General features: G+C 36.1%; 1 protein-coding gene across 4 annotated transcripts; it reads left to right on the top strand.

Annotated features, from left to right (window-relative positions):
• Positions 1-4108: 4108 nt before the first annotated feature.
• Positions 4109-44024, top strand: USP33 (ubiquitin specific peptidase 33). 4 transcript variants are annotated; one of them, XM_026854269.1, is made up of 24 exons: positions 4115-4807; positions 5337-5474; positions 6462-6515; positions 8573-8635; positions 11343-11495; positions 13760-13859; positions 16384-16453; positions 17766-17879; positions 18620-18698; positions 20845-21265; positions 21672-21812; positions 24595-24707; positions 26049-26221; positions 26324-26427; positions 26991-27024; positions 27838-27883; positions 28618-28798; positions 30002-30128; positions 32003-32172; positions 33538-33619; positions 37021-37129; positions 39019-39121; positions 39895-39963; positions 43069-44024. In XM_026854269.1, the coding sequence occupies exons 2-24, from the start codon at positions 5394-5396 to the stop codon at positions 43224-43226; spliced, it is 2745 nt and encodes a 914-aa protein (XP_026710070.1). In that variant the 5' UTR covers positions 4115-4807; positions 5337-5393; the 3' UTR covers positions 43227-44024. The 4 variants fall into 4 exon arrangements, with proteins under 4 accessions (XP_026710074.1, XP_026710070.1, XP_026710072.1 ...); XM_026854271.1 differs by having other exon boundaries at positions 4116-4807; positions 26333-26427; XM_026854272.1 differs by having other exon boundaries at positions 4117-4807; positions 26357-26427.
• Positions 44025-56153: the final 12129 nt, after the last annotated feature.

Below are 56153 nucleotides of genomic sequence, written 5' to 3'. Positions count from 1 at the left end.
AGGCGGGGTAGGCGCGCCGGCCTGCCTGCTTGCCTGCCGGCCTGCCCGCCGGGAGCGGCCGAGGAGCGTTGAGTCGATCTCCGCAAATACCTGCCGAAGTTGAAGCCATGCGGCGACGGTGCCGTAGATAGGATACAATTCCAAAAAATAATGCCTGTCAGTTAGGCTGTTCGTTCCCTGAGGTATTCACACGCTTAGATCACCCTGTACGAGGGATGAAATAAGCTGGAGGAAAAAGGCTGGTGTAGCACCCAGTGGAAAATCACTGTCGGCTTCTGTGCGCAGGCAAAGCCAGAGTTAGGAAAATCCTCTTAGAAGCATAAATGTCAGCTGATGGGTTTCAGAGTTTCAGGATTTAAAGTGGTGGAAGAAAGAAATGAATGGACAGTCTATGTACCCTAAAAGGCAATTGTAAAATGAAAAATGTTTAACCCTGTAAGAGGATATTCCCTCAACTCAGGCTTTTTTTTTAATGTCCTTTCTCTTTGGAAACAATGCTTCATGACAGAAAAAAGTCTAATGAAAGTGGCTTAAAAAAATTATGCCTTTCTTGAGTGGATAGCTCTTGGTGCCTGAAGAGAAGGACCAGATACCTTTCGTCAGCTTACGGAGCCGCCTTTTGTCATTTACTGGGAAAATACCAGGTTTTATCCTAAGTAGATAAAGTAAGTTTTCTACCAGAGTTAGAACTAGTGGTGTCATTTTTTTCAAGAAAATGGGATACTCTTGTTTAGAGTTGATAGATTAGAAAAAGGGAGGGGTGGGAGATGAAGATCAAAACCACCTACTGATTAACAGAATATAAAGGAATTTAGGGTATGAAGTTAAGATTAATTTTACTTATTTCTTAACCTAAGAAGACTATTCTCAAATTTACTAACAATGTTATTCACATGCATTGTTATGCTAAAGTAATTTCTGTAATAAATTCTCAAAAGGATCCAGTAAAGTTTTAAAAGAGCAACACATTTCTTTAGAAAATTGATTAAAAATTATACATCTTAAAAATCTAAATACATATCTCAAGGGCATGTATAGTTTGGAGCAAGTGTTGGTGGATTTTTTTTGAAGCGTGAAAAATATCTATATGGCAAGTAATTATGGAAGCTCCAGAGATCTTTAGTATTCTAAGTAATTAAATGTTCAGATACAAAATTGCACCCCTGTGTCACCCTTACTTTGTTGCCATAAAATGAAAACAAATGTTAAATGCTATTGGTCCAGTGCATCACTAGTGAAATAACTGTGAGTGCAAGTAAGAATCTTGAACTTAGACCTTACTGATTTGATATGCTGTTACTCAGAAGTTATACAGGCACAATAATAAAAGCCAGTAATGAAGATACAATTACTGGTTTAGGTAATTGCTGTCTTCAGAATAATCCTTTTATTCTTAAAATCTTCTACCATTATTCTCTTACAGAACCCTGTAAAATGATCTGATAACATGGCTTCATATTTCAGGACATCAGTGGAAGATGTGTATTTGTTTACTTCAACACCTGTTGAAGTCTTAACTACTATAACTAGGCAGATTAAAACATTAATTCAAAACCTTTTTGAGTGAATGTAAAATCTATGATATTTCTTTAGGAAATATTATGCTCCCTGCGTGAGCTTAAGATAATTTTCAGGATCAGTTGGAATTCTCTTAGCGTTTAGGATTTTTCTGTGTGTGTAGATAGATCTTCCATAGTAGGCATCACAAGACTGTGATGCCAAGGAATTGTGCTGAATAATAAATAGGTTGCTAGTCATGATACTTTAAATTATGGTTCACATTTCTCTGATGGCTCACATGGGGTTTTTTTAGTGAATACAAAGAATAAACAGGAACAGAAAAAAAGACTGCGAGTTCAAGATAAGTGTTATGGGCTTCTTTTTTTTCTTTGAAGTATGACACACTATGCATGAACTAAGCAAAAATGTATTAAATTCTTTTGAACAATACATGGTTCACTTAGTTGAATGATGTAGTATGATGCATTGAGATAGGTGGGCTGAAACAAACCTTTTAGTAGAAACAATGGAAACAGCTAACAGTAAACTACAATATTCTCTCCCAAATATATAGGGAGCATTTGATTAGAATCTTATTGCATCAATATGATCAGGAACAAATAGTATGAAAACTTGAGTTGTACTCCTGATTAAGTTTTACTTCATTTTTAACCTCATAGTGAAACAGAGATACTTCTTGTATTCTGTATATGGAGGTCCATGGTTTTCAGCTTGTGATTTTTCTAAGGTTCCCGTGAGACCACAGAATACTTCTGAAGGGTCCATAAAGGTGACAAAATTAGTCTTGTTGCCACTGGACACGATTGCTGTCTAAGAATTCTTGTCTCAGTAATAATTTTTTTAGAGTTCTGCAACATGAGGAAGGCTGATACAGATCCAGATCCTTTCCAGAGCCTTTTGGTGTTTATCTAATATATAAACTTTTGGTTCCTGTGAGCTGTTCGGATGAGGTTATTTAGGTACTTTCCGAGTACAAACTATCACATATCACCGGGGGCATTAACTAGAGAGATACTCCAGCTTTGGAACAGAAGTATACAATAGAATGTAAGTGAAGCTACAAAAGGGGGGTGGGGTGTGTGTAATTACTGAAAATGTGAAGATTTGGCTTTTGGATGAGGTCAACACAATGAAGAAGCTTGTGAAACAGCAGATATGTCAGTAGAGAAAGATAAGCAATCTTTCCAGATAGAGTAGGAAGCGGTGACATAGAGGAAGGGCAGTGAGTGAAGGAGGGACTAGCCTGGGCTTGCTAGGACTTAGATGAAGGATGAATCATGGTTTTGAAATTAATTTTACAGTTTTAGACTTTAACATAAAATTTTACAAAATGTGTTACTGCAGCTAAGTATATTAAGCTACCAAGGTTATGGTAGTGCCGTGAGTTATCATGGTTGCTACAGAATGGAAGGAGGTGTATAAGAATTTTGTTAACAAAAGGTGAAAGGCCATTTGGCTTTGCCCATATAATAACATAATAATTTCTTAACATTACCTAGACTTCTACAATGGATGCATTCCATTCGGACAGGAATAGGAATCACATCCATAGGTACACAAGTTTCAACATGCTTTGGTCTTTTTGATGGTTGTTATGAGAAGATGCAGATTGCACCAAGAAACAGAATCTGACATGAGCAGAACTACCAGGTTGGGTTTGTTCAGGACTGCAGGTTTGGATTTGCGCAGTTCCAGGTGTGAAAAGTAGCTATTAAATAGAAATCTGGTAGGGTGAGGTGAAGTCTCCATTCATTGCTTTGTATTACTTGGAATAATGCATTCAGAAAGCTGCTTCAATAAGAAAAAAATAAGCCTAAAGCTTTACTAATCCATTATACCTGTCTTTCTAAAGCATTTGTGTTAAATCAGCATTAATCACACTGAATTTTTTTTTAAGGTTGTTCAGGCTTTATTTGAAACTCACTTGACTTTTTAATGCTTTAACAGACCTTGCAAAATGTGCAAGATAAAACATACATTCACGTTTCCATTTCTGTTCTGAAAAGCAACTTTACAGTTCAAAGCAGAATTGCTCACATGACTGAAATTGAGGTTTGGCCTGAAGAAGAATCATTTCTGTATTTGAAGTGTCTTTCAATAATGACAAATAGACACTGAACTGAGGACATCCTTCTCCAGATGCAGCTTATATTTGAGAGTAATGCTTTTTAAATGTCATGCCATTGATGTAGGAAGAGAATTTACACCTCATCTTGAAAAAAAATCCTGAATTATTAATTCACTGTAGTATTTCCAGTCTTGTGAGATAACGTCTTAAATATTTTATTCAACAGCTGTTAACATGACATTCAAAAAGACTGATAGATGCACATAAGTATATGCATGCATGTTATGTATATAAAAATATCTTGTGTATTATTTATAAATAATTGTTTATATATAAAGTACATCTAAGTATGTATGTGCAGGTATATACATGCATGTATGTTACAAATTATATAAAGTCGTATTCCTATACAACTAATACTTCAATAACATTATTTGTATAGGAATGTTTATAGGAATAATATAGACTGTTTATACACATGCACGCACACACACGTATAAAACCCTTTTGATAACCAAAGGGAACTGAAATGACTCTTCATTCAAAGGGATCTTATTGCAAAGCAGTGGAAGTAAAGACTAAGTCAAAGGTAACAAACTGGAAGTTTACTAGGAGTTGTGTCTGAGATGCCTACTAGGCAAGGCTTGTTTTCCCCCATGCTGTCAAAGCCCTGTGTTACTTAATACTCAAAGGAGTGATAGGTCATATGGTGGAAGAAACAAACCTAAAGCTGCCAAAGCCAACAGGCAAAGCGGAAAGAGATGTTGACAACAGTGCTAAAGGCTGCAAACAGATCAAGGAGTGTGCGTCACTGAGTTAGGATGGAAGCTTAGTCGCAAGCCTTGATAAGGGAATGCTAGATTGGACAGATAATGGTTGGGCAAAGAAAGCTTAAAATTTCTTGGTCTTTGGAGAGATCGAGGCATCAATAGTAATTGTCTTAAGTGACAAAACCGTAGCAGAGTAGCAAAGTTCTTGGTTCTTATCTGCATGAGTCAGTTGGAGGATTGTATAAAAAGAATGTTATTGAGTTCATTTTGTTTATTTTCCTTCTGTAGAACATCATAGCTTTCTGTGCAACCATCAAAATAACAATGCCAAAGTGACTCTATTTAGCATTCTTTATTTCTGTTAAGTTTCTGTGTCTGCATCAGAGACCTTGGATGGACAGAGTGAACTCAAACAAGAGAAAAGCTTGCTGAGTGTTCAGTCCTACATGTGAGTTACAAGTTTCAGTTTGCTGTTGATATATAATATTCCTCAATCTAGAAAGTGTCTTTGTAAATAAATAAAACCAAGATAAAGTTTCCTTCTCCTTTGACAAACAAATTGTGTGCTCCATTTTATCCTTCACAGCTTCAGCATGCTTCAGCAGTGGTGCATAAAATCCCTTTTCAGAATATACAGTCAGACACACCATCAGTTCTGTGTAGGCTTGAAAATTGTAATTCTCAGGTCATTGGGGTGCCATGGTAGAGGCCAGGAAAATAGTTAATCCAAACCATCTTTGCTCCACTTAGCATTTTGTTAGTTTATGCCCTAAAAGTCAGAAGATTTCTTTTTAGAAGTCAGCTGTGTTTAATTTGGACTACTGGATTCTCTTTACTGTTAACTAAGTTATTTATACTAACTTACTTTTAAAAGGCACATTCTTTTAAAAGTTATATATATGTTGTATATTAGATATCTAATATTGCTGCCAGCTGTAAGGAATTGGATTTTACTCATTCTTTCTTCTGTTGACAAGTGATTCACTGGTCTTGAAGATCCTGGCTGCAGGATCTCAGAAAATACAGCTTCTGCAATGTCATCGCCCAGCAGCAATTGCCCACACTTGGAATCAGTTGGTGAAATAACAAAAGAGGAATTGATACAGAAATCTCATGTAAGTTGCTGCAGCTTACTTTCTTCCTATCACAGTTAACTCTGGTCACTTATTTTAGCTACAGTGTTAAGCCTGGGTAAAATCTTCAGTAGTGGAATAGTAAGGTTTAAACAAGGTATGGGAAGAATTGCGGACTTGATAAAACTGAAAAACTATTTTTCAGTACTTAACACTTAGTGTGCCTTTCCCAGCAGTGTTTTCCAAAGCAAGTGATGTTTTGATGGAAATATTAGTTAAAGAGTTCACATAACACCAAGCTTGAACTTTTCAGACACTGCCATTGTAGCAGTTATTTGGAATGTTAATGTAATATAGTATAACTGACTTCAAGTAGAAACTAACAAAGAAATTTATCCTTAAGTTTTTCTTGCATAACAGTTCACTTTTTGATGGAGGAGCCACTGTTTGAGAAACTGCCCCTACCTGAACTCTTGGTTTCCAGCTACCATTAATATATAGAACAAAGAAAGATGTTGTAACCCATTTTAGTAGCTGGAAGGTGATGAAAAGCCAACCCTCTTCTGTCCATGGTGCTAAATTTCTTTATCTGAAAACTGTAACTGTTAATTTGCTGCTGAACGTTTCTCTGATGTTACATCTTTTTTGTAAACCTTTGCAGGTAGTGTTGCCTGTTCACAAATAGGAATTTGTAGTTATTACAAGTTCTGTCACTTTAATTTCCTATAAATTTAACATAAAAAGAAAGTCCAATTTTGAGGATTTTTATAATAATGTGATATCATACATGTTTATGTTTTATTTAGTAGAACAATTTTTGGTTTAAGAAAAAACTTGGAGAGAGATTCAGGGTTTTACTAAGAAAAATATTCTGATTAAAAGTGGGTTGGTTATCAATGCATACTTTTTTTTTGTCTTAAAACTATTCAGTTGATACTGAGATTTACAGTATTTTTTCCCGGTTTGTCTCAAATTTGTGGTTTACCGGTGAAAGTAAATGAAATAATACTTTGCTTGTGTGTTTAATAGGGCACTTGTCAGGACTGTAAAGTCAGAGGACCCAACCTTTGGGCATGCTTAGAGGTAAGTTGTTCTGTTGTTCCATAGCAGGGGCCTTTTCTAGTAATTTGTAGATAAAGTTGGCAGTATTTTTTTTTCTGAAACAACTAGAATGAAGCTCTTTAAATTAGTTTCCTCAAGTTGTTATTTAAAAGAAAAACCTCATGTGCAGTTTTTCTATTTTTAAAATTATTTACCGTTTATCAGGTACATATTTCTTGTAATTTAGGAATAATGTGTTTAAAATGAGATTTTTTTTTTTTTTTAATAAGAAGCTGGCATATTGAGGTTTCTTCTTGAGTTATGATATCTTTTAGCTCAAGATTTTTTAAAACTCTGTTCCTGGGTCTGTAGATATGCAAAATAATATTATTCCTGAATTAAATTACTTTTTATAAGCCCCTCTCAGCATTTGTACTAATAACATCTAGCAGTAGATGATGACTTTTTACAGCATAAAAATGAATACTCTGACTTTTTTATTCTTAAGCAAAACAAAGAAGAATCCTTATTTTGAAACTTGTAAAAGCTTGTATAAACATTCTTCAAACTTTGTACAACTTTTGTACATTCTTTACCTTGGTTATAGTTCTTCCTTAAATATGCTTTTGCTTTACTCTTCTCGCTGTCTACAAAAAATGTAATTTTCAGCGTATTTTTAAGAAAAAAAAGACTCTGAAAATGTTGTTTCTCATTGATCTGTGATACCAACAGGAAAGTATGTAGCTAATTCAGTTTTTAAAACATGTTGGGAGTTCTTCAGACATACAGCTGTTTCCAGAGATTGAAATGTTACTCTATAGGCTTGAATTAATTTCTTGGCAAATTTTGTCTAAGTCCTGTCAGGAAGTTATCTAGGCTGAGATACCAACTTTTAGGTGTATGTATGAGTATTTTTAAAAATCTACTTCAGTAGTTTTCTTTTAAGTGAATTACGGTAACAGTTAAGCGATCGGATTATTTTGCTCCTTCTATCAATACGAGATAGAAATGAAGGGGGAAAGAGACATTCTTGAATGTCTTTTTGTTAGATGGCTTGGAGTTTAATTATATATAAAAACCCTCTTGGGTGTAGGAAGAGGTGTTCAGGGATGCACCAGTCTGGCAGGTGGGGAAATGCTGTGAAGCCTAAACCATGGTTTTTATTTCTCACTTGAAGCTCTTAAACTGTTACTGAAAAACTCAATGTCATACCAACATTTCCATAGGCGAGTATTGTAATTGCAGTAGGACACTTAGCATCATGCTGTGATGTATCTCCTCTTGGATGAATTGGCATCTTGCCTTCACCTTTTTCAGTAGAAAAACATGGTGAGATCCCAGCATGTTAACTACCTGTAACTTAACAAATATCTGTGATTATTTAATATAGAAAATTGACTGTGTTCAGCTGCTATTTGATTGTATAAATTAACTTGCTTAGAGAGTTATACAGATAACATGCTGTACCCTTTTCTGTGATTGTCTTGACTCATGCAAATGAGGAATTAATGAAAATTGCTTGAAGATTGGCAGCTGCAAGATTCCACACTCAACTTAGCCAAATATGTTTTGCAATTAGCACAACTAAAATCCAAATTATTTTGCATGTTATAACTATAATGGAGTAAGTACTTAACCATAGAGTGCTGGAAGCTCTTGTGAAGTAATACTTTGATAAATAGGCGCTGCAGATAAGGGTATACAGGCATTTTTGTCAAAATGTGTCATGATCTGAGGTTGTTACAATTCAGTATTTAGACACTGGGCTAACTTCTACCAAATCATGAATTATAAAAAATACATGTTGACTTTAATTTGAGCAATTATATCAAAATCGCCAAAAAATTATATTCTGCGCATAAAAAGTCTTAACACTGCCCACCAGTGAGAGGAGTTGAGTTAAATCTTGCAGCATTCTTATTTGCTTTAGGTGATATTTATTTTTAACACTTACCATGCATGTCTCTTGTTTTGTGAAGGACTCTGCAAGTTTGAAATTTGAATTTTAAAGGGATTTGCAGTATATTCTTATTCTGTAAACCTGTTTGACACTACTTTTTAATTCTGTATCATTCTGTTCTTCATATCTTGCTCAACAGAACAGATGTACATATGTTGGCTGTGGTGAATCCCATGTTGATCACAGTACCACCCATTCCCAGGTATGTGTATTTGCTAGTAATACAGTTACTTGAAGCAGTGAAGTAGAGTTAGAGAACATTTTTTACTGATTTAAGTGAAGTCACCGAATCACAGAATCATCTAGATTGGAAAAGACCTTGAAGATCATCCAGTGCAACCATTAACACAACACTGACAGTTCCCAACTACACCATATCCCTAAGCACTATGTCAGCTCTACTCCTAAACACTTCCAGGGATGGGGACTCCACCACCTCCCTGAGCAGCCCATTCCAATGCCTAACAACCCGTTATGTAAAAAAAAGGCTTCCTAATATCTAGTCTAAACGTCAGTAAACTGTGTTAGCATAACTGTTTGGAAATTTGATTAACTATGGTTGTTTTTCATCTACAGAAGCAAGTCTCACTAAGTTAGGAGTATGTGAGTTTACAGTCTTTATGCAGCTGCATAATTACTTCTGTAATCTGACATTATTGTGCTCCTTAAAAGAACATGGTGAGAATTAAAAAAAGAACAATGGGTATGATGGTTTTCGAGATGCATGGACAAAAGATTTCTTGAGTACTTCAGCTGATACGTAGTGCTTCACTACTTCAGTTTAATTTAGGACTGTGGCTGCTTGGTGGATAATAGGAGGGAAGTTGGATTAATGAAGATAAGAGCTGAACAGGTGTAAGATGGGAAGTATCAATAACCAGAAACAGGTGCTTTGTTTCTGCATTATGCTCCCTGTTCAGTGGCTACAGATGAAAAACCTGTAGACTGACCTGAGCATATCCTTTCCTGTGATGTCCTGATTTTGGATCCAGCTTGGTGGGAGCAGTGGAGTGTGTGCACTGTGTTCTCCAGCAGGCTAAGTTTTTTGCAAGGTTGGACAGCTTGAGTGCATTTGTTTGGGTCTTGAACTCACTGTCTGTGCACACACATGTGCAAGTGGAATGATTGCCAAAATGAAGGAAATGAGATACATCATTCTCTCTTACCAAATATATGGAGGACAGAGGGATGGCAGTTTTATTAACATATCATTTCAGAATTGCTGACTTCATGGTTAAATGACCTTCTTGGTACCAATTTACAGTTCATCTGCCAGAAAATACACCTAAGGCTTCCCGCTGAGCAATTTTTGGTCTCTAAAAATACTAAAAAACCCCCTGGTGAATATTAAAATAATAGTATATACCAGGGTTTTACAAGAAGCACCACCACTCCTAATTTTTTTTTTGTTTTTTTCTCGAAGCAGAGCCTTGAAGAGTTCATATTTCTACAAATCAATAGTGCTTTAATATAAATTATATAAATACTGGGGGGGGGTTGCTGGCTCTTTAAGCTGAATCACAGTTCTAAAGCCTTTACAATAGGTACACGAATGGGCGGCTTGTAGTGCAACTGGGGAACAGATGGTCCCTGAATTTGTTGTCTACAATTTTATACCTCTTGGCTTTCTGTGGTAGTTTATTCTTGCTTTACATGCTCTTTTAGCCATGTTACGTACTTGGCAGGTAAAAGAAAGGGAATAGGTAGTTTGCTTGCTGTCAGTGACATCCTTGTCTTGATTCTCTTGTTACATAATTTTGATTTCTGGATAGTAAGCCCTCTTCTGCGTTTGGGTTTTTTTCAGTGAAATCTCAAACTCACTAAAATGAGAGAAGCAAAGTTGACATGAATCAGTTTATTTCTGCTCACTCCAGTTTCTACCCACAAGGCTCCCTGTACTGCAAATAATGATGTTCATTGTGTCCACTTCAAGAAAATTAATAAGCTGTTGCTCTGGAGACTTGTAATTATTTATGCAGCTCAAACTGCAGAAACAAGTATATGCTCATGATTAAAATTGTCTGAGATGCTTACATCATCTGTTTTTTAGTAGGGGGGGGCTTAATGAAATGGTAAGCTACGGTTTATATTAAAAAACGTACAAGGCCTTAGTAAATGAAGGGAAGAGGAATTCAGGCCTCCTGCAGCAGTTGTATTTTTTTCCTAATTTGTAGCAAATCCCTCATTGTCTATAAACCTGACTGGTGCTGACATATCAGGAAGAAATACAAGAAAGATTGATGGAAATATTTAGAGGGTGATAGCAACTGTGTACACAATCTTACAGTAAGAAAAGAGGCTTAAAAAAGAACAGTGAAGATTAGAACAGTAAAAATATTCTCCATCTGTCAAATTTTTATATTGCTATATGTTATGAAGCTGTAAACAAAAGAACTAATTGAGTCTGTAATGTTTGTTTTGATCTGAGCACGTCTAACTCTTAACTGAACTAAAAATCTTATCTTACTCTTCTGTCTGATTGTTAAATAGCTTGAATTTCCTACAGTAAAACAGTAGAAATAGACACTGGCCTTACTGTAAGAGGAGGCAGCTGCCATTATGAGCTATAGCAGACATTCCTGGAAAATTGTTTTGTTGTGAATTGTAACACACCTGATGATGGGCTTTCTTATCTTTGTAATTACACAGAGGCATATCAGATACGGCAGTGGCTTAAGTTCTTATTGTACCTTGTTGCTAATTTGAGTGACTTGTACTAAAAATGAGTGTTGGATAGTTTGTGCTAAAATTTCAGTGATTGAATTGCTGTTTTGTAATATTCTAACATACATATTTGTTTCATTCTTGAAAGAGCTAAAATTTCAATACTTCTGTTCTAGCTTGCATTTAACCGTATTTAATTATTCCGAAATTTCTGAATTGCAGTTTTGTTTTTTGTTCTGTTTTAGGAGACAAAACACTGTCTAACTGTCAACCTTACTACACTCCGTGTTTGGTGTTATGCCTGTAGTAAGGAAGTGTTCCTGGATAGAAAATTAAGATCTCATTCTCCACTACCAAATGCAAGACTGTCTCACCAAGCACAAGATAATAGTGTTCAGGTATTTTTTAACCTAATGAAACAAATGCAGCTGTAGCTTTGGAGTAAACATTGTGTCTTCTCTCAAGTGAGAGACTGACTTTTCCTTCTTTCTTGTGGCTGAACTTTCTATTAATTTCTAGCTTTATAAAATTTCTTTAAAAAGACAGTGCCCAGCTTCTGTGTTCTCTCTGTGTACTGCATGCTTCTGAAGAGTGCTCTTTTCATCTTGTCTTGTTTGTAATCTACAATAAACTGTAAGGTAAAAAAGCACAGGGTTAAATTTGAGGTTGCAAGATTGGAATAGTTCACCTGTGCTTCCCCATTCTGTCACCTCTTGAAAATGTTATTTACAAAGCTCATTACAGTAATTGCTGGCTAACTTTCAGGTAGGTGCAGAATGCCTTAGCATATGTTTATGGATACTTGCCCGAGATTTTTTCATGCAAGCACAGTACTTTTAGAGAAATACATGCTAATTGTTAACCTCATTGAGCTAGTAATATAAGACACTTAAAGGGATTCTGTAACTTAGTTTCTGAGGTTTAAACATGTGTGGTTTTAAGTATTAATAAATGCCTGAAAAGCATGGCATTTGTGTATGTATATGTGTGTAGGAAAATCTTTTCAGTGGAGTGGTATACACACAAACACTTCTGGATAGTTAAGAATTTAACTACTACAGAAGAATTTGCTAAGAAGGCAGTAGTAACCTATGTATATTCTATATATGTGTGTAATTTTGGTGTAGAATGACAAACATACTGTGTTAGATGCATCTGGAAAAATGTGTATGAAACTACAAATCAGGAGAATGCTATTAGTGTTCTATGCAGTTAGCATTGCCAAGGAGTATAAATATGCCAAGGAGTGAAAATATGGCCAGTATCTGGAAGGCTCATATTGGTCGAGTAAAACACAGGCTTAAGATTGTAGTGTTTTGTATAACTATGATGTCAACGACAAGACTTCATAAAAGTGCTTAGCTTCTTAACTCCACATTTATTAATAATTAACATAGTAGCTGAAGAGTAAGATAATGAATTAAGCATTAGCTCATATTGGAGACAAGCTAGAGGAAAAAATGAGCAAAGCAGATGTTATACAAGGAATTTTGAAATATGCTATGTTCTTGTCCTTCAATTTCAACAAGGTTTGTTTAGGTTTGGATTGTTGTTTTGTTATCCTCTGGTTATATTAGTCTTTACCGGCATCAGTACTATTCACTCTGATAATCTCTTTTCTAGATAAGTGTTGTCTTGGAGAAAGTTAATTTCTTAAGTATAATTGACATCATGCATGTATCTGAAAAAGTGTTATTTATTGTATATTTAATGTACTTATATAAAAATGACAAGTAACTCAGGTAAAACTGACACAAGTACAAGTACAGTATTTCTAAAATTGCTTTGCTTGAGGCATAGAGCTATGGAAGAAATAGCATAATGCACAGGTTGGGCAGAAAGATGGTCAGTTTTTCAATGTACATCAGAGAGGAAATATCCTTTAGTATGTTCACATAAAAGTTTAATATTTAATATGAATGTAATCTGATAATTTTCTCATAAAATGCCAGCAGCTCAGTTGGAATAGTACCCTTGGAATATTTTTTTAAATAACATTTCTGTTGTTCAGAAATTCTTGTGACTTGATACAAAGCTGGGTTCAGACTTCTGAACTTCTGTTTTATTATACTTTTAACCTGTTTTAATCTTCCAAGAAAATGGGTATAATATACAGAAAAATCAGTAGAATTTGTAAAGTCTGTCAAACATTTTGGTTAGAATTTTTATTTATGCACTCACAAAAAGAGCTTGTCATACAATAAATGTCTGCCTGCTAATACTTTGTTTCTCTGTACATTTTGCTTCCAGCAGTTTAATTTGTCTTTGTTAAATGTAGTGAGCCATCTGGTGGCATATCAAAAACATGTACACTAACTTTTATGTGTTGACTACTGTGTTAACTTTTCAGTGATGGCTTAGTGTTTGTTATCCAAGGGAAATAAATACTATAACTTGCCTTTTTTGATGCTTCAGCTGTTGTCATAAAATAATGCACTGTTTTCACTGCTAATCTGAAGGCAAAAACATGGGGTTTTTCTCAGTAAACTTCATCAGGGTAGCTGTGGAATCCTATTATCCTTACTTTCTGTCCAGTGAGATTTCAGAATGTGTTCATATAATCTTCAGTTCCTAGATTTGTTGGAGAAATTATACATAAGTTTTAATTAGAGGAAACTTGATAAATACAAGTAAATATTGTTTTTCTTTTTATTCTTAAAAGGATTTTAAAATACCTAGTAATCCCACGCTGAAGATTCCTCTAGCAGCTGTATTTGATGACTTAGATATAGAAGTGGAAGAAGATGAGTTAAAGACTAGAGGTAATAAAAGCAATATTGCCCTTTATCGCATGTGTATGTCTCCAAGTCTGTTCTCCAGCTATATAGTAGATCTCTACTAAGTGGAACTGTTTCCTATTCTGCTCCCACTAAGACCTTTATTTTTAATTCCACCGTTATTGAAGCAACCTTTATTTCCTTTTAGAGCAGAGGCTGTGGTGATAAATGTACTGCACCCATGCAAGCAGCAACAGAAATAAGGAAGTGCACTGGAGTACTGTTTAGTCTAGCTGGTGTTATAGCCATTCTGGTAAAAGCAGTTTTTTTCTAAAATCTGTTCCAGTGTTTACTTCTGTCCTAAAAGGTTCCTGACTGGAATGCTTTCCTGCATTTTGGGTAACCCTTTTTTGAGCCTGTAGTATGGGGTTTTAGTTTTTTGTTTTCTTCTTTTCAGTAATGGATTTCATGCATTGCCAAACTTTCTGGTATAAAATCTTACCCTACCCTAGTATTAAACTATTGTGAAGATGAAAATGAGAATGTATGAAACCACAAACAGCAAAGCCTTAATTTTTCATTTCATGAGAGAACATAACGACTATTATTTCTTAAAAGTCTCAAACTAGTATTGGTCATTTTAAAAAGGATATGTGTATTTGTTAGTAAAGAAAATATTTCTAACTACCATTTTCTTAGAAAAACCTGACTAGCAGATTGATAACCTATTGTTTTTGAGATGCCAGTGCATGTGCCAAGGCAGTTAGTTTTCCATCAGTGATTATAAAAGAGTTGTTCTAATTTATGGATCTCCTGTTTCTCCTTTAATTATCTACTACCAGCTTTCCCTCTCCTAAGTCTGCTGACATTGGCCAAAAAACCTACTTTGCCCCTTCTGTTGTCTGGCATGGTCTTTCTGGATATGTCACCACCCCACTAATTTTCCATCTGCCCTTAAATCATTAAACCATGTGTTTTATTCCCAGTTAGTTTCTCCTACCAATGTGTGCATTTGTATATCATCTTGTCCTATTAATATATTTGTGAATGTAACTTGGATAGAAGCAATATACAAATAGAATTGCATTAAAGTTTCCAGTAATATTGTTGTGACTGTGTTAATACGCTTCTCGAAGTTAAAGGAAAAACTTCTTTAGCTCCCTTTTAACTTTGTTCTTAAAATTTCTTTTGAAATGCTTTTGATGAAGTAAACATTATTAAACATATCTTTGCAAGAAAAGAAGTCTATTCAAAAACTTCATTTGCAACACTGCAGGCTGAAAAAGTGCAGTGAGAGTATCTTCCTGTTATATTTTCTGCTGTTAAAATAAAAGAAATATTTAAAAAAATCTATGACTGTTCTTACATTCCAATTTACATTCCAATTTCAGTAAGAATGATTGTCCTTTTCTGTAGCAGAAATTGGAATGGCAGAAGTGAAGGTTCAGATGTGGGAAGCAGGACTGTATTTCCATTCAGAGAGATAGAAGAACCTGTTAAAAATAAAGTTCTGTGTATTAGAAAATTCAACTGAAGTAAACAAACTTCTTTAGACGTAAAAGGATGTTCTTAAGAATTTTTATTTTTCTGCTACAGACTAAAATGATCAGTGTAGTTCTTATACTTCAAGGATTGCATAGAGCTAATGGTGTTGATTTATGAGTATTTAAAATTTTCTGGTCTTCTTGATTGTTTGCTTATAAATGTTACTGGCTTTCTCATACAAAAGCAATTTTATATTGAAATTAATTCATTAATTTAACACTTTAGCTAAGAATAACAAATATTTCTCTTTTTTTAATTGGTATGCTATGATAATTACTACTTGTTTAAATAGCCTCTCCTCAAATATTTAGAGACTGTTTTTCATAACTCCATAATTACTGAAAGAATATATGTTAATTGTAACTTTTATGCATGTGGAAAAACTATATGTGGATATCTACAAAGCTAGTAAACAATCTGGGCTTCAAAATGAATTCTGTGGGGAAGTCTAAACTGCGTGGTCTTTCCATAAAAATAAGGGCATATAATTGACATAGACTGATCGTAGGTAATCATAATTCTGATTCTGGGATAATCACATGCTGAGTAGTTTTCGAATGTTCACCATAATCTGACTACTAGCATGAACTTGAGACAGAAGAATAAAATCTTCCTTGAGAATCTTTTGGTAATATTAATGGTTGCGAACGCAGCGTAGCAACAGTTTAACTGAACAGGTAAATCTTGAAGCTCAAGTAAAACTTAAATATTGATAATAATTTTTAAAATTAAAATCTGCAGCTGTCATAAAACATCAAAAGTTAGTAAGATAAAATACAGTCTACTTATCTCAAGTGTTTTAGTCAGCCAAAATCAAAACATTTAATTACCACTTCTAGTTGGATTAGTATTCCTTTAGGAATCCTATGTTTCTTTTAGTTACAACTCTGCATTATAAATGGCATCAGAAGTGTTACATAAGTATTTTAATTAATACATATTTTCTACAAAGTATTTTCCTTAATATGTCTTGTATTGGATTAATAGACTATTGGCATAACAGAGTATTAATTCTGTTTTTCAGGTCTAACAGGATTAAAAAATATTGGAAACACTTGTTACATGAATGCAGCTTTACAAGCTCTTTCCAACTGGTAAGGAAAATGATTGTAAATATAATTTTTTATTTGCTTATACATGTATTTTCTCAAGATGGACTTGAGGATTTTGTAGGGCTGCGCTACCATGGAAGAAGACATGTATTTGTTAAATCTGTCTTATGTACTACAATTGTGTCACTGATAGGAAAAAAAAAAAGTATTATGGTATACGGGCTACTCAGGTTTTTCCCTATTTCATTCCGATTCCTCACTGTCCTAAATAAAAATATAGGCAGTTCTAGGAATTAGAAGAAAAATCTGATAAAACTGTTAAATTTGTGGGTTGCTTTTTTCTCTGCTACAGAAGAAATCAAAGGAAACGAAAAAAAATAAGCTCTAATTAAAAAAAGAGACATGTTAAAATCAAAAGATCCAAATTCAGTCCTTACAAACAATGCATCTGGGATGTTCTATGCTAAATCATCCTAGGAATGGATAGAATAGAAAATCTTATTTTCACATGGGGATACCAGACAGCTTCATGAAGGAGAAACCTACTGAAGTTGAAGAGAGAAAACCACTATCCAGTTCTAAAGTTTCTTGCACTAGAAATTGTTAGGTGGGGACAATACTTGAGCATGTATTGTATATGTTTGCTGTATACATCTGCTTTTGGCTGCAACCCAAGACAGGATACAGGGCTGAATAGAACTCACTGAGATCCTTTGTTGAGGGAGAGGAGAACTGAGGCAAATCTCTCTGGAAGGTAAGGAAGTGGACAAAGCATCTAATCATGAGGAAATGATTCTGTTGAGAAATGCCAAATTTTGCACATATGCTGGGATATCTGCTTTCTTGGGTGAAAATAGGTCCAATCCGTATGAGGGATTGTGTCTTCAAAGGGAGGTTGAAGGAAGAGAAGTGAAAGAGCATGAGTTGACAACACTGCATGAAGTAAACAGATAATCATACAAGTATAAATTATTTATCAATAAACATCATGTGGCACTATTGGATTCTTGAGAAAAGAAGACCTAAGATGCTACTTAAGGACTAGGCTTCTGGTGATTGTTGCTGTAGGGGTACATGAGTACTTCTGTGATGGCTTGTAGCAGTTGCCTTAAATTTTAATCCCATCAGACAATGGTGGTGCTTTAACAAATGTCAGGATATGTTTGAGGAGCAGTGTTGCTGTACTGCTGAAGTTGTCCTATTAGGAAATGTTTGATTGCATCACTTAAGGATGTAGGAAATGGAATTGTTCAATCTCATAATAGAAATGCTATTTTTTAAAATAATCTTGTATGAAACCGGGTTTCCTCTTGTATTTTAACAATCTGAAAAAATACAATTTTCTTTTAATCAGCCCACCTTTGACGCACTTTTTTCTTGACTGTGGAGGCTTAGCACGAACAGATAAGAAACCGGCAATTTGTAAAAGTTACCTCAAGCTGATGACAGAACTCTGGCACAAGAGCAGGTATTGCATAATTTTGGTGATAAAATGATCATAAATAAACTCCAGAGGCATGAAGGAATGCATTAATCTGTCCTAGGTTTCTAATTTTTATTTTGTGTGTATCACAGAATTACTTTTAAAAATAAGGAAGAAAAGTCTAATGTACAGTATTTAAACACTCCTTATAAGCTGTTCTTTTTCCCTATCTACCAAAGATAGGAAAAATAATTGATGTAAATTGTAGTAAGGAAGATCTGACAAGAAATACATGATAAACATTACACAAAGTAGCATTAAGCTTTTTAAAATAAGTTTCTATCTGCCAGAAATAAATCTAAAATATTTAACTACTTTATTCTCTCTGTGTCCTTCAGTCTGTATCAGTTTTTTGTCAGTTTCTCTTACTTCCTTATATGGAATTTCTGTTACCTCTGTCTAAGAAAATACTTCAAAATATAAGTACAAAGGTAAAGAAACTGTAATTGTGCACAGTACCAAGAGTATGTCTGATTCTCTGACGAGAAATGTGGCATAAAAAGCCTGATACAGTCTCTGTTTCTGTTGGATAACAGCTCTTTAAAAAAAAAGATATAGCTAATAGTTCAATAGCAATATTATGTTTGGTTAAGATTAATATTATTGGTGTTATATGTGTTAAAGTTCAGTTGCAGGTAAAATTATAATCCTAGTAAAGATAGAAAACTCCACTTAACTGCTTACTTTTTTATGTGTAGTTATATGTTTAAAACTTTTTTCTTTAGGCCTGGTTCTGTTGTTCCTACGGGTTTATTTCAAGGAATTAAAACTGTTAATCCAACATTTCGAGGCTACTCTCAACAGGTAAAACCTTCTGATGTCTTTTAAATCTGCCTAAGCCATAAAGTCATCTAATTTTTAAATCTAATGCTTAAGATACCATGCTTCCTATATTTGTTTAAAGCAAATGCAATATAAACATTAGTTTATATGGTTCAAATGTAGATCATCTGAAATGGAGCCATTAACAGTTAAATCAGGTTTTATGTTTGTTTGTATCAAATATTTGAAAGGCCTTCAACTTCTGAGACTAACTCCTTTTACCTTTTTTTCAGGAAAATTAAAATAATACGTATCTAGAACTTTTCTGTCAAATAAGGTTGCTAATATTTGAGCAGTCCCAGAAAACAAAATGAAGATGTTCAAAGATAAAAAGGAATGTAATACATTTTTTTTTTTTAATATTCGTCCACCAGTTAAGTTTTAAAAAAAATTAAATATGCAGTATCCAATTTTCATTTGGTGTCTTTGAAAAAGAACCCCACTGCCATGTGTTTCATAAGTGATGTTGTGAGAACTGTAAGTTGGTAATTTGTTAAATAAGCATGGATTATTATATAGTAAAGGCATTCTTCAGTTGATCCTTCATACAGAATCTTGCTGCATTCTACAGTTTGCAGTAATTTATTAAAAGCTTATGGGCTGGAGAAAAAATCTAAACCCTGTAATTCAAAAAGCTTACTAATATCTTCCAGGAATCTGGTGTTATTCAAAGGAATTCTGCTGCTTCAGTTAACATCTTTCATATTTGTGGTGTGGAGGATTAGAACACATGATTTAATGTTCAAATGCTGTATGAGCTGTAAAGTAAATGTTTAAATATTAATCTCAGTGTTTTTTAATTTACTCATGAATTTCTGAAGAGCCACATGAATTTCTGGAAAAGCAGAAAATCAGTCTTGATAACCAAAAAGAAACTGTATGGAAACTTGCTTCTCACAGCTTTGAACACTGATGAGAATATCTTTTTCCATGCAGAGCAACACTTAATGAAAACCTTTTTAGGTTCTTCCTGGATCACACTTCAGTTGTATGTTTAGTAGTTTTCATGGCAACAATTAAAACAAAGCAGGTCTTTCATAACCAACACTCTCCTATTGCCCAGTCTCACAAGTTGGGCAGCCATGTTCAATCTTCAGGGAGAAAAAGGAATTCTTTTGCTCAGTGAAGAATATTTATGAGTTAATCTGTGTCTCCAGGTTTGCATCTTTTTTTTTTGTAAAAGGAATACCAACAAGTAGGCATATTAAGATTTTTTTCATTACCCAAACCTCAAATGTGATAGTTGTAGGTTTTAAGAAAGTGTTTTCTAGTCAGCAGTTGTGAGCTTAATAAGTAATTGCTATGATGGATGGGAATGTTGAGCAGCAAAAATGACTATTATGAGCAACCAAAATACAAAAAGAAAAATAGAAGAAAATAGAAACAGTAGTAGTTGCCAAGAAGAGGCTATTGTTTTCTCTCATGCTTGCTTTATTATATATTCTCTAACTCTCTAAAGCTACTGTGTGGATCGTTGAAATTTAGTAGCTTTTAAGATACATCCAAACATGGATTAGACTTGTAGTAATACTTGACAGCTCTTTGTGGGAACACTGATATTTGAGGAATCTTGTCTGGGCTTGAGAAGAACGATTAAAATCTTGTTGAGAGTATGATGCAATTGGAAAGATGGGCTAAGTACACCATAATATTTTTTAATAAAGTACTTCCATACCCAGTGAAAGCAAGGCTCTGGTTGCTTTGTGGAAGATGCTGCATAAGGTTTTTTTTAAAAAAAAAACCATCCCTAAAACATTCCATTACCAGCAAAGCTGGAGTCTGACCATACTGTTGGTAGTTGCCTGAGCTACTTTTATCATTTGTGTAAGCTATGGCAGTGTTTTTGTTCAAGGTGTTGATATAAATTTTTTAAGATTCAAAGTGTTTTGGATGAAACTTGTATGATAACATTACTTGTGACAAGCAAGAAATGGATGCAGGAAACAAATATGTGGTATGGAAATGAAATTTCTGTTGAACATTGGACCTGGGACGGAGGAGCTTACCTTATTCTTCTTTAACAGCCAGCTGTAGCTTTTGCTTTAGTTATCTGTATCTTTTCCTGATATGATTTTAGTGTCTTCTAAATAGAATGGAATAATATTGTAAAACTTGTTTAAAATTCTAGGATGCACAAGAATTTTTGCGTTGTCTTATGGATTTGCTTCATGAAGAACTTAAAGAACCAGTTGTAGAACTGGAAGATGCCCAGCCTATGAGTGTTGAAGAGAGTATGGAAGACGACAAGAGTCAGTCAGATGTAGGCTTTCAGCCCTGTGAATCCTGTGGTACCTGTGATAAAACAGAAAGTGATGCTATTTTCAAACCTGTCTTAGAGGATCCTGCAGAGACAACCATGTTAATTCAGGATGATGATAACAACTCAATCACATCCAAAGACTGGCAGAAAGAAAAAATATCAAACAACAAGCTTAAACGAGCAAATTCTATGGAAGATTTGGAAAAAGACACAAACACTACTTCAGAGACTACTGATTTTTTAAATAATCAAGGAACTGTCAAAGTACAGATACACAGCAGATTCTCAGGTAATATATTACTAATGTGCATTTGAAATAGTCTAATTCTTAACCAGAATATCTTTGTGAATTCAAATGAGTTGTAGAATACAGTAAAGAGATACAGATTGAGTAGCATAGATGGATTTACTTATGAACAATGCACCTTCTCAGTTTAGGTGTTCTCAATTCAGTTTGAATTAGTTTGAAAAGCTAAAGATTTGTAGTGGGTAAGGTTTCAAATAACCCAAGAAGAGAGGTTGTTTTTGGTTTTGTTCTTAACTTAAAAGCTATGGGATTTGAAATAGTGCTTCATTCCTAGAAGTTCAGTGACCTGACGGTGTGGTTAAATAAATGACATAAACATTGTGTCTGTTCATTTGGCAGTAAATTTTTTTTGGTAGAAGTTATGAAATAACGGAGATATTAATTACAGAGTACATCAATGATGTCCACATGAATGATATATCGGCAGCCCAAACCCCATCATCAAATGAAGGGATGAACACACGCTTATCAAACAGTCCTCCAAAATCATTCTCATCGTGCTCTTCAATGGCACCAGTCCACAAAAAAGGTATAGGACCTTTGTTTTCTTCCTCCTGGTACTGAATTGCTCTGCATTACAGTTTTAATAATGTTTCTTGTGTCTTGTGCAGCAATGCATTGTTGTTCTTAAGGTTTGGGGATTTTTTTATCCCCTATCCCTAGTGGGGACAGTGAGCATTATGTAAGCTGGACATATGGTAAGATTCCCTTCTGTAAAATTCTTTCTTTTGACACATGAATAGGATTTGCCTCTGCTTTGGGAGGATGGAATAACATTTTTAGGCAACTTTCTCAACTGCACTGGTTTGGTGAGAGGGGAAATGTGTGAGAATTTAGTGCCCCCCTGAAAGGTAATGCTTTCCAGAGAACAAGCACATTGAATCTTCAGCAGAAGTTCAGTAAGTCCACATTTTAGTCTGTTAAGGTTTAAGGAGCCATGTGTACCTGTGCTGTAGATAGACTTGTAAACGTTACGTGCTGTCTGTAGGATAGAGTGTTTCTTTTGCGCTTTCCACAGAATGATGTGTTTATCAGCATCCAGAGTGTTTAGACTTTTACTGACTTTAGATGTCAGTGCAGCTTTAGGGAACAATATATAAATATTTTTTTCCCTTATTTTTGTAACAGTAGACTATTTTAATAAAAGCTTGTTTTGTGGAACATGTGTTTAAGGCTAGCATTATACCAAAGCAAAAAACTCCCAAAACTTTAATATTGTGATCCTCTCTTTTATTCAACAGGCTGTCCGGAATAAGTTCTGAAAACGTTAATGTTACCCTTTTAAGGCTTTAGCACTGATGTCAAATGACAATGATTTAATAGACTTAAATCACTAATCTCCTTGGTTCATTTTGTTCAGCAATTTTGACACTGCATCTGTACTCCGTCTCCAGTTTTGGCTTCACGATTACAGGAGGGTTTTAGACAAGCTGAAGCGAGTCTGTCAGAAGTGGTATTAGGTGGCTGGAGCCTGTCATGTACAAGGAGAAGCTGAGGGAGCTGGGTTTGTTCAGTCTGGAGAATGAAAGACTAGAAGAGAACTGTTGCTGTCATCAGCATATTATGGGTGGTTATAGAGAAGGCAGAGACAGGCTTTGCTTGAAGCTGTGCAGCAAATAGAAATGGAAGCAACTTGCACAAAGGAAAATTTCTATTAAATGGAAGAAAAAAAAATCTTTCCAATGCATGGCTGAATACTGGAACAGGGATAGAAGCCCGGAGGTACCCTGAGATTCTTGGAGATGGATATTCCAAAGTTCAACTAGTGCAGCTTTGAACAGACTGTACCAGATAATATCCAAAGGTCTCTTCCTATCTAGATTACTGATTTTTGTCACTTCTTAATAATTTAACTTTGGTCATCTTTATTGTGTATTGAGGAAACAGATAGATAGGCAGTAGAACTGACAAGGGGAATAGTGTGGCAGCCATTTGCAAGCTCTCAAGTTGTTTTTTTAATTCCCTGTAATACTAGGGGAATTCCCTAATGTGCTAAGACTTGTGTCTGGGAACTAATACCTAATTACAACACACCTATTGCCTTCACTTTCATTTCCCCCTTGTTGAAACCACATGGAGTATGTTGGGTGCCGCAACTTTAAGATGCCCCTGCTTGTCAGTATCTTCCATTTCTTCCTGCTGTTTGTTACTGTGGATAAATACAGCACATCCTCCACATCACTGATCAATAAAGACTTCAGAACCATTTTAAAGCTGTTTAGTGACAAAACAAGTGATTGAAAGGAACCTTAGAGAATTCTGGGCAAGAGGCTCTATGATGCAGTTTTTATCCATGATAAATAAAATATATCTGATGCATTGCGAAAAAGAGGGGTTTTCAGATTACTTCTAGTGGCCATTCTTTCTGCTAGAGATACTTTGGAATTCAGACTTTTTTTATTATTTTAGACATCTCTAGGTATGGGATGATACAGAGACAATATAATACTACTGGATGGTAAAAAGACAGGAGTACTGCTTATGGGCAAACTCTGTGTTCAAAGGAGGTTGTGTTCTGTGTGATAGATTTATTGGAGTAATTCAGTTTCCTTCTCACTATAATTATTTCCATGTTTCACTGCCTATCTCGTTACCGGCTGTCAGCATTTTGGCAGAGTTTGCCTTTGACTCCTACAATACTTTTGACTCATCTTTTGGGTGATATACTGACTCCAGAAGAGGTTTTTTGGTCTTCATTTTAGCCTACCGTTCCAGTAATCTACAGAGCTGGAGAGACTGCTCTGGTGTGTTTACCCAATTAGTAGTGGGTTTGGGTGGGGAGCACATGTTACTGGCTTGGGGCTTTACTTCATATTTTTTTTAAGAAGCCGCTGCTAGCCCGGACTCTAGTAGTACGTTTAGTCTACTTCAGCCAACTGTCATCAGTGCTCTTTTATATGAGTGCTTCAGCCCAACATGGTTAAAACTTCCTGCAAAGATGTAATCAAATTAAAAAGGCACCTTCTATCTAGCATTTAAGTTTATACCTTTGGGGATTCCTGCCAAGATGACTCTTGTAGCAGTAGCCTGTAGATTCCAAGATTGGCAGTTTGAGTTTTACTTAAACAGAGGCAAGTTTCTGGTGTTTGGCCACCATAAACTGCTTGAGGAACCTATGTGAATTGCCTGGTACTAGCAGTGATCTGGTTGTGTAATTTCTAATAAATACTTAATAAATAGAAAACAGGGCTTAGCTCATAATTTGATCCGAAGTATGTATGATCTCCAATTATATTATGCAAAGCTGAAGGGAATTGGAATCCACTGTATCTTGGATTTACTTTCACCATTTTATTTTTGTCACTTGATAGTTTCAACAGTATCATCACCAAAAAGGAAGAAGCGCAAGAAGTACAGGAGTGTTATCTCTGATATATTTGATGGGACTATAATAAGCTCAGTACAGTGCTTGACTTGTGATCGGGTAAGTAAGGAGGGGAAGTTCTATCTTTTGATTTTTTTTTTTCCTTTGGTGTTCTTTTTTTTTTTTTTTCATTCACCCACAATACAAATACTAACAGCTTTATGAATACAGTCATACTCTGGTAACTTTATTCTTTGGTGGCAGGTTGTTTCATACTTGTTTACTTAAATAGTAATAGCAGATACTACCAGCACATTGTGTTTAGACTAGCTTGCATTCACTGAGCTGGATTATTTACTCGGAGCTGAAAAATAACATTTTGAGAATCGGTTTACACCAAGGATGGAGAAAGAGGCTTGTTCTTCAACTTCACTTAAATATGATTAGTTTTTAGTAATGTTCTGAATATCCTAATGCATACCTCCTATTGTAAGTTCTCAGGTACACAGTTACAAAGAAAAGTAAAAGATGGTAGTCTACTCATACTTCTATAACAGTCTTATTAGGTAGATTAAGGATAAGAAAACTCATGTCTTTCAGAAAATTCAAATAAAGGCACTTACTTTTACAGGTGATATGAATCATTACCTGCTTTCTTAAGTTGTCCTTTACTGCAAGATGTGATACAACATAGGACAGTTGATTTTTTTTTTTCTCTCTCTACTATTTGCTCATAAAATTACTTAGAACAGCACACATAATCATTTAAAAAAAGTCAATTATCTAAATATGTCTAGTCGGACCACTTCAGTTTCAAAGCTTCAGTATCAAAGCAAAATATCCGAATCTTTGCACTGGGGACAAGTTCCTTTATGTAAGGTTTAAACCTAACTCTGATGCAATTACATGCCCTTACTAATTCTCTTGTTTTAGAGGTAAGAATACAGAGACCTCAGGGTAATCTGGTGAGGAAGTTCAAAAAACAAATAAGAATTTGTAAAGTTTGCTTGATGTTTTACTCTGCAGCTGTGATCACTGAATCCAGCATGGGAGAAAGAAAATGCCTGATTGGGTGTGTTTTGGGCAGCTCCAGTTACATCAGGTCAAGATAATGTCAAATACTGACAAAACAATGGGCTGAAGCTTTCTGAAACTAGTTTGTATAACAGGAGCCTGAGACAAAAATCATAGTGCTTTGTATGACTAGTAGGAAGACAACAATTAGTTAATAACAGAAGTTTTAATGATAACAATCTGCAACTTCTCTCTAAATTTTTTCTGTCTCTTTTTTTTTAGAAAATTAATTCTTACATTTCCTTATTCATAGTTATTTTGCTACCTAGTAGAATTTTCAGCTACAGAGTGAGTTAGTAGTTATGGGTGAACTTTACAGAATTCAGTTTAATTGCTGTTTCTCTTAAAGCTTAACTATTATTTTGTTTCATTTGTTTTCTTCTTTAGCTGTCTGTAACCCTGGAGACCTTTCAGGATCTGTCCTTGCCTATTCCAGGTAAGGAAGATCTTGCTAAACTCCATTCTGCAAGTCATCAGACATCTCTAGTCAAGGCAGGGTCATGTGGAGAAGCATATGCCCCCCAGGGATGGATAGCTTTTTTTATGGAATATTTCAAAAGGTAACTAATATTTACCTTGTTTTATTTACTTATCTATCCTGAAATTACAGTTTCTGCTCCTCTGGCAGAACATTTGTTGGTTTTCTTTCTTTTCTGTCAATGATGTTTCAGGTTTGTTGTCTCATGTGTTCCTAGCTGGTTTTGGGGTCCAGTTGTAACCTTACAAGATTGTCTTGCTGCCTTTTTCGCCAGAGATGAGCTCAAGGGTAAGAGGTTAATTACATGAACATCCCTTCTGGGTTTTTTTTCCTCCTATCGCAATAAGATGATTAATATCTTCTTAGCTTCACTCAATTAAGCAAAGGCCACCTCTTACTGTAATACAGTCACTCCTTGCTCTTACGGGATCATTCATTTCAAAAAGGTAAGCTTCTCAACTGAATATTTGAAGCAAGAAATAACCATGAAAGCAGCTTTAGAACTGTCAAGTAAATCTGACTGGTTTAATGAAATGGTATTAACTGAAAGTTCATAAAAATTTCAAAACCTGCTATATTAATACTCATTTTCACAACCTTAATTTAGATTTAGTCAATTATTTCCCTTTTGAATTACATAGCATCATCTCTCAGATTATGCTGTACTGCTTCATAGTTGAAAGCATAAAACCTAAGAACCTTTCTGTTTAGTTGCTATATCAACACTCTTATGACTTAAATATTGAATGAAACCTGTATTCCCTTGAATCTTTCATCTGTCAAATATGTGCTTGAAGGATAACTAGTTGGATTTAGAGAATAATGGCTGGTTTTCTTCTTGATGTTTGCAGGTGATAACATGTATAGCTGTGGAAGGTGTAAAAAGTAAGCTGGCTTTTACCTTTGTTTTAATTTGTCTAATTTGAGTGCTTTAATGCTTCTGTTACTCAAAGGGCATTTATTTCTGTTGAATATGTCACAGTACTATTAATCTTTTGATACTACCTTGTGTTCTGGCTGACAAAAATTAAGTATTACAAAGGTGCAGGAGTCAGGAAGCACTGACTCACCGTACCATATTGCAAACCAAATGTGCTTAACTCTTTTTCATGTTCCTTACAATTTTAGACTTTCTAAATTTTTTTTATGGATAAAACAAGAGCTTTTAGCCCTCTATGTTACTTGCAGGTTTCAACTGATATGCAATAGGTCACTTCATTGTGTAAAAATAAACAAACTATGGCTTTAAATACTAAAGAATCAAGAAACAGAAGTGATCTGAAGACTGCTGAAAGACCTTTATGGAAAGGGAGTGTTATTCCTTGTTATATAACTGGTGATCTGCTGTAGCTAGTTTCTTAAAAATAAACTTAATTGTTTTCTTTTTTCTCTTTGCTGAATAATCAGCTTTCATGAAACAAAGTACTTTTCTTTCTGCTAAGAGAAACTGTTAGCTAGATGGACCTTGATTATATTCACTTGCTTGTTCTGAATTTTTCACCAGCACACATGGTTTTTTTCTTCTGAAGTGTCATTGTTTATATCATTTTGGCTACTCTGTCTAGCCTACATTCCAGAAATATTTGGGGTTTACTAATGTTTAGCTTAGACTTTTGCTGATATAGTGCAAGAAAATAAAACCTTTTCAGATCTAAGTATTGGTTGTTATGTTTTGGTTTGTTTTTTTTCTTTCCTTAGGTTAAGAAATGGAGTGAAATTCTGCAAAGTGCAAAAATTTCCTGAGGTACTGTTACTACATGCACTTTAAAGCACTTTTTCTGCATGATTAGGAATGTGGTAAGACTAATGAGTTGCATGGAGTAAATTGTGTTTATGTTACATGATGAAAGAGTATCTTCATATTGGCATTTGTTTTAATAATGTCAGTAACATTTGATTATTCACCCTCTAAGAAAGTGAACCTTGTACATGAAAAGTGAAGTGGAAGAATGGAGTTTTTCTGTATAGCTGTCAGCCTGTAGAACTTACTTATACTGTATGTCATAGAATTAAATACCACAGCCAGACTGGAAATCTTTTCTGTAAGTCATGCCTGTAACTTGGAGTTTTAAAAGTAATCCAGTCTTACAGTTCAAAATATGAGTTGATGGCTCCAATAATCAGGAGGAATTAATGTCCCTTGTGACAAGATTGTGCAATAGATGCATTGTGGAAGAGAAAACTTATGTTGTTCATTGCTGCATCAGTGTCAGTAACTGTTCAGGACTGGGTTTTTTATACTGTCAGTAAAAGAAGTTTTCAATAATTACAAATTCATTTCTAACTCCTTGAGCTGCAGTTGATTTAAAAATAAATAAATCTGTGGAACACAAAGGTTGTGATAGTTGCCTCAGGCCACAGAGAAAAGTGATCCTTTTGGGATGAAAAAAAGGAAAAGATGATATGCCCAGTGTAGTTATTAAATATCAAATAGTAGCACGTATGGTTCTTGAGTGAATCTGTCGATCCTTCTTACAGATACTGTGCATACATCTCAAAAGATTTAGACATGAACTTATGTTTTCCACAAAAATTGGGACCCATGTGTCCTTTCCCTTGGAAGGCCTTGATCTTCAGCCTTTCCTGGCAAAGGACAGTCCAGCTCAAATAGTGACTTATGATCTTCTATCTGTCATCTGCCATCATGGAACTGCCAGCAGTAAGTATAAGATTAATTGTTTTGTCTTTGCAGTTGATACTCACATCAGCACTACCCATACACTGAATGGTAAATAGATGAGCATTGGTAATTATAATGTGAAAGATAAATGTTGTGATTTTTACCTTGAACCATAAGATGGCTTGCTGTTAAAGAGGTGGCACATCTTGGAAACTGTATGGCACACCTAAATAAAACTGTAGGTGGAAAAAAGTTAACAGATCCTGGAATACTAAGTAAAAAAACCATATGCACTATTGAAAGTGAACAGTATAAATGTACAAATATTGTTACATGCCAGCCGACGACTCATTGATTGACTCTTCTGCAGAGCTGCTGTTTCTAGAGTTTTGATGCATTGTATGCCTTACTTTTTTGGACAGAGTTCACAAAGCACCACAACAATGTCAGTATTTTAAAAAAAAAAATGTTCTCTCGGATGATTGCTGGCAATTAACCGCAAAACAGGCCATAACTGCTATTTATGGGTAGTGTTGAGTAGCTGAATAAACATCTTACTGCTGTATGTTAAGCTTGTTTCTGCATAGGTGCTTTCAGTATTTATAAGATTTGCAAAATAGGAGAAAGAAAAGTTTTAAGCCAGAAACTGTATAGATTTTTATAGAAGTTACCCACCCGTTCATATTCTCCATTTGTTTAAAGTTGTTTCCAATTTTTCTGGATGCTTTTTCACCTTCCACTTAGTGCTTGCTGAATGATGCTTCTCATAATCAGTTTTGTAGATGTTTGATTATTTAATTACTGGCAGTTGAATACATGTTTAAAAATAGTAATAATTTAAAATATATTATGAATAGTCTTCAAAACACAGTTAAGTATGGTCTTGATATCATGTAGCCATTACACATCTATGTTGATTTCTATTATAAAGCCTACAGAGGTTTGAGAAGCATTCATTGTGGAAACTGCTATGGGTAAATTGTTCAGTCTTACTCTCATTTTAATATTATGGTTCAGAAGTGCCTTAGACAACAAGCTGCTTGAAGAGTTCAAGAATATGCTGAAAGCAGTGTCCAACTTTCCACTAGCTGGTAGAAACTAAAAAAAATTTAAAAAAAAGATAAAGATGCTCCTGAGTTTGTGAGAAGTTAGGTTGTGTCTACTAACTTCCTTTTCATGTATTGCAGAGTGAAATGGGCAGCTCTGGGCACATTTTAATAACTCTCACTTCTAACACTCTAGGTGGACATTATATAGCTTATTGTCGCAACAACTTAAATAATTTGTGGTATGAATTTGATGACCAAAGTGTCACAGAAGTATCAGAATCCACAGTGCAAAATGCAGAAGCATATGTTCTCTTCTACAGGTAAGAAATCAAAAGTACAATCATACTCATCTAAGTCAGATATGTAAATAACTTTTTAAGGAGTTGGGCAGATTTTAGAAATCAGCTGCCCCACAAGAATTACAATGGAAGAAAGCCTGTTCTGGAGAGAGATTTAATTCTTCAGTTTTGTCCTTAACACTGCTCTGTTACTGCTAAAATATGTGTGGAACTTAAAATGAAAATCAAGTAAAGCATAAATAAAGCATAGTAAGATGACTAGAAAGATAACTTCAGGCAACTATTAGAACTAGTCACTAATTACCTCATTTTCAACTGGAGGAAAGGAATTCTGCACAAGGTGGGTTTTGCACGCAGAGTCTTAACCATTAGAGCTCTAAAGGGAATTGTGGAAAGTCTTTGGGAGATGGTTATACTGTGTTGTAATTTAATTTCAGGTTATGTATAGGCTGTTTTTTTCCTGAAAGTTCAAATGAAAGGCAAGAGGTCATGTTATTGTCTTCAGTCTATGGATTCTTTGTACTTGAAATAATAAAAAAAAATTAACTCAATTCTTAAATCGTAAATTTTACAGAATCACAGAGTTGTCTAGGTTGGAAAATACCTTGAAGATCATCCAGTCCAACCATTAACCCAACACTGACAGTTCCCAACTCCACCAGATCCCTCAGCGCTGGGTCAACCCAACTCTTAAACCCCTCCAGGGTTGGGGACTCCACCACCTCCCTGGGCAGCCCGTTCCAACGCCCAACAACCCCTTCTGGAAAGAAATGCTGCCTAATATCCAGTCTAAACCTTCCCTGGCACAACTTGAGGCCATTCCCTCTTGTCCTATCGCTTGTTCCTTGGTTAAAGAGACTCATCCCCAGCTCTCTGCAATCTCCTTAATTTCATTTGCAGACTTTAAAGGTTTTTGTTAAATAATTTTGATCTAAATTTAAACAGGTAATGTATTTTAATTGGGTTCATAGTGTTTGATTTTTTTTTCCCTATTCTTTTAGTCTTATTTTGCTACTCTATAAATAACCATGTTGCTAAAGCCGTTAGGTCTACCTGAAGCTTTTCTGTCAGTTGAGTCAACTTCCACTCTGTAAATGAACTGAGGTGGCTCAGCTTTTGTGTGATGCTGAGTCAAGTTTCAGGTCAGAATTCTGGAGAACGAAATGAATGGTTCAAACCTGCTTTTGGAGAAGAGAGATTCTATTCAATCTAAAAACAGGAGAGCAGAGATATTTCCAGTTGGACAGCAGCAACAGCCTCAATAAGAAAAGTTAAGGGGATGCGGGAAAAATAGGGGAATTACCCCATCTGTTTACTGTTCAACCTTACTACTGAAGGTACATAAGGAACATCTGCCCCAGGAGTACAGCTTGCAAAGCTCAAATGATGCTTAGAGGAAATGGGCAGATGGGCAGAGCCTTATCTCCTGTGGTAGTAATCACCTCTGCAGTATAGTCTGCTGTCTCTGTTGCAGTCCAGCTGTTTGCTTTCTCAGGCTGGTAGGTTGAATGGGAACTCAGGAGTCTCTGAGTTGTTGAACTAAGCAGGCAAAAGTTTTCTTGTCAGTATGATACTACCTGTGCCATGGCTTGTCACAACTAAGGACAAGGATAGGTTTAACAGAGCAAGGTCTTTTTGCCACCCTTCCCACTCTGTCCTGACTCCTGTAACACATGGCTCTGTAACGTGACAGTCTAGGTTCCTGCCACATGTTAGATGGTGGCTTTGGCTGTGCATAAAAGGTATAAATCTTTTTAATATGCTAAGTCAACTACTTCGTGCCATAGATACGGCCCAGGTAATTTACTTGAAAGTACCGTTTTCACAAAGTGAATTTACCTGTGCTGTACACAAAGGTGTGTATATTTATTTAACGATTTCTATTTGTGTAATAGAAAGAGCAGTGAAGAAGCACAGAGAGAAAGACGGAGGATATCAGGTCTACTGAATATGATGGAACCAAGCCTTCTGCAGTTCTATGTTTCCAGACAGTGGTTAAATAAATTCAAGACTTTTGCAGAGCCAGGACCAATTTCAAATAATGACTTTCTCTGTGTGCATGGAGGTGAGACACTAACTGAGTATCATTTATAAAGAATTTGTCTGTTAACTTGTAGCTATTCAGGGATGTACACTTGTTTTAATTAAAGGAATCTGAATATAGTAAGTTCATATTCTAACTTCTATAGCTTCTTAGGTAAATTAGAACTATAACTTCTAGGTAAATTATTTCTCTCATTTTAGTAGCTGACTGGTTGGAAATGATACTGTGTGAAGTTCTTTTTTTCTTATGTCTGAACACTTAATTTTGTTTATAAGTTTTTTTGATTCTTGAAGAGAAACAGTTTAGCTTATCAGTTGCTTCCTAAACATGTATATTCCCATTTTTAAAAATCCTGTCACTTTATCATCATCCTTAATACTTTGGTCTGTCAATCTAAATCTTTTTCTTAGCTATGTGCTATAAACAACAAGAAGGTTTGAAAGCTGCAGAACAAGAAATTGGTCTGATGCAGAGTGTCTAGTGCATAACAGTGTGAAAACAGAGTAGTAATTCTGTATATTTTGTATAGGAGCGTAAAAAATTTTACTTTGTGATAAATGTTAATAATAATGAGAGAATTACATTAAGCAAAACATATTTGGGGCAATACCCATATTTGAGTGCTAACATTCCAAAAAATCATTACTGTGTGGTGGTGTTATACCTACTTTCTAATAAAAAATACATCTATATTAGATTAGCAGTTAGAGGTGCTGCCCCTGTTGCTGAACTAAACTTTCAACATAGGAATATTGTGCCCCTGTAGCACTTTGCAGAACGTGTATATGTGGCTGTGGCTTTCCTTTTGTAGGGTTACAGAGATGACTCCGGTATGAGAGCCCAAACTACTAGATTTTCCCTATTCAAAAGAATTCTTGCATAGCTTGTTAGTGCTTACTGTGTGCTTCAACTCAGTGCTTCTTATTGTGCAAGCCCCTCTATTTCTGGCTCCCTCAAAATTTCACTACTTTCAAGCATTCATGTTGTTTGAAGTAATTCAAAAAGGTCTACAGCAAATAAGTAGATTTTGATTAGACAGTTTGTTAATGTGTTTACATGCATAAACAAAATATTTAACATTTTAATCGTATACCTTAAGAAGCATTTCACAATCAGTATCTAAAGTATTCTAGCCCTTTGATTTTCATCTTTCATGTAGCTTGCTTCTGCTATTTATAAACTGTTCAGCCTCATAAAAGACTAAAATTAGAGTGGTCTCTTTAAATACAGTAATAGATTATACTATGGTCAGACTTGTTTCACATGATTTCTCTGAATTCATTGAAAGATTGAAAGAAAGTTAGAGACCACTAACATAGTCTCCCCCCCAGAAACCTTCAAGTCTCTTTTTTTTGTTGGTTTTGTTTGTTTTTGTTGCTTCTGCAGGTGTTCCTCCACACAAAGCTAACTTCATAGAGGACCTAGTTGTAATGCTACCTCAAAATATATGGGATAATCTGTATAGCAGGTAAGTTTTGTACTGTAACTGGAAAAAATCCACTTGATACAGTTTGAGACCAAATCCGTGCCAAGCAGCAACACCAGACCAGACTTCAGAATTAGTGGCTCAGAAAAAATTATATATACTCTAGGCACAAAACAAAGTGGAAAAAATTGCAAATGGCTAATTTATATAATTTAGTTGTGCAAAGTAATGCTAAAAGACTACATAAAGTAATGTGTTACTGGGATAATACTTGATAATACTATTAAATCAATAAACATGTATGGTATGTACAAAATGACACAAAGTAGGTCCACAAAAGTATGCTTTGCAAGAGGTATTTTGAAAGAGTTCTCTGTATCAGCTTCCTGTTCTCTTGTTGGCTGGAGAGAGCTTTTGTTTTATGTTGGCTTTGAATCCATAGCCTCAGTTGCCAGTACTGCTTCAAAATAACTTGCATCTAAGCTTTCCCTAGAACTACTCCACACTTCTTAAGGTAGTTCAGCTTTAAGTGCTTGCTTATAAAGGAGGGATTCTTACAAGATGGGTCTCCTTTTAAAGTAACAAAAAGCTGCAGAAGAGCTTTGCTGATCACCTTAAGAACGCTGTATTGCACTTGCATTAAGTATTTTTTGCTGTTAATTTCCTGCCATCTAAGCACTATAGCTATGTTTTAAGGTTTCAGTGGACACAAGTGAAAAATAGGAACAACACTGTTTCCAGCCTATTTCCACTTTCATAGATGTATCGAATTTTTCTTTCAACCAGTAAAGGCATTACCCATTTTCTGTAGGCAGAAATATTTGTTAACTCTGAAGGAAAATGCTTTTAAGCTTCTCATTAATTTCCTTTCTCTGTAAACCTTTTAAACAAGATGTTAAGCTTCAATCGTTTAATAGAAAGATAGAGTGCCAGAGATTATAAGGTCCTCCAGATTTTGAGAGTAATCTGCTAGGTAGAAAGGAGGCATAAATTGTTATTCCTAAACATGTGTCTGTTCTGTCTGGCTTCCTGGCTGGTGCACGCACCCTTCAGCACAGAGTAGCTCTGAGGCAACCATGTTTTGCTTTTTGTCTTGCTGTTATCTCAGAATTATGTGAGAATACCATGGCTGCAGTGGGTGAGAATTTAGGGTGAAGAAGCCAATTATGGTGGAAATTGACTTTTACTGAGAATAGTATTAAGGAAAAGGAGATACTCATCTAGAATGCCAATTGACCATCCATGCCCCAAACATACTTTGCTGCTCATGTGCCACTACTCCTATTCAATTGCAAATACTTCGAGGTCAGAGTTGCTTCAAGAAGATCCATACTTGACTCATTTCAGTTAAAAACTCATGAACTGATCTTCAGAGGTGCAATTTAAGTGGTGGGTGACCATTTAAAAACACATGTCTTTGTTATGTTGGGATGATTGAGTATATACAGAAAAACTTTTATGGATGAGTGCTGTTGTACTGAAATAATGCTTTAATTTTCAGTTAAAACACAACACTTCTGTGTTGGAGGAAGAAAAATTGTACCCCAAATTATTTTTATGGACTGACAAACATACCAGTCTAAAAGGGGAAAAAGCAGCAATGCCTTCCATGGCAGATTTCAAAGTTTTATTCACTAAGTAAACAAAGTTATTTTTCACTCTTGGTTAAGAGTGCATATTTTGAACTTGTAATTCATGTTGCTATACTTAAGAGCTCTCTTTTATGTCATTTAATGTAACATTCTTGGAATAAATCTGAAGTTTTAGAAGAGAAAATTGGATGAGAACACAGCTCTGACAAAAATAATTATTCAGCTATAAAGTAGAACCTGGAATATCCTTATCTCAGTGCATATTTTAATTTTAACCTTTCTGTTGTAGTAAATGCATCTCTTAAGGCTGCTAGTTATTCAAGAACATTTTGTCAGGCTTCCAGCTTCCAGGCTAGCAAATGCTGCCCATATTCGTAATGATACATGCACATACACATACACAGAGAGGGGTATCTTCTGTGCTTCTCAGTAACAGTGCCCCTGAATACTTCATCTATGTAGTTTCACACAAGGAAGATATGGAGAGGAGGGTCATGGAGAACAACTTTTTAAGAACAAAACAATAAACAAGTTTAGAGGCTGGCGTCAGGGAAGTAGCAAGCTGATGAGTCTGCAGTGGAATGGAGGAACATGTTTAAGGTAGAAATGTCTGGAACATTTCCATAAGCTGCTTCTTAGAGGACTTTAATTTCAGAATATTTGCTCACTGACATGTTCTTCCCATAGTAACACCTTTTAAAGTATGTGATACAGCAGAGTTTGAGATCATTTATGCTGGCTGTAGGCAGGCAGAACTTGGAAAATGATTATGTCTTTAGGATGGAGTACAAAATATTACTAGGAAAATAAATTATGGCGTTTGTGGATCTGTGTGACTGGCATGTTGCAGATGAAAGTATTGACACGGTAGTGAGTCAGTAAAAATAATCTAGATTTATTAATAACTAACAACAATTTATCAGTACAAAATAATTCAGAAAGAGAAGCGACATATTCACAGATTCTAAAATGACACGATTCACTCTAACTTAACGGTACCTTAATTTATACATATATACATGCGTATACACAAACCGGACCTATATATACAGAAACAAAGGTGTTTAGTTTCAGTAAAATGAACATAAAAGGGACAAACACACAGAGGAATAAGGGTAAGAGTACGTACCCACACACACTCCAATAAACAGGGAAAGAACGGGTGAAATAGAAGCTAGCTCAAAGAAAATTTCCCTCTCGAGTTTAGAGCAAATACTCCCAATGCCTTGGCATTCCTCAACGGGTGATAACTGAGACTCAAGAGGGTGGACTTGGCCCTGGCCTTCCGTCTGGAGCAGACGACACCTTAAGGGTTTTGGTACCTCAGAGGCTCCCAGCTCAGGGGAGATGCCGGTCACAGGCCAGCTGCGATCCAGAGGAGCTCAAAGGGTCTCTCTGGTGGTCGCAGTTTATAGGGTCCAAGATAATTGACTCTTGTCAAACACTATCTGGTGCCTTCCGGCAGTTGCACAAGAATCCTATGAACATGCAACCCTGTTATTGTTCCATCTGAGCACATCCCAGGCACAGGTGTGCCAGGCCATCAGGAGATGATGGGCCATTACAACCTTTTCTGAGCAATCAGAGGGGGGCAGGAGCCAGGCTCGTCAACGTTGTCAAGTCCTTATCTCCACAGAATGGTGTATGGCTCGGGGGGATGTGGATGGAATCACACCTAGCACCAAGCAGCCCAACAAGGAGGGGCAGGGAGGGATAAGAATTGCACCACCACACATGTATTCGACTTCTGTTACATATTATGAGAAGGTGACACTTGTGATGCCTACAGGTGCATGATCTTTTTACATAGTATTTTCCAAAAGGTTAATGTTTTTTTTACTTTTACTGCAGGTATGGAGGAGGACCAGCTGTTAACCATTTGTATGTTTGTCACACCTGCCAAATAGAGTCTGAAAGAATTGAAAAAAGAAGGAAAAACGAATTGGAAATGTTTATTCGGGTAAAAAAGTAAACACTTATTCATTCTGCTTTTTGACATCACCTGATACTCATGAGTTGACCCAAGGGATTACCAGAAGTGCATAGGTGATTCCTGTAACAAATGGACTTTATTAAATATCTGTATACCTATATAGAATCCCTTCTTTCCTGTAGGCAACAGTAATAGACTTGTGATATCCCAGATAACTCTTTATATGGAAATGTACTTAAAGAAAATATGTAATATGTTTCTTAAGTGGCTTTTTTATAGTATGGAAACTGTAGAAGTTTCTGTACCATAAAAGAGTGCAGCCACATGGGCAGTTGTTCTTTATCCACTGCCAGTGATCTGTGCAATTAATAAGATTTAAGTGCAATAATACTATGCCGTCAAAAATTTAATTGTCGTCTTTATCTCTAGTTCTTATTTTAAAAATAACATTAGAAACATAAATAAACAAATAATTCCATGTAAAGTAAATACCTTAGTATTGTAATAGTTCTATAATACTAATATCAAGCAGCTACCCTATTTGCCATGAATTAGAAATTGTGCACATGAGTGGTAAAATAACTAGTAGTAATGACTTTGTAGTTCTTAAACCAGAAATCTGTTCTGAAGTTTTCAGTGAAAATAAATGCAGAACTATTGGAGTCCCGTTTCTGCAATCTTAATTCATGAGAAGGGAGTAAAACAGAATTGCAGCTGTTCTTTTAGTTCTGTCTGTGCTTTAATCACACTTCAGAGGTGGTGTCAGCTTTTCCATGTCTTAACTGGATTTGAACTTCTTAGTAATTTTTTTTTTCTTTAGTCTGGGTTACCACTGAACAGTAATTATTATTAACAACATTGAGTCAACTTCAGTTACTTTAGCTATCAGCATCTTTCCAGTATAAACAATGATTATATGTGCACTGTTGTGCAAGTATTGTTACTAGTTAGCAGACAGAAATCTGTAAAGATTGCTTTAGGGAATGATTGCAAAACCTATTATATCTGAAACTTTTAAGAAATTGTGTTGATGCTTTAGGTTCATGGCTTCAAGGGGGAAATATAGCTACATTATTACAGAGCTAAGATATATAATGGTTTTAAAGGCTTAAGTGACTTTTTGCATATTTCTTAATAACATTATGAAAACATCTGTAGCCTCTGAAAAAGAATAAAATGTCAAACTACCTAAAATCTGAATTAAAAAAAAAAAAAAATTTGATAGAAACAAATTTAGCTAAATGCAACTGAAATTCTCTTTTGTAATTTATACAGTCATTCACATTGTCTTGCAACAGAAACTCAGAAAAAACAGGATTTAATTTTTTTTTGTTTAATTCTAAAATAGTAGAAACAAAAAATATTTAATTTTTTTTTAAACTGATGCAAACAAAAGTCATGAAAAGTCCCATTGCATTAGTTCACCATCCCTTGCTTGGGATCATATTGGCATCTGTTCAAAATATTATGGGGAAAACAAAAATAGACAGTTCATCACACAAAGAACATTCCATAAAATTATGGCGCAAATATTTCAAAACAGTTTTGTTTTATTTTATTTTACAAAAATAAGTTTTCTGCTTTCTTTTGCTACTTGAAAATTCAGCCTTCATAGTAATTAGCCAGTAGCGTTTGGTAGGTAAGCACTTGTATTATACTTAAGAAGAACTTGTTGCTGTTTTCAGGGGAAGAAAAAAAAAATCTCAAAGAATAAATCATCTTTTAATACGAAGACTTCAACTACATCAGAATCGCACCTTAGGAATTCACCAGGTGTTTACTGTTCTGATGGCCAGTAGTTCTTTACAGTGTTCTGTAGCAGTTTAATATTATGCTGTAATATTATACAGTGCTTAAAAGAATCCAATAGTTTAAAGTAAAAAACACAGAAAAACATGGATTCTTTTTCCTTTCAGCTTAATAGAGCATTCCGAGAAAAAGGATCTCCATCAACATTTTACTGCATCAGTATGCAGTGGTTCAGAGAATGGGAAGGATTTGTAAAGGGTAAAGACAGTGGTAAGTTGCGCTCCTATTTCAAAATATGGGCAATTTTTTCCTTTTTCTCCTCATGTATACTGTTTTAAGTAAATTGTTTCTGCTTTGGTAGAAGACTGTAGGAAGAAGAGATAGAGAAGGTGGCAAAAGCTCTTAAAACAAGCATCTAAAATAGGTTTTAGAAGTTAAAAATTTATCCAGAAACAAAATTAGACCATAGTCAAATAATTCACAAGAATGTATAATGAATGAGATAGTTGTGGAAAGAATGTTGCTTGTTCGCAGGGATTCTGCTGTTAGCAGCAGCAGGAAAATTGGATCAGAGTACAAGAGGGGGATGGATTTTGCTGTGCAAATTGATCAGTAATGCTACAGCTTCTGGAGTAAAGGTGACCTCACTGTCACAACCTGAACTCATAGAGGACTGAGTAACAACTATAATAATATCACTTTAGCCTGCTTTTACGTGCCTCTAAAGTTTTGAAATGAAAACACTCATAAAATGTTCTACAGTCTTGTCTGAGTCTTCTCCAGGACCACTTTGCTAGTGATAAAAATTAGGATTAATTTGTGTTTTAAGTTGCTTGAAGACTTACTGTAATCATGAATGCTTTGAAAACCTTGCTCTTAATTGAAATTCTGATTAGCTTTTAACAACTTAGAACATACTGTTAAGCAGTACAAGAACAAGCAGTAAACAAATGAGCTATTTCTGCTTCCATTTGAAAATAGAGCTTCCAACCTGTTGTTTGTTTTCAGCTCTCCTGATTTTAATCATCTCTCTGTCACACTAGATCCTCCTGGTCCTATTGATAACGCTAAGATTGCAGTAACAAAATGTGGAAATACTGTGCTAAGACAAGGTAGGTGTCCAATATTGCTGCAATTTTGGGCTCCTTATGATCTATTTGTTGAAGTTTCAAAAAATTATTCTGAATTATTTTTTTTAACTGCTACTGTAAAGTGACAATTCCTGGTGAGTCTGTGTTGTGCCCCTTGTGGGGGGACTAGTTTATTCTTCAAATAAAGATTTACTATCTCTAATAAACTAATCCAAGTGCAGATGAGAGTGTAGAATGAGGTGCAGAGTAACTTTAAAATGGTGAAAGTATGCTTTTCCTTTGAATTGCTAGGTTTGATTTAGGGTTCCTTAATGTAAATTGGGAGATGATTGGCTTTTAGACTGCCATGTATCTGTGTGCAGTTATTTGAATCTTTAAATTTAATTTGAATTGAGAGTTACTTCTCAGAGGGAAACAAACCACAGTTAGTAAATGCTGTTGCTCAGTGGCATTCCTTGGGGTTGGTATTGAGACGGGCATTGTTTAACATCTTTGTGAGTGACGTGGACAGTGGGACTGAGTGCGCCCTCAGCGAGTTTGTTGACACCACCAAGCTGTGTGGTGCGGTTGACATGCTGGAGAGCAGGGATGCCATCCAGAGGGACCTGGACAGGCTGGCCTATGTGAACATCATGAAGTTCAACAAGTCCAAGTGCAAGGTCCTGAACATGGGCTGAGGTGATCCCAAGCACAAATACAGGCTGGATAATGAGTGGATTGAGAGCAGCCCTGAGGAGAAGGACTTGGGGATATTAGTGGATGGAAAACTGAGTGTGAGCCAGCAATGTGTGCTCACAGCCCAGAGAGCCAACCTCATCCTGGGCTGCATCAAGAGAAGTGTGACCAGCAGGTCGAGGGAGGGGATTCTCCCTCTCTACTCTGCTCTCATGAGACCCCACCTGCAGTGCTGTGTCCAGCTTTGGGGCTCCCAACACAAGAAGGACATGGACCTGCTCAAGTGGGTCCAGAGGAGGCCGCGAAGATGATCAGGGGGCTGGAGCACCTCCCCTGAGAGGACAGGCTGAGAGAGTTGGGGTTGTTCAGCCTGGAGAAGGCTCCGGGGAGAGCTTATAGTGGCCTTCTAGTACCTAAGGGGGCTACAGGGAAGATGAGGAGGGACACTTTATCAGGGATAGGATGAGGGGTAACAATTTTAAACTGCAAGAAGGCAGATTTAGATTAGATATAAGGAAGAAATTCTTTACTGTGAGGGTGGTGAGACACTGGATGAGGTTGCCCAGAGAAGCTGTGGCTGCCCCCTCCCTGGCAGTGTTCAAGGCCATGTTGGACGGGGCTTTGGGCAACCTGGGCTAGCGGAAGGTGTCCCTGCCCATGGCAGGGGGTTGGAGCTAGGTGATCTTTAAGGTCCCTTCCAACCCAAACCATTCTATGATTCTATGTTTTTTCTGCTAGTTATTTGCCACTGTACATTGCAAAACTTCTCTAGCATGCAAAGATAAATATTTCTTTGTTATTCTTCAGTCAGATGCGTAATACCATTTATTTGAAATTTGTAGGTATGGAGAAAAAAATTTTAATATGGCCTGCTTTATGAAGACTTTAGAATTCCTATGAATAAATAAATTAATTGTAGCTCAGTTAAAAAAAAAAAAAAAAAAAAAAGCAGCATTAAGATTAAGAATTATTTAACTGGTTTTTTTCACAGTTTAACTTAATGCCTCAGCATACAGTGGACCTACCAGTGGCAGTTCCCTGGAGGCCACTAGGCCCTGCATAAACCTCACCAATTGTAAAATATCAAGAGTGTGTTTAAAAAGAATGAATTCTTGCACTCGTGAGTTTTGCAGTACCTTTTAATGATTTGGGTCCTAATGTAGAATTTAAATACAAGGTATAAAACATCTGACTGACGTGTAGCCAGAAAAAAAAAAAATTTACAATCAATAATCGATAGCAAATTAGCCACTTGTTGACTTACCTTCAGCTATATTGATTCAAATTAGAACTTGGATAAAAATGAAGACAAATAGGCTGTAGAAAATTTGTCTTTTAAGTCATGAGAGAAGAGGTGAGAGCACCACTAAATAGAGTATTACATATTTCTGTGATCCAGTGTCCTGATCCCAGTGCCTAGTTCACTGTGCCTGTTCAATTAAACCTTACTGTTAGAAGAGCTGGAATCTGGATAAGCATCTAGTCCTGGGCCTACAGAGATGGAGATGTTATTTTGAGAACCTGAACCTAAATGAGTAAAACTGAGGCATAATGTCATTAGTACTGGCATGTGGGAAACACTGGGATGTGTTTCATGACTTCCAGATGAAGCTTTGCATGATTGAATTAGCGTAGCTAAACAAATGTGCAGCTCTTTGTATCCTTCCTATTCGGAAAATTTTTATACATCAAGTACAGTAGTAGGCCTATTGAAGCAGGTGGTGAGGACAGAAAAGCATAGGCAGTAGTGTGAGAAGAATAGTATCTAGTAAAGAAGTCACTTCATCTGTATCAGACAGGATCCTTTGCCACTATAAAAGGTTACAGAAAATCAGAAATGATTGTTGGATGTGGACTTGAGACACGAGAAGGACATCTAGCCAAAGGAATGGAACCATAAGCAAAGAATGTGAACTGAAAAGTCAGGCTGACCCATCAGTGCTATATACAAGGAGCATTAGCGGGGCTGTTAATGTCTTAATAGTGGTGTGTCTCTGGCATTCTGAGACTTTCACTGTGGTTCTCTTATTCTTTCCGATCAATATTAATTTCTTTGGTGAAACAAGAATCTTGAGTCCTTGAACTTGTATTTGATAGGACTGCATGTTCTTATATTAATATGAATCATTGTTTCCTGTGTACCAAAAGCTACTAGTTGTCAGCTGGATTCATAAATATCAGATAAGGTGTTTATCACAGAAGCTTCATGTGTTTTATGCTTGATGTTTGTTAACTGCTGGATAATTTAAAGCAGGTAGTTGTAAGGATCTAGAAGTATAAAAGTAACAGAGTATATCATTGGGTTTGGCAGTTGGTGCTAGATAAAGTACAACTTCAGCTTAGAGTTTTAAATTTGAATCTATATTCTTCTTTTTGTCTTTGTTATGGACTTCAAAGAAATCATGAAAGAATTATTCTAAATAGTAATTAAAATTTTAAAAATGTTTTCAGGTGCAGATTCTGGACAAATATCTGAAGGAACATGGAATTTTCTTCAGTCAATCTATGGTGGAGGTCCAGAGATTATACTCAGACCACCTGTTCCTCCAGTAGAACCTGATATCTTGCAAACAGAGGAGAAGATTGAATTAGAAACTCATGGTCTGTAGCTATTGAGAAAAAGAGGAACTTGTAAGGAATCCACTTTTCCTTACAAAATGCCCAAAACACATTCCTAAAAATTTTATTCTCTTATGTCTGTTGGAGGCACAACTCACTGGGCATTACATTAACTACAGAATAGTAAGTTGAAATATGTATTACAATTTGTTTAAATAGAGGCTGTTTCTCTGTTCTGGAAGGCATGTGGTTTGTACATTTTGAGTGTTTGGTCAATGAAAAAAAAAAAAAAAAAGTAATTTCTGAAGTTTTTGGGATATTTGGTCAAAATCCTGTTATATCCTTAGACTTGAAAAATGGGGACAAATTTTAGAGATGTTCGATAACCCTTCCGATTCTGAATTGGGCTTCTGATATCTACAAACTTTTGCTTGTCTTCACTGTACAGCCTTGACAAGGCTAGGCATATGGGGAGTATATTTTAAATGGATTGCAATCGATAAAGAAAAAGGATTTTCGTTTCCTAAATGCTCAGGAAAAAAATCTCACTTATTTTGCACTGTAAGCATATGAAATGGGTAGTATATAACATCCAAATACTTACTGTATTTGAATGGATCAAACATTAGTGTAGATTGAATATTGTTTTAGTCAGCAAATGTCATAACTTATTACCTACTAAATTTTACATCTTATTATAGTCTTCTGTAACTCTATAAACCTGGCTAGTGTCTTTAATAGTATATGTGACAAAAAGATTTAGTCTTCTCTAGGGTAATGTTTGAGAGCATGAAGTGTGAAATGTAAAATGATTATGGACATGAGTGATATAAATTTCAGAAATTAAATTGTCTGGTCTCTTGAATTACATTCATAAACAGTTCCATTTGAAGGATTTTATTATATTGTTAAAAATTTTCATTGGCATGATGACCTATAATGTCAGAAGCTGGATAAAATGTATATATTGCAAAACTTCACTGAATGATTCATATTGGAATGCAGAATGGCACTTGCTATTGTTTTTGCCTGATACTGTTACCAAATAAGCAGCCCTATTCAAGCCTGGATCATTTAAAAAAAAAACAACAAACAAACAAAAAAAAACTGTGGAAGGTGGGGGGGAACTTTCTTAAACGCTTTTCATTTATTACATCAGTACAAAAACTTCTGAGGTAATGCTGTGGTACTGCTCTCACACCCATATAACTGTATTTCTTGACCACTTTATGTTTAGGCCATGGTGCTGACAGTACTAGCTCCAAAGTAAGAAAATGCTGACATAACATTCTTCTGGGTAATTTTATATCTAGCATAAAATTAAACTGGTTTTGAACTCTGTAAAGCACTTAAAAACCATTCTGGTTAAAAAGCCACCTATAAGAGCCCTAGAAAAAGTGTCCTCCACCCATAAGTACTTGCTAATGTGCTGGGTGGGAGGAGTCAGTTCTGTCTAAATGTAAATCCCAGTATTTTCCTCAGCCTACCTGAGAAGAACTAGAGCTAAAAGCACAGCAGTGCGAGTAAGAGAGGTAAATGGACAGCAGTATGAAGCTAATAATTATGTGGCTGGTACATACGGAAAACATTTTTCAATTTTAAACTGTATAGCGGGTAACTCTGGCCAGCCTGTTAAGTTTCTGAACTTTTATGTAAGTGTTCTTTAAATTCATGGGGAGGTTATGGGACATCAGCAGCTGAGAAGCCTTGCATGTGTAATGCTGTTAATGTAAGGAAACACTGAGCAGGGACTTTAAGTATTTGACAATGCATTTGGACAATTTTATATTAGTAGATAAGGCAACTTGAAGTTAATATCAAGTTATCTCTGTATGTAAGGTAAATACATTAGTTACTACTACAGACTTGTCTTACTGATAAAGTTAATTTTCTTATAGTCAATAGTAACATGCTGACCTTGGCCTGTGGAAGGCTGTTCTAACTTCCAAACTCCATTGTTTGTCTTTTTTTTTTCATATTAGGGTGACTAAAGTAAGCTGGATTCATACTGGGGTTCTTTTGGGGGGTTGTTTCGTTGTGGATTTTTTCCCCAAAGATTTTATCTCATTTAAGCCATTTGTAAGGTTCTCTAACATACTAAAGCTAAATAACAACAAATAGGTCTGCATACTTTAGGAGTAATTTTTCCTACATTATATTCTCAGTTGGAAACTTGGGAAATATTTTCTTGGTTACAGCACTGTATGGTGATCAGATTTACCAGTTTATTCAGTATTATCATTAATAATCTGGATGATGGAACAGTCTGCCCCTGTAAAATTTGCAAGAGAAGAATGCATTGAGTGTTAGGGACATCGGCTTGTCAGGGGAATGAAGCAGTTCTGTGCTAAGTGTTCTGGGTATTATAGCAGGTCAGACTAAGAGTTAAAATCCAGGGATACCAAAACAAAACCTGTTCTGGGTAATAGTAACAAAAGCATCAGATGTGGGACACAGGAGGTAATTATTCTGCTCTACTTGGTGCTGTGCTTGTTGCGAGATCTCATCTGTACTGTTCCCAATTTTGAATGCTATGTGATGATAAAATAGAAGTTGAGGAGAGGTTATTTCAGAGAAGAGCAACAAGACTTGATGTTGAAAATGAAGTTGTTCCGTTGCTTAAAAGAATGCTGAAGATGCAAGAGTTCCACTATGGAAATACCTGCTGGATAAAAATGAATTGTTTCTCCGAGATGAATAGGGATACTTGCCTCAGCTTTAGCAATGGTGACCTGTGCTGGGCTTAGGTAGCCGATTAAAAACCTGGGCATCCATAGTCAAACATAATCTTAAAACTGTGATGCACGCAGACCAGGAATGAGATGCTTTGAACTAGCAGAGTTTGTGAAATGCCTCTGTCACTGCAGCAAAAGGCATCTTCACACTACAACTGTTTGTCATGCTTTAAAAAAAAAAAAAAAAAACCAAACCAAGTTTGCAGAGATGAAATAGATGTGTTTGTGTTCCAAAGGGATGACTGTCTTACTTTTAGCCCTTTGAGAGCTCTACAAGAGATTTCATGCCACAGAAATGGAAGTAGCCTTTTTAAGTAAGAGTGTGGGAGAACTCCAGATGGATGGCTTGTGTATGCTGGAGGGAAGGCAACAATTTAGAGAGTAGGTAAAGGAGAAGCCTGTACTGTGAAGAGTTGTCTGATTCGTAGCAAAGAAAGAATGCATCTCAAGAAGGAACTGTGGAAATAATTTTTTTTCCATAAGCCTTTCACCAGACTATTTGGATTCTTTGTTCATTTGTTTCTAGTTGAGGAAACACAGCAATGTGTTTGGGTGCCAGGGAAGCTGTCATTTCAAGAAGGAAAAAAATCCATTGGAGCCCTTGTTTTAGGCCTGGGAATCTAGATTTGAGCTGTTAAAAGCCTGCTGTTCAGTCTGGTAACTTTAATCCTCTCATCTGGAGAAAACTGTGGGTGGTGTGGGGAACTTACCAGTTCAAAGGTTGATTTCTCTAAACTTACGATTTTTTTTTTTGCTAGTAGTATAGCTAATTGTTCATCTAAACCCCCACCATTGAGGAGAGTGCTTCAGATACTGTGTGATGTAGCTGAACAGTACAACTGGAGGGAAAAAGATTAGCAGAAGAGCTATTGAATTACTCAGTAGTAAAATAATGCACTTTCATAGTATGCTTCAGAGGTGAGAGCTAAGTAGTCTCTCTGTTTAATAACACAAATACAAATGACCTGCTTGTTAGCTGTAAAATTATCCCATGTTATACTTTTACTGACTTAAAGGCCGGTTTCTTCCTTTTGTGTGGCTGGAACATGAGGAAATGAAGGAAGTTCTGAAGACAGTTCTGTGATGCAAATTCATTATTTAGCTTGAGTAGTCCAGAAAGCTGTTTCTGCAAGTATAATCTAAATTAGTCCAGTGTCTAGGGATAGATATATATAGAGATAGATATAAATGCACATAATCTATTTCTCCAGTCTCTTAACTGAACTGTGGCTGGAGGCACTACAGTAATTATTTTTGGTTCTATGTTGGAGTAGTGATCTTGATTAGGTACATCTGATAGAGGTGTTTTTTTCTTTTCAAATAAAGAAATGACACTCAATTGACTGCTGTGATGGGTGTCAGTCTTCCCATCAGTAATGGCGTGAAAGGTTGCTAGGGAAGTTAAAGTCTTCATGCACTGTTCAAAAGCTGTATCAAGATTAAGATGAAAAAGGGCAATAGCTATTTTTATTAATATCAGACAAACTCGGAACCATTTTAATAACTCTGCATATTTTACTTGAATGCTGTCATTGTCAGCTGTTGAGCTGCCTGAATGCAGAAAAAATATGTTTTTAAGGTATCTTCTAATACCTGTTTGACAAAAACTGCTGTGGGGTAAGCTCTGTGGCAAGACACTATAAACCTGCCAAATCTGAATTTAAGGGAGAATGGCCACATCCATTGTTGCTATATGTCCCTGACACTAGTAAAGAGGTCTTGCATTTGGATTTTACAACTCTGTCTAGATATTGTACTGTGATTTGCAAACCTACTGTGTGCAGCTGACTCAATGGAAGCTAATTTATTTAGGATTTTTTTATTTAATTAAACTGTTCCTTCTCCTTGATGATATCATATTTGATGTGAAAGTCTGTTTAGCTTTGCTTGGAAATCACATAGTCGTGTGAGAATGCTTAGTGTTCTGTTGACAGAGCTATGCTGGTAGGAATTAACTTCTGATGAAGTTATCCAAGTAGAGAGAGATGTCAGAAGATTTGAGCTAACAAGTAATAGTGCTTTATTCCTATTCTGGAGGCTAGATGATAATTCATTCCAGCAGAGTGCAACACTCAGTGACATCTGAAAATTTATATTTAGAGCCTTTTGTAAATTTGTATGGTCCTGTATCTTGGTAAAGTGAGGCCCAGTGCAGGGTTATTCCATTTATCTGTTGAGTTAGAGGTATGTCTCACTGACAGTGGCATATCAGCATAAGGTGTTAATATGCTTGGCTATAAAATATATTATGTGGATGAAGCAGTTTTCATTTGTGGAGTAAAAGTTAAATATGCCTATCTAGACCTGAATTTTTCTTATGAAATGTGGTGTAATTTGATGTGCTGTGCTATTGCATTATCTAAGAATCCTGCTTCTCAATATAGTGATTGTCTTTTTCTAATACAAGATGTCCTAGGTTTTCCTAAAAGGACCAAAGCCAAGAAATTTCTTTCAAGTTAGTATTATAGACATTTATTTATAATTATACTGCTAACATTTTTTTTTTCCTTGATTGATAGATTATCCTATTGTTCATCCTGTAAATTCATTTGGAAAAGCAAACCTGAGATTTGGAAAATTTGCAGGAAAATTTACAGATTATCTGCTTAAAGGGGCAAGCGGTTTCTTCATATTTGCTATACAACTATTTTATACTGAACTAAGAAAAATCTGTTCCATTTATTCCTCTTGAATTCCCCATATACATCTGGCTTAGTGCAGTCTAAGCAGTTTTCTCACTGAAAACCTTTCAGCTCTTCATTTTGCCCAGGAAATGAGTAAAACAACTAGGCTTTTTCATTCTTCCAAACAGATGGCTTTTCTGGCTTCCCTCTATACTTAAGCCATCCAGAGCTGACAATTAGTAGCAGGAAGCAAAATAAGAGTTCTAGATTTCTAAGTGTCACAAAGAAAGACAAATCACTTTCAGCATTATTTCACAGAAATTACCTGGTTGCAAACAAATTTCATTTATATTAGCCATCAAAATTTTAGCAGATTAGAAAATAGCCTGTTCAGTAAAAAATTTTAAAACTGCTATTCTCACTAACAGTGAAAAGTATAACTTGTTTTCTTAAATATATTATATAATATATATAGCTGTTTAAAACATGTGACTTGTCTTAAGAATAGCTTCAGCCTAGCTTTCAGCCATTTAACAAGGTGACAAGGCTGTTTCTCCATAAAAACCAGTTTGAACACTGCCAGACAACAAGATAAAATGTCATCTGTTTATAATACATTTAATATTCTCGATGTTTGCTTACAATAGCAGAGTCATGTTTTTCACAGAAAGCTGGTATTATTTACTGTATCACAAAACTTGTGTCTTCTAATTGTGTGTCAGCTGAGGCACGCAGCTAGAAGAGGGTGCATTTGTGAGAAAGGTGACACTGTGATAGGTTTTATGGGTTGTTAATGATACTACATGCCAGGTCACTTGATGATGTTTCCTTATAAGGGTTGTAGATGGGTATATGCGTGAACTTAAGAAAATGCAGTAGGAACTTGGTCATTCAAATAGGATGTTTATAAGGTGAATCTGCAAGAAATTTCATTTTCTGACTTGTTCAAGAATGAGTTGATTAGGTAACAGGGTAAAATGCAGGTTCTGGTTGTTAAAGTGAGTGGACCCAAGGAAATACACTTGACTCTTGACTTACTGATTATATACCATTACAAAATGAACCATCAGTAAAAAACTAAAATTGGAACAGTAGGAATACACTGGTTATTTATGCAGTTTTGATACACCTTTGTTCAATGCTAGTGAATTTCAAATCACTTATTTTTCTTAATAGTTATTTGTTCAGCAGCATGGGAGGTGCAAAAATAAAGCAGTCACCATCTACAAAATGTTTTCATAACATAAATGAAGTTGAGAAGATATCATTTCCAGATATGTTCCTCCTTTCTCACTTGGAACTCACAAAGAATTTATTATACCTTAAGAATATCAGTGAGATCCATTTTTGGAATAACTCCACATGAGAAAGTAAATCTTAAAGTACTTTGAGAAGAATAAAAAGGGCAGAGGAGAGGAAACATTTGATTCTTACAAGTAATGAAATAAACTTTGCACAAAATAAATTGTCAGCTGTCAAAAATGTATAATAGCTATCTTAGTCTCACAGGGCAGGGCCAAGACCTTTTAATTTTCATTGTTTGTGAATAGTTTTGCCCAGAAATGAATATTTTTCTAGGCAACTAATTTTGTTCTGTCCAGTGTGTTTTTTAATGTACATGCTAAAACAAGATGTCCTGGTTACCATGGTGATACATTGCTTTCCCCCCCCCTTCCCCCGGGTGTCTGTTAAAATGCCAAACCCAAATGAACAGAGATGCAGCACTTGCTCATGCTGTGAATGCTTGTTTGTTCCCACCAATGCACACACCTTCTCTTTAGGACCAGAAGTAAGATTACTTAGAGATTTTCAGCTATAACAAAAGAAATGAACTCATGCATGTGGAAATGGTAATTGATTGGTGGCTATTAATTCAATTAGACAAGCTTTTCAATTAAATTCCTAGTCCAGTACTGAGGATTTTATATTTAGACTGACTTTACAATTTAACTGTAGAAGCAAGAAATAAGGCATTTATTTAGCTATGAACTCTTCTTTGGTGTCTCATCTTCTAAATAATTTTTAGTAAGAGAAATGTACTCTCTCTTAGCTTGTTTGTAGTGTAATTAATCTTCTAATTAACCAGAGTAAGTGGAGGTAATTTGTCTCTTAAAGTAGACCAGTAGCAATCTGTACTTTATGAGTAACCTTGACTTTGCACACTCAAGTGCAGAGGCTAGTCTTCCTGGGATCTTCCTTTAGATGCTGAAAAAGTTATAGGTAATGGAGGTACTTGCTGGGCTTCTGCTCTGCAAGCCTCCTCCAGAAGATGTTAAGTTTCTTGGTCACGCTGTTAACCTAAATCTGAAAAATGCCTACTCTCTACTCTGGATTTGAGCCCTGAACAGGGATCTCTCCTTAAAATGCCAGTGGTGCTGGTGTCTACTCCTATTCGATGACGATTAGGTTTAAATAAGACTTCAATCATTCAATCTGTATGAGATCACAAGCTTATCACAAGCAATGCTTGTCTTTAAAAACTTTCCTGTTTGGAAAAACTTGCCTAAAGGCTAGGCAGAAATGTGCCATGTCTTTTTTTCTTTGTGATTTAGACACCTACATCTTACTTAAACTTTATGGTTTTTTGGTTTACATTAAACATACTACATGCTGTTCAGTTTGAGTAACAATAGAGCCCTTTATTGTGGTCTGGGACCTGAAGGAATACGCAAGGTAGTCAAAACAGTAATAGGGATATTCCATGACCTCACACATCTTTCTGTAGCTTGTACATAATTCAGAGTATTAATGCAGAACCACTAATACCTGAGAGTGCTCCATAAATGTAATAAAGGGAAGTTTCTAAAGGAGAGGGGAAGATAAAAGTGATTGTTTGGATACGAATTTGTAACATCTGTAAAGGATAAAACTCTTAGAGTAAGCTAACTAATTCTTAAAGACAGTGCTGATGTGAACATTCCAGTAAGGTAACAATATGAACTTCAGTTTTTTCAGTAGCCTTCGGCAAAAACACCTGTACAGCCCATATAGGTCCAGCTCCCATTCTAATCCCATTTAGTCAAAACTTCCCTGTCTCACCTACATGAAATCTCCCAGACCTGGAAGTCTCTGGACAGTTGTTTTCTTGAAGCCTGAGTCAAAGTTTAGACACTAGAATAATAACATGTTAAAAATACCTGAAATCAAATTACAAAATACAGTTAATTGAAATATTTCAGACACCAATATTTCAGTTTTGAAGTATAAAACTTCACCCTTGAGCATTAAGAACTAGGAAGTAGAATATTCTGAAAAACAAGGAGTTTACTTCTTAGTATACTGCTTTTATGTTTAATGAGTTCCAATCTGGAATATTTTTTAAATAATGCGCTACAGTCTAGCTCTCATTTCATATCTACTGAAATTAGAAAAAGCCATTTAAATGGGAATACCTCATGTGCAAGTGGTTACACATTGTACTCAATATAGTCTAATAAATTATTGAAAATAAGTATAATATTTTCTTAACTGCAACTTTTTAGACCAATTTGGATTAGATTGCCCTTACTTTAAATATACAAGCATAAAATGGAAATGAACTAACAACCTCCTAAATGCATTTAACTTTTGTAATTATCAACTTGCTTTTTCAACATGAAATATGACATCTTTCAGTAACCAGTGTCAACTCTGCAGTAGTCTGTGTGGCTTGTAAAACTCTGAAATTCTCTGATGTACATATCAATGACTGGAGATCATTCTGTTTCACAAAGAGCTGCAGTTTTGATTTCCCTGTGTTGTAAAAACAGGCATTCTGAATTTATGGCTGAAGTGGAGTAGGTTTTAGACCAGATGACCGCTTGCAATCATGTGCAATTTACCAGAATTGTGTATCTTTTTTTCAATTGTGACTTTAGTCAATTTTATTATTTTTAAGATGTTGACTTTCATAACTACTGTAAAGTCTTTGTCCAACTAGTATTTGAAGTAGTGGAAATATTATTAAAGCCATGCATTTTGTTACTATGTTACTGAATTGGTAATAGTGTAAATTTTAATACAAGTGGCAGAAAGCCTGTACGGTCTCTGATGGAAACTGGCTACTGAAGCCACACCTAAATGAGTCAGTAGAGTATGCCTTCAGGCAGAATTTTCTTCTTTAAAGTTTAGGCACAAACCAATTTTGTTTATCTAAAGCATTTTGCTTCAGGTAAAACCACTGAAAATGCCTTGGTTTTGATGATGATCTTAAGGGAAATCTAGCCTTTCTCATATTTGTTCTTTACATATGGTAGCATGAATGGGGGAAAAAAATCCCAACAGAATTTAGGGCTCTCCATTGAATACAGTGGGCAGAGGTGAGCAGCCAAACAGAGGACCTATAACAAAATGTGAAGTGATTCTGTGTAAGGATGCATATTTAAGCAGAAAATGGTCTTAACACTGTTAAAAGTGGTTTGGGGGTTTTTAGCTCAACAAAAACTTCCCTTTTTTAACTTATAAGTTATTTTCTGTAACTATGTATTGTTGGAATTTTCTTCTCAAGAATGCAAATGCTTTTTTTTCTTTTAGAGATATGTAATTACAAAATCCAAAATGCCACCTGTAAAGTACCTACAAACAAAATTATCAAGATGTTAAAGTAATTAGTGCAGATACTTCAGAGTGTTGTGCTGAGCCAACTTGCATCCACTCCAGGAAGGTTTATTAGATTTGGAGTGTACTGTGGAAGCTGACCCTACTGAACCGAAGCTGGCTTTAGAAGAGTGCTCTTGTCCAGAGCTTACTGTGCAGCCACCCAAGTAATTCCACATAACAGCCAGTCCACTGTGACCTCCCTTGAGTCAGAACAAATAACCCTGAGCTGAACTCAAGACATGAATTCAGCTATAATCTTCCTCATCCTACATGCCCTTTTTAAGAGCTAGGGTAAATCCAGAGCTGTAGCCAAGAACATAAGCCCTGTTTTAACTGTGGTGTTGGGTGGCCAATGCTGTTCTTTGGGCATGGTGTAAAGATACCAGAGTTGCTGTCACAGAACTAACCTAGGTGTCGTTAGGATCAACTTCTCAATTGTGCTGAGTTATAAAGAGTGAACTTTCATCAAAGCTGGACTGTGTGGTCTTAGGCAGTTCTCTGTGCGCAAACATTAGCTGAGGTTTCAGTGACATGGTGGGATATAAAGCATCTCAGCTCCTGATTTTATAGAAAGTACTGATTAGGGGGAGGGGGGCTGACTTTTTTTTTTTTTTTTTAGCTTGTCCCATTGTAACATGCTGAAAAGCTGTCATTAACACTGTTTTCCCTTCATCAGAATAGTGGGTTGTTTGGGATGGGGTTTTTTGCTACCAACAGTGATGAGGCTAGAGAAATTGTTATTATGAGTAATACTCAAGGCTGCCCATAATAAATACAACTACCAATTATTAGTACAAGACAGATGCTGTAGCACAGAGAAAACTGCAGCCACAAGACTTAGGAATGTGGTATGGTTTGGGTAGGATATATGAGGAGCAAGAGAGACTGACTGGAAATGAACATGTATTGGAGAAAGCAGTGTGGTGCTGCTAGGCTGGACCATATTCCTTTACACATAGGAATTATTTAAAAGCTGCTCTAGGGAACTGTGGGGAAGGGGCTGCAGGATAGCATGAGTGGATGAGTAAAGATTTTGAATTGTGGGAACAACAGAGTGGATGTAGAGCCCCAGCCAGCTTCAAACAAAGCAGGTTTCTCCAGGTTTAAATGTAAATTCTCTTGGGTGGAGGTCTCTAGTAAGCCCTGAGCTGAAGCAGGTTTACTACACATGGACTGCTTTTTTCTTCTTTGCATACTGTTAATTTTCCTCTGGAAGGCTAGCTGAGCCAAACTATGCTGTAGATACACAATGGCTGGATTAAATCCAGGGAAAAGCAGGGGGCATGTAGAGGTGGGTAGGAGCCTCGGGAGTATCCCTTTCATTAGTAGGAACCATTACCTGAAACATCACACCAGTTGCAACAGTTGGGTCTTTGTTATCATCCCATCACTAGACATTATTGCTTCTTAGGCAAGATGGCAGAACATAATATTTAAGTCCTCCTCTGTGAATTCAAAGCAAATCCTGGTGTAGGGTGTGGTTAAACAATACAGTTTGACTGGTTTAATCCTGTTGCCAAAAAGTTACAGCTGCCAAAAGAGGATTGTCTTGTTCCTCCCCTCTACTGGCAACACTCCCTCACCCCCATCTCGCCTGCTGGCTCTCAATGGTCTCCACGGTGAGCCAATGCAGCATATTTCTAGCTGAAAACTAACACACCAGAAAGAGGAACAGTTTCTTAGTGGTTTAGGAAGTATGACTGGTTTACTGTGTGTATAGATGAGCACCAGAGTGGGCAGCGGGAAAGACTGGGGGGCAGGGAAGATGGGGCAAGAGTGCTACTTTGTGTGTCAGCAGGCCCTCACATTATGTCAGCTATTGCTCAGCTGCACCTTTAAACGGCCATGAGAATTGGAAAAAAAATAACCCAATCGATTTTGCACTGAAGCAGCTGAGGCGAACCCTCGGTTCTACTTAAACACTTTTCCGAAATGCAGTAGTATCTTCAGCCACTGCAGCTGTTTATCTAAGTGAACGAATTTCTAAATGGATTGCAACTCACATTTTAGTGCTTACAGGTGCTCCTGCAATAAACAGAAAAGGCACCATTCTTTCAGCTTCGGGCACTGACAGAAGACTGACTGCATGAGAAAGTGGCAGAGATTCAAGAAAAAAATTTCCTTCCCTCTCTTGTGGGATTTCAGTTGTTTTGAATCTGATCACAGGAGAAGACTTCCAAGTCAGGAAGACGCAGGGAAAAGTAAGAACTGCTTGGGAAAGTGGAAAAGCTACTGAGGTTTCTCTGCAGAGTCTGGCATTGCAGAACAAGGGTCTGTATGCACAATTTGGGCAATTAGGATTTTATTAAATCTGCTTTCTTTGCAAAAGTATCAATCAGCTAAATTACCATACAGTAACTACTTTAAAAAGCAATTTAATATATTCTTCAGTACTTTGTCTTCTGTTACAGAAAATGTTTTAGCTTAGGATTTTCTAGCAATTTGGAAAGTTGTAAATTGTTCTTAACTGAAAGGTTCTTGCATTTCCTAAACCTTTAACAGAAGACTTTTGTGTTTCTCGGCTACATGAAGATCTTCCAAATGCATTATAAAAAACCAGTGAGAGGTTACAAGGATGACAGATAACATAGTTGCTCTCTCTCTGTAGTAGAGGTAAATAATCTATTTCAGCAGGCTGCGTGCAGTAAATAGTAACTGTTGGTGATCGCATACATGTCGGCAGAGAACCAGGCGGCACCAAAAATAATAAATTTGAAAGCGCGATTGGTTAATTTTTAGTCATAATCCAGAGGGCTGGACTACCCCACGGTGCCTGTTCCGAGGCGCTGCTTGAAGCGAGCGAGCCGGGAGCGAGCGCTGGCAGTTGTTCAGGAGCCGTGAACGAACCCGCTCGCTTTTGGGGCGCAGAAGCGGCTGTGGCGGCAGGCGCGGGCACTTGCAGAGGCAGGCGCTGTTTCGTACGGGCGGCGAGGCAGCGATGCCAGCGCTGCCCCGCACCCGCGCTCCCCCTTCCCCTTCCCAACCGCAGCAAACCTGCAAGTCACCCGGCGCTGGCCGGCTGCTGCGCCACGGCTCGGCG

This window comes from Athene cunicularia, assembly GCF_003259725.1.
Source record: "Athene cunicularia isolate RWA chromosome 8 unlocalized genomic scaffold, athCun1 chr8_part1, whole genome shotgun sequence".
In the NCBI taxonomy this organism is placed as follows: domain Eukaryota; kingdom Metazoa; phylum Chordata; class Aves; order Strigiformes; family Strigidae; genus Athene; species Athene cunicularia.
The sequence above is the reverse complement of the archived record's forward strand: the minus strand, read 5'-3'. Positions and strand labels throughout refer to the sequence as shown.

Excerpts from the sequence above, each read along its gene's own strand:
- USP33 (XM_026854269.1), top strand. The coding sequence starts at position 5,394 with ATGTCATCGCCCAGCAGCAATTGCCCACACTTGGAATCAGTTGGTGAA. Across the intron at positions 16,454-17,765 it reads TTACAAGCTCTTTCCAACTG|CCCACCTTTGACGCACTTTT; the intron begins GTAAGGAAAATG and ends TCTTTTAATCAG. Across the intron at positions 21,813-24,594 it reads GGCACCAGTCCACAAAAAAG|TTTCAACAGTATCATCACCA; the intron begins GTATAGGACCTT and ends GTCACTTGATAG.